The 71,751-nt window shown below is 39.1% G+C and overlaps 6 protein-coding genes and 1 pseudogene across 10 annotated transcripts in view; 2 read left to right on the forward strand and 5 right to left on the reverse strand.

Annotated features, from left to right (window-relative positions):
* Window positions 1-2,078: 2,078 nt before the first annotated feature.
* On the reverse strand, window positions 2,079-3,033 carry LOC111610460 (annotated as a pseudogene).
* An 11,531-nt stretch (window positions 3,034-14,564) lies between these two features.
* LOC111610467 (gastrula zinc finger protein XlCGF8.2DB-like) lies at window positions 14,565-15,716 on the reverse strand (the record flags this gene model as incomplete). The annotated part of the gene is made up of 2 exons (XM_023344697.1): window positions 14,565-15,410; window positions 15,567-15,716. Coding segments are annotated over 2 exons (996 nt in total), but the record flags the coding sequence as incomplete, so codon positions are not given.
* Window positions 15,717-17,399: 1,683 nt separating this feature from the next.
* LOC111610450 lies at window positions 17,400-19,780 on the forward strand. 2 transcript variants are annotated; one of them, XM_023344677.1, is made up of 2 exons: window positions 17,400-18,180; window positions 18,940-19,780. In XM_023344677.1, the coding sequence occupies exons 1-2, from the start codon at window positions 17,914-17,916 to the stop codon at window positions 19,558-19,560; spliced, it is 888 nt and encodes a 295-aa protein (XP_023200445.1). In that variant the 5' UTR covers window positions 17,400-17,913; the 3' UTR covers window positions 19,561-19,780. The 2 variants fall into 2 exon arrangements, with proteins under 2 accessions (XP_023200445.1, XP_023200446.1); XM_023344678.1 differs by having other exon boundaries at window positions 17,400-18,045.
* Window positions 19,781-24,007: 4,227 nt separating this feature from the next.
* LOC111610416 (gastrula zinc finger protein XlCGF57.1-like) lies at window positions 24,008-33,095 on the reverse strand. 2 transcript variants are annotated; one of them, XM_023344604.1, is made up of 2 exons: window positions 31,466-33,095; window positions 24,008-25,527 (listed from the first exon to the last, which is right to left on the reverse strand). In XM_023344604.1, exons 1-2 carry the CDS (start codon window positions 33,064-33,066, stop codon window positions 24,159-24,161), a joined length of 2,970 nt encoding a protein of 989 aa, XP_023200372.1. In that variant the 5' UTR covers window positions 33,067-33,095; the 3' UTR covers window positions 24,008-24,158. The 2 variants fall into 2 exon arrangements, with proteins under 2 accessions (XP_023200372.1, XP_023200373.1); XM_023344605.1 differs by lacking the exon at window positions 24,008-25,527 and having other exon boundaries at window positions 31,290-33,095.
* A 5,721-nt stretch (window positions 33,096-38,816) lies between these two features.
* Window positions 38,817-48,084, reverse strand: LOC111610429 (gastrula zinc finger protein XlCGF57.1-like). 2 transcript variants are annotated; one of them, XM_023344641.1, is made up of 2 exons: window positions 47,310-48,084; window positions 38,817-40,524 (listed from the first exon to the last, which is right to left on the reverse strand). In XM_023344641.1, exons 1-2 carry the CDS (start codon window positions 47,964-47,966, stop codon window positions 38,968-38,970), a joined length of 2,214 nt encoding a protein of 737 aa, XP_023200409.1. In that variant the 5' UTR covers window positions 47,967-48,084; the 3' UTR covers window positions 38,817-38,967. The 2 variants fall into 2 exon arrangements, with proteins under 2 accessions (XP_023200409.1, XP_023200410.1); XM_023344642.1 differs by lacking the exon at window positions 47,310-48,084 and having other exon boundaries at window positions 38,817-40,622.
* Window positions 48,085-62,114: 14,030 nt separating this feature from the next.
* Window positions 62,115-63,230, reverse strand: LOC111610469 (gastrula zinc finger protein XlCGF8.2DB-like; the record flags this gene model as incomplete). Its single annotated transcript, XM_023344699.1, has 2 exons — window positions 62,115-62,794; window positions 63,047-63,230. Coding segments are annotated over 2 exons (864 nt in total), but the record flags the coding sequence as incomplete, so codon positions are not given.
* A 1,493-nt stretch (window positions 63,231-64,723) lies between these two features.
* LOC111610446 overlaps window positions 64,724-71,751 on the forward strand; it is a 19,649-nt gene continuing 12,621 nt past the window's right edge. For both annotated transcript variants that reach the window (XR_002753651.1, XM_023344672.1), the window contains exon 1: window positions 64,724-66,251. The gene's annotated coding sequence lies outside the window, so the exon portion shown is untranslated. The remainder of the gene's footprint in view (window positions 66,252-71,751) is intronic.

Here is a 71,751-nt window from a genome sequence, read left to right on the forward strand (position 1 = left end):
GAACACGGTCCACTCAGACTCAATGTACCGCATCTCTACCGGAACATGTTCAAAGCTTTGCCGGAGATGGGAGTTAAAGCTCCGACTCACAGGGGATTCCACCAGACGCTCCCAGCAGACCCTCACAACACGTTGGGGCCTGCCAGGTCTGACCGGCATCCTCCCCCACCACCGGAGCCAACTCACCACCAGGTAGTGGTCAGTGGACAGCTCCGCACCTCTCTTCACCCGAGTGTCCAAGACATGGGCCGCATCTGCGGCCGCAGATCCGATGAAAGGATGACAAAGTTGATCATCGAACTGTGGCCTAGGGTGGTCTCTCAACCTCACACACTAGCTCCGGCTCCTTCCCCACCAGAGAGGTGACATTCCACGTCCCAAGAACCAGCTTCTGCAACCGAGGATCGGACCGCCAGGGCCCCCTCCCTCGGCAGGCATCCATCACACACTGCACCCGACCCCTTTTGCCCCTCTCACAGGTGATGGGCCCATGGGAGGGGGGACCCATGTCTCCTCTTTGGGCTGAGCCCGGCTGGGATCCATGGATAAAAGCGCAGTCACCAGGCACTCGCCATTGTACCCCCCCTCCAGGCCTGGCTCCAGAGTGGGGTACCGGTGACCCACATCCGGGCGAGGGAACACTAAGTTCAAAGTTTTCTTCCATCAAAGAGTTCTTCAGGTTGTTACTGTTGTAACTTCCAAAAGGGAAAAGGTAACAGGGATGAAAGACTGTGTCCTGTATGGCTAGGGTCTGGCTGCAAGTACATCCTTGAATGTAAACTAAACATGTTCTTATTTCACCAATGCAAAAACCACGTGAGCTCCATCAGCGCCACCGTCAACGCTCTCACACAGTTCCCACACCTGTCCGTTATACACTGATGTGTTCAGCAGTGCTTCCTGATGATGAACAAAAAATCTGGTGCAAATCGGTTCATGTAAAAAGGAGATACAGCTGTTGAAATAACCTAGGGGGCGCAGTGGAGTGAAATGACAATTTAATGCCATTGGGTTCTTAAGAGGTTAACCAAGATCAATCATAACAAGTTTAGTGCAAATACAATGATGCATGTATGATTTGGAGATAAAGGTGCAAAAAGCGATGGATTAGTATTCATCATTCAGCCACATCCACATGCTGCTGCCAGCCAGTGTTGAGAGAAGGATTTACCATCATGTTGTTCTACTTCATTAAACACAGGTTGAAATCTGCATGAACCGCCGAGTAAAGGGAAGAAAGAGAGTGGGAAAACACTGACTTCCTGTTGAAAGGTGTAGGGGTTGTGGTGATGTCACTAATTGGCCATGTGAATGTGATGAGCTCTGGTTTGTGATGATACAAATGAAGTTTGATGCACCTGGGCGCTTATGTGGGGATGTTATTCCACCTTGATATTAGATGACGTCAGATTATGAAGACATAGGATTGTCAGGGATCCAACCAGGATCATTCATGCCAAGTTTGGTGCCAATTGACCTTTTAAGTGAAAGTCATAACGTTTTGTTTGTGTTGGCGAGTACGCCAAATTCACCAATCTACCACGCCACCTGAACATATACAAAAAGTCAATTGTTTTGATAACTTTTAAAGCCCCACTCATTACCTGCATCCTGGCCAAGAATGAAGCCAATAGGTCGAAATCCATAGGAGGAGTTTGTTAAAGTTTGACTTGAATAAAAGTGAAAAATGGCCAAAATTTGCCCCTTGACCCAAAATGGCTGCCTCCCCGTGTAATTTAGGAGGTACCTCTAAGAGACGTTTTCTGCTATTGCCTCTGCGTGGTTCTCCAGCTGCATAGCAGCACAGAGGAAGCCTCTCCAGAGAATCATAAAATCTGCCCAGAGGACTATCGACTACTCTCTGCCTTCTCTCGAGGAACTCCACAGGTCCGTTGCCTCAGGAAAGCCAAGAACATTTTAAAACTCCTCACACCCAGGTTACAACTTGTTCCAACTGGCTGCAGATAGAGGAGCATTAAAACAAAGACAAACAGACTGAAGATCAGTTTATACTCAGTAGCCATAGGGGCATTAAATGCCACCTAGTACAATTTATCACCCAATTTTGTTATAATCCATGTCATTTTATTGAATGGTATATATATAACAACAATACAGTTTGTCATTATTGTTGCTACAGAATATGCCAGAAAAAAAACAAAGCATCTCTCAAGGAAATTGCTTCACATCTCTACGTATCCTAATGTCAAGATGCTTTATAGACATGAAATCTCTCCAGTCTTTAATTCTAGTTTTTAACCAAATCAATTTAATAGTGAAGCTCAACATAGGACACACATGTAAAACACTGCTACGGCTTGTCGCCTCTGTGAGTCCTCATGTGCCGAGTTAAACTAACTTTGTGACAAAAAACCTTTTCCACAGTTTCCACATGAAAAGGGCTTTTCACCAGTGTGAGTCCTCATGTGAATAGATAAATTCTGTTTTCCACTAAACCTTTTTTCACAGGTCACACATGAAAACGGCTTTTCACCAGTGTGAACCCTCCTGTGCTGAGATAAATTCCGTTTTCCACTAAAACTTTTTCCACAGGTCACACATGAAAACAGCTTTTCACCAGTGTGAATCATCCTGTGCTGAGTTAAAACATGTTTTTGAGAAAAAGTTTTTCCACAGGTCACGCATGAAAACGGCTTTTCACCAGTGTGAATCCTCATGTGCCGAGTTAAATCGTGTTTTTGACTAAAACATTTTCCACAGGTCACACATGAAAACGGCTTTTCACCAGTATGAATCATCATGTGCTTAGTTAAAACATGTTTTTGAGTAAAACTTTTTCCACAGGTCACGCATGAAAACGGCTTTTCACCAGTGTGAATCATCATGTGCCGAGGTAAATTTGATTTTTGACGAAAACTTTTTCCACAGGTCACACATGAAAACGGCTTTTCACCCGTATGAGTTCTCATATGAGCATCAAAAACAGATTTGAAAGCCAAACGCTTTTCACAGATGACACTTGAGAAAGGTTTTCTTCTTTCCTGTTTTTTTTTCTCAGCTTCAGCAGCTTCCTGGAAGATGACTTGGTTCCTGTTTGGTTCTGATTCAGTGTGGTCTGTTTGCTCATCAACAGGAACCATCATGCAGGTATCAGTCTCCTGTTTTAATTCAATGTGTTCTTCAGCCTGACTGCAGTAAACTTCTTTCTCTTCCACTTTTATCTGCTGGTGTTTTAGATCCTCCTGCTCTTCTTTTATCTGATGATCTTCAGGCTCTTCCTGTTCTTGTTTCACCTGCACAGGTTCTAACTCCTCCTGGTCCAGAGTGGATCTCCTCTCCAGGTAATAAATGTTACACTGCAGGCAATCTGGACAAGAAAACAGAGGAAAAAAGCAATCGTTATTTTATGGGCTCTTTGCACCTCAGCTTCCGCGTTCGGGGAAAAGCGGCTCAATCTTTTCCGATCTATTGAAAAAGGCTCTTTACACTGGGTGTTTGCAGGGCTTGTCCAAGGTAACAATTAATGATGTACATCAATCCGAAGCCCCGACTAGTAAGCTGGATAAAGGTTTTAAGATGTTCGCCTCGTTATACACAGATACGAAGGTGAGTTTTACTTTCTTTAAACTTTGTGGCTAACATTAGCTTTAGCGTATGCTAGACATTTGTCTTGTAAAAATGTGCTATTTAAGTATCTAAACATTTTTCATCATTCATTAACGGACAATGTTTTTACCTTGTTTTCAAGTATATTACCTGCGTTTATTGTCGTTAGTGTCAGAGACCAAGTAACCGGGATTTTACGGTTCAGGCTTTTTGCTTCTGAAGCCTGAGGAACAACAAGCCCATAGCTTAACAGTAGAGCAGCTCTGGTGTCGGAGTTCTAGTTCAGCTGACTGTTCAGGTTTAAAGTTGTTGCTTTTAGAAAAATATGGCCGTGTTCCTTAAGGTCTCTGTGTTATTTTGCTTTATTAGTTTTGCATGCTTCTTGTGAAGCAGGACTGTGTTTACAGCAGTGTGTTCAGGCGGATCAGTAGCTCGGCTGTCTGGCTCTGGTCTGCTCTCTCGTTCCCATAAACTCTCTTTCAGGCTGAGTACAGAAGTGATTCCATGGAAATAACACAGGAAGCTCCTTTACCTTCTTCTTTAGGCTGAAGAAGTTGATCCGGAGTGAAGTGAAGGCTGTAAACTTTGCTGTAAGATGTTAGCTTTAACTGGTAGCGACAAATATTCACAAGCCACCGTCTTCTTAATTCAGGACAGCTTGGAAATCCATGAAAACTTAAAAGCCTTGGGCGTGCCGTGGTGGCGTAGGGGTTAGCGCGACCCACATTTGGAGGCCTCAAGTCCTCGACGCGGCTGTTCCGGGTTCGACTCCCGGACCCGGCGACATTTACCGCATGTCTTCCCCCCTCTCCCTCCCCCTTTCCTGTCAGCCTACTTCATGAAAAAGGGACACTAGAGCCCACAAAAAGACCCCCTGGAGGGGTTACAAAAAAAAAAAAAAAAAAAGAAAACTTAAAAGCCCTTTATATTAGGAAGACAGCAATGTTCATAGTATTGTTTTATTTGCTTCTGAAATAAGACTTTGTCTTTTCTAGCTGTCATGGTAACTCAAAGAGGAAAGAAAAGAGCCGCATTTGCGCATGCGGTTGTGATGTCAGCGCAGCAGGTGCAAAGAGCCCATGAAGTAAATGGGAGAAATCGTTCATTGTTTACGACAGAAATGAAAAAAATGAAAAAACCCACACCGAAAAATTTAAGAGCGTAGACAGAGAGACAGATCAGGCGACAAATCCAGCTGACAATTGGAGAATTCTCAAATGTACAGATATTAAATATTTTTTATTTATTATAAAATTAATAATAGTTGCCAATGTTGTTAATATTTACTAGTAAATTTTATTATTTCAAGATATTACTTAACTTGGAACTATCATTACTTTTATTTGTGTTAAAATTTGATTTTAATTCACTTTATATTTTTGGGGTTTATTTACAGAGTGTGGGGCATCACTATTCAGAGATGCAATGAGTTTATAGCAGTTGTTTCACCATGTCTGTAGTTCTGACATTCTGCCATCACTGTGGTTCTAAAGAGCAGCTCAGAGAGGCAGACAAAATTCTGTCTATTTTGAGTCTAAGCAGCAGTTATTTTGAGGTGTAGAACAATAGGTGCCTGCCATGCAATGCATAGAGATTGCATCCCTATGCATTGCTATGGGCAGGCCCCAAATAGGCAACGTGAAAACAACATGAAGCTTTACAATGAATAAACAAGTAAAAGATGTTTGTGATTCTGATACATAAATTCTGATTAATCTGGTTGTATGAAACAATGGCTGGATCCAAAAGAAAACTAGAAACAAATAGAAAAGAGGGTTGTGATTGGCTTGTTACTCGCTATGTCACCAGGGACAACGATTTATTACTAAAAAATAAAAACTTTAACTGCTCAGGTTTAGGTGAGTTCTCTGTCTTACCCGCTTCATTACTCAACACATCACTAATGTAAAGTCTGATCTTTGTTATTTGCTTGTCAAACTGGAAAAAATAAACTATAAAAGCAATTTTCTAGTTTTTTGGACATTGAACTTCTTTTACCTTCGTACGAAGCATCACCTCAGAGCAGCAGTGGCTTGTTGACTGAACTTTTATAGGATGTTTAGTTTGACAAACAATCGCCACTACAATTTATTTATTACAAATTATTACATTTTACAGCTACTAACACACTATTATTGTTTCATGCTGTTTGCTTTACTAACCTTGCGCTGCATTGTTCACATTTCTCCTGTTTTCAAAAGTAAGTTTGATTAGTTAAAGGAGGAAAAGCCATAAAAGGTCATTTTATTTCTACATCAATAAGCCATTTTCACAGCGTAATTGTGATTCCTGCGTTCATTTACCGGTTAACAAAACATTTATACGGGAAAAGAACATTTACTAAAATGATCCTCATACAGAAAGGTGCAGACATTTAGACCTTAACCTGCATCCAAACGCTGGTGGTTCCTACCTATTCGGTGTAAGATTATCTGGGGCCTCCGGGAGAAATCCAGCAGTCTGCGATGATCATCCATCTCTTCCTCCGACTTGACGATGATTTCTTTAAACTCTGTGAATGTTTCTTCAGCAGCAGTTAACGGCTCGTTGATAAACTCGTTTAGAGAAACAGTCGAACATTCAACCAAACAGACATGCGCCATTTTCTTTCGTTCCGCTTCCTCATCCTTCTTCTTCTTCATGGATTTACTGGCGGTTGGCAACAAACTTTTAGCAGCATTACCGCCACTTACTGGTATGGAGTGTGGTTCGTGATGATCTATCTATCTATCTATCTATACAAAATAAATAAATAAAAAATAAACCATTCTAATATAAAATGTTCTATTGTTTCATATCTTCTACAGTAATTATATCTATTATATCTTTAGATTTTTCACTGAGTTGTCTTATCATTCTATACCAAATTTGATCTTTACCTGATGCTGTATTTTTTGCCTTCTTAATGCATAATTCATTTCAGCTTTTGTAAACTCAACATTTAACAAATTATTTATTTCTTCAACACCCTGTAATACATCTTTATATTTAAGTTTTGTATTTTCTCTTCCTTTTCTTCCCTCTTCACTAGGATTATTTGAACTGTGAATTTTACTAAATGTTCTTGCCAATATTACAACTTCATCTTAATCTTTTATTACATTTGTATTATCTATTTTAATGTAACATATTCGTGTAGCGGGTGGAGATGATAAAACTGATGATGCCAGTGAAGACGTGAGGCGGTTGGGAGATTCGCTTTGTAGTTCGGGCACGAAAGCTTATGGCGGCGAGCGACGATGTGGAATCGCTTGCGGGGATAAAACCTGGGGAAACAGGTTACGGCGAAGGAACAGATTTCATGGAATGCAGGAGATTCAAGCTGCTGAGATGGAGGCTGAAACTGAACCATCTGTGAAGAAGATTCCCCCCAAAAAGCTATGCCCAACGGGCTAAATTAGAATGGTTTGAATGATTCCGCAGCTGGTGGTCCTGGTTCTGGTTGTTGTTTGGAGCTCTGTGTGTGCGGAATGCAAGGGGGTGCATGGCGTCCATTTTTGTTTTGTTTATTTTGACATTGGGTGAGTGGGTTTGAATGTCTGGGTGTTACGTGACTGCGCATGAAACCTGTTCAACTGGAACTGTCTCTGAGCCACGGAGTGACCACGTTGTGTGATGAGTTCTATATATATTGTGAGGGCTTGCAGCTCCAAGTCAGATCTCACTGCAGCTCGGTGCTATGTGTATTGTTCTCCGTCTGCAGACGAAATAAAGCTTTGCTCTTTGCCATTTGCCAGAGTCTCTGTCTGACCTGTTATCACACAGATTTTTTGTCTACATGGGTTTGAATGTCTGGGTGTACACATGAGAATGGGAACATGTGATCTTGTCTCTGTGTGCCTGGTCTGTCTGTCAGGTTTGGTCTCTGGCTCCCTCCTCTCTGTGATCACCTTTATATCAAGTTGGGTGAGAGGAGGGGGCCCCTATAAAACTTTTTTCTCACCTTTCTTTTCTCTCCCGCTTGTTATTTGCTTGTCAAACTGAAAAAACAAACTATAAAAGCAATTTTCAAGTTTTTTGGACATTGAACTTCTTTTACCTTCGTACGAAGCATCACCTCAGTGCAGCAGTGGCTTGTTGACTGAACTTTTATAGGATGTTTGGTTTGACAAACAATCGCCACTACAATTTATTTATTACAAATTATTCCATTTTACAGCTACTAACACACTATTATTGTTTCATGCTGTTTGCTTTACTAACCTTGCGCTGCATTGTTCACATTTCTCCTGTTTTCAAAAGTAAGTTTGATTAGTTAAAGGAGGAAAAGCCATAAAAAGGTAATTTTATTTCTACATCAATAAGCCATTTTCACAGCGTAATTGTGATTCCTGCGTTCATTTACCGGTTAACAAAACATTTATACGGGAAAAGAACATTTACTAAAATGATCCTCATACAGAAAGGTGCAGACATTTAGACCTTAACCTGCATCCAAACGCTGGTGGTTCCTACCTATTCGGTGTAAGATTATCTGGGGCCTCCGGGAGAAATCCAGCAGTCTGCGATGATCATCCATCTCTTCCTCCGACTTGACGATGATTTCTTTAAACTCTGTGAATGTTTCTTCAGCAGCAGTTAACGGCTCGTTGATAAACTCGTTTAGAGAAACAGTCGAACATTCAACCAAACAGACCATGCGCCATTTTCTTTGTCTTCTTCTTCTTCTTCTTTGGGATTTTATGACTGTCGTTCATTCATGTCATTGCATTACCGCCACCTTGTGGCTCTTCTTCTTCTTCTTTTTTGTTTTATGGCGGTTGGCAAACAACTGTCAGGTGCATTACCGCCACCTTCTGGACTGGAGTATGAACCAGATGCCTAAACCCTATAATCTCCCTATTAGACCTGTTTTTCTAAGAAACCTAAATACGGAATTAAAAACCACATCTCCAGAAGATTTTTGTAGCAGATCTCTAATATTTAATTTAACTTTATTCCTATTTAACTCTTCTACTAATTCCTCTCTTTCTAGATTATATTTATTACATTCCATAAAAATATGTACAACTGTTTCCAACTTTCCACAAAAATTACATAACCCCGTACTATGTTTATTTATTATTTTCAAAGTACTATTTAAGCCTACATGTCCAAATCTTAACCTAGATATAATATCTTCCTCTTGTTTATTCCTATTTTCCTTTCTACACTCCCCCACTTTTTTTTGAATACTATAATAAAACCTTGCCTTCTTTTCACCCTCCCATTGTTCCTGCCACTTCTTCTTGTAATATATTTTACTTATACTCTTTATCTCATTTTTACTATACTTAACTTTCAATTCAATTTCACTTCTCTTACTCGCACTCTTTGCAAATGTATCTGCTAATTCGTTTCCAACTATTCCAATATGCGCCGGAATCCAAATAAATTTGACAGTAGATCTATTTATCCCCATTTTATGTATTGATTTATTTATATCTATCAATATGTCTTGTCTTGCTTCCGACTCTTGTTCCATAATACTTATTAATGCACTACTTGAATCAGAACAAATTAACACTTTCTTGTCATTTAATTCTTCACTCCATTTTAACGCCATTGAAATAGCCAGTAACTCTCCTGTGTATACATTCAAACTATCCGTTAATCTTTTATTTTCCATGATGTTTAAATCTGGAATTATAAATGCTATCCCTACTCTATCATTTACCATTTTTGATGCATCTGTATATATTTGTAAGTATTCTCCATATTCCCTTCTTATGTATCTTTCCACCTCTCCTTCTACTGTTTGTCTTCCTTCTTCCAACAATGTTAAATCAACTTTCATCTCTTTTTGTATCCATGGCGGATTACATGAAAAATCCACCACCGGGCTAATTAAACATTGATCTAATCCTATTTCCTTTATTTCTTTAGTTATTATCCATCCAAAACTATTTACATTTACATTCTTAACATTTTCTTGACATGGTTGTAATATATTATTTATAGGATAACTTTTTTTATGCCCTTTTACGTTTGCCCAGAACCCTACTCCTAATTGTTTCCTTCTTAACTCCAATGGCATTTCCCCCATTTCTACCTGTAGTGCTGACACTGGTGTTGTCTTCATTGCCCCACAGCAAATTCTTAACGCTTGATACTGTATTTTATCTATTTCTTTTAATAAGGTACTGGAGGCAGAATTATATACCACACATCCATAATCTATTACCGATCTAATAAGTCCAATATATAATATCTTCAAAGTTTTCCTACCTGCTCCCCATTCTTTACCTCTTAAACATCTCATGATATTTAATATTTTTTTACTTCTCTCTATTATTTTACTAATATGTATTTTCCATGTAAGCTTTTTATCAAACCATAAACCTAAATATTTGAATTTATCTACCCTTTCTACTTCTTTATCATACATTTTTAATTTTATCTTAGTGCCTATCTTCCTATTAGTAAAGTTAACAAATTTAGATTTTGAACTTGAAATTCGAAATCCCCATTCTAGCGCCCAATCTTCTACCTTACCTAACGCTTCTTGCATTTTATCATTTATAAATTTTATATTTCTTCCCCGTTTCCAAATAAGACCATCATCCGCAAATAAAGTCATTCCAAAATTACCTTCGATTTTACTAAAAATATCATTAATCATTATTATAAATAACATTGGACTTATAATACTACCTTGAGGAGTGCCATTTTCAGTTAAACATTTTGAACTTATTTCATTTCCTATTTTCACTCTTATATTTCTATCAGTTAAAAAGTCTTTGATCCAATTATAAATTTTTCCGCTTAGCCCTATTTGTCTAACCTTGTGGATCTTACGATCATCACGTTCATTTAAATGTGCGGTGCTGGTGGTCGAGTGTAAAGGACTTTTAACGGGGTTTTCTACTTGAATTTTCTACCGGTATTTTAATAATAGTTTGTAATTATTTATTTTTTAGCTCTCAGGATTGAAGGTGGTGCGTTTGGCAAATGTTCTACTTACTTTCTAAGACACTAATAATATATCTATGTGTGGAGGTTAAATTAGTTCCAGCATTAGAAACATGGTGATCTATAATAGAAAACAGCTGCAGCAGAACAGAGAAAAATATAACTAAAACAAAAGACACAACAAATTATTGAAGAAAATATTCAACCATATTTTCTACAATCAAGAAAAATTAATGCATGAAAATCAATTTATAGTGAATATTTCATTTTCTATAGAGTAAAACTTTTTTAAAAATTTCTTCATAAAGTTTTTACATAGGTAGAGTTAGACTGGTTAATATAATTTGAAACAAATAACAGCATAAGTTGCAATATCATCTTGTTTCAAAGAGAAACCTATCAAAGATTTTATTGTATATATGTTTGAGAATGCACAACCATTAATGAAAATGTTCAAATAGAGCTAATAAACAGAGGTGAATAAATTGATTATAACTTTTCTATCAATTATAAATATTATAATTTTATAACCTTGTTTAAGAACTGATTTCCTAAAATGACTTATGACAAAATAAATTGTCACATGGTGACATGACTACTTCAGTAACTAACCCGTATTTGGCTTGGACAGATCTGGCCCAGGTGAGGCATGCCTCATGTGAACCGTGCCATCACTGCCAGATCTTTCCTGAGTCTGGCTGACATCCAATTTGCCATGCCAGAGGTTTGCCAGATGTGTCAGCAGAATGCCAGATCCGGTTCAGGTCGGTCTGCTGTGTGGGAACCGGCAAAGGCTCGCTCCTCTGGTCACCGTTTGCTCGATTACCTGTCCGCCCTCCAACACCACCTCCACCAGCGATCTACACCAAACTCTGAGACTCCACACGCCACCAACAAGCAGCCTCGACTCCAGCAGCCCCCACCGCTTCTTCCTCCCTGGCAGGTTAACTGCATTTCATCAAGTAAGTAATTACATCCTCTCCTTCAGTCTCAATTCAAGAACGCAGACTCACCATTCACCTTTCCCTCCTCCAGGATGCAGTCGATCCTATACAGTGGACTCCGGGACAAGATTCACATTTCATTCAATTCTCTGGACAAAATAAACTGTATTGAACTGATTCACCGGCTTCATGTTTGTTCTGTATGTGGGTCAAGCGGATCAATCCCCTCATGACAGAAATTATGCTTTAACCCTCAGATTTTAACAAATGTAACTTTATATCAACATTACATTTTTTATGGCTTTCTTTTAATTTGTCTAAAAGAAGAAAATCTGGATTTATACACATAATTGCTCGACTCTGGAGAACCTGGCTGTCCTGTGGGACATTGTTGCTGGTACGGGTCTAGGTTTTGGGCATCTGGGGTCTGTGGCCCTCATCTGGGGAGGGACATTAGTGACTCTGTGAATGACTTCTGGCGGCAGCATGTGGTGAGTTTGGGGCTCCTTACAGCTTGAGATGGGTTACTGGCATGGTGGCCGTATTGTTCCTGGGGTAGTCTTGGGATTCTGGGGGCGTATTTTCCCTGGATCCTGGCTGAACCCTGAGACTTGGGTTCTGATCAGTATGTAGTCTGGATTTGGGGCCGGTTCATGCACTGCATGTTTGCACTGTGAATTTTCAACATGGTTTTGGGCTCTTTATGCCACGTCTTGTCCTCAGTTGTGAGGTGGATCGCAGTGGGGTGGTGGTGGTTCTGTGTCTGGATGATCCAGCAGTCTCTGTGTGAGCCTGTCTCTGTGTGGGTCTGTCAGGGTTGGGGTCGCTGAGCTCTCATTATGTTGGACTTCACAACAACCATCGTCTTGTACCAGGTTAGGATTGGCTTTTTTACTTATCACTTGGCGGCTGGGATGTTTATGGACCTGTGAGGGGCTGCTTCCTTTTTCACGGTTGGTGCGTTGGCTTTTCTGTAGCATCCTTCCTACTGGTGGTGTAGTCGGCAAGTTGAGAGGCTTGTGTTTTTGGCTTATTTGTGTATGAAGTGGTGAAAGTGCTTGTGTTGGCTGGTGTTTGCATTTTGATTGGCCCCTTTTTTTGGGTCTGGTATCGTTTGCTGTCTGTCTGTCTTGGTGTTGGTATGGGCTGTGATTTATTGCTTTGCTAGCCTATCTGTGGCCTCAGCCTGGTGCTGGGCTGGGATTCAGGGCTGTGGGTGGTATTCTTGTTCTGGATATTGCGCTGAGCTGGCTGGTCGGTCCATTTCTTGGGTTGGGGTTCTATAATTTAACGCAGTGCCCTGTATGTCTGCTGGATCTTCTTCATTGGGACTAGGTGGATCCTTTGGTTGGCAGGCTGTGTTTGTGAATTGGGATAGGGGTTTGGTTTGAATGATTCCTAAGCTGGTGGTCCTGGTTCTGGTTGGCTGTTGGATCTCTGTGTATGAGAAATGCAAGTGGGTGTATGGCGTCCATTTTTGTTTTGTTTATTTTGACATTGTCTACATGGGTTTGAATGTCTGGGTGTACACATGAGAATGGGAACATGTGATCTTGTCTCTGTGTGCCTGGTCTGTCTGTCAGGTTTGGTCTCTGGCTCCCTCCTCTCTGTGATCACCTTTATATCAAGTTGGGTGAGAGGAGGGGGCCCCTATAAAACTTTTTTCTCACCTTTCTTTTCTCTCCCGCTTTCTTCTCCGTCTCATTACAATTTAATAAAATAAACCCAAAACAGTTTCTAATAAAGTTTCATGTAATTATATCAGGGGGAAACCATAATGGTCCACTTATGCAAGTCTTTAGGGCTTAACCTTGGTACTCGACAATGCTGAGTGTCACACTGTCAGACAGGACAAGTTTAATACAAAACACAACAAAAAGACAAAATGCAAGTGTTTAGTCAATGGTAAATGTATGTATAGCGATTTATCTAGTGCAGAGGATGCCAAAGTGCTTTACATGTTGATGGTGGTAAGCTACATTGTAGCCCAGCTGCCCTAGGGCAGACTGACAGAAGCTGCTACACAATGGGCGCCATCGGACTTCTGACTAACAGCAGGCAAGGCAGGTTTGGTGCCTTGCTCAAGGACTCAACAACTGAGATGGATGTGGGAAGTTTGAACCGGCAACCCATCAGTTACAGGAACCACAGTGGCTACAACCAGTATAGCTGTAGTACCACCATCTACTGGGTTCAAGGATCAGGCACAACATACACTAAAGGAAAACTCAAAACTTTTAATGTTAAATGAAATGTTACACGTTTATTTCTTTCTAAAATACATATAAACATAAAAATAGTTTCAACATTAAAATACAGTAATCTAAATGCTGCAGCAGAACAGATTAAAATATTACAGCTAAAACAAGAGAAAAAAGCAAAATATTAAAAATAATCACATGTACTTTGTGCAATCAATGCATGAAAATTAGTTTGCGGTGAATTTTGCATTTCTTTAAAGTACAAATGATTTTTTTTTATTTGAATAGATTTTAATTAGGTATAGTAAAACTGGTTAACATAATTTGAAAGAAATGAAATCAGATTCAATCTCATTTTACATTAAACACAAAATTAACACAAATACCGTTTTGTAGATTTTTTTTTAAAACACTCAACCATTATATACATTCTATTGTTGATTTAAAAAACTACAAAAATAAACCCCACTCACTCTCTATGGTACAGAATAATACAAATCAATCCCTCAAGTCCAATCATGTGAGAATGTTCTGGAAGGGAGTCCATGTCCGGTCAAACTCTGTTAATGCATGAAATAGTCAGTGGGCCCCCAAGCCTCTTCATCTATCAGCATCAGTACTGGCACTCCTCAGGGCTGTGTGCTGAGCCCTCTGCTCTTCACGTTGTACACAGACAACATACAGTTTGACATAAACAGTAAGTTAATACAATAACATACAGTTTATCATTATTGTTTTTTGATACAGAATATACCAGAAAAATAAAATATCAATGAAGGAAAATGTGTCATGGTTGAACATCTCTAAGTATCCAAATGTGAAGATCAAAATGATCACATTTAACAAATACAACATAGGACATTTATGGAACATACTTCTACAGCTTTTCAACTGTGTGACGCGTCATGTGCTGAGTTAAACACTGTTTATGACTAAAACTTTTTAAACAGGTCACACATGAAAACGGCTTTTCAACTGTGTGAATCATCATGTGCTGAGTTAAATCCTGTTTTCGAATAAAACTTTTTCCACAGGTCACACATGAAAACGGCTTTTCACCTGTGTGAATCCTCATGTGCTGAGTTAAATGCTGTTTTCGAATAAAGCTTTTTCCACAGGTCACACATGAAAACGGCTTTTCATCAGTGTGAATCATCATGTGACGAGTTAATTCCTGTTTTTGACGAAAACCCTTTCCACAGGTCACGCATGAAAACGGCTTTTCACCAGTGTGAATCCTCATGTGCTGAATTAAACTTTGTTTTTGACAAAAACTTTTTCCACAATTTCCACATGAAAACGGCTTTTCACCAGTGTGAATCATCATGTGCTGAGTTAAATCCTGTTTTCGAATAAAACTTTTTCCACAGGTCACGCATAAAAACGGATTTTCACCAGTGTGAATCATCATGTGCTGAGTTAAAGCCGATTTACGCCTAAAACTTTTTCCACAGTTCACACATGAAAACGGCTTTTCACCTGTGTGAATCCTCATGTGCTGAGTTAAATCCTGTTTTCGAATAAAACTTTTTCCACAGTTCACGCATGAAAACGGCTTTTCACCAGTATGAATCATCATGTGCTGAGTTAAATGCGGTTTTTGACTAAAACTTTTTCCACAGTTCACACATGAAAAAGACTTTTCACCAGTGTGAATCATCATGTGCCGAGTTAAAGCCGGTTTATAACCAAAACTTTTTCCACAGGTCACACATGAAAACGGCTTTTCACCAGTGTGAATCATCATGTGCTTAGTTAAATCCTGTTTTCGAATAAAACTTTTTCCACAGGTCACACATGAAAACGGCTTTTCACCAGTGTGAATCATCATGTGCTGAGTTAAATGCGGTTTTTGACTAAAACTTTTTCCACAGTTCACACATGAAAAAGACTTTTCACCAGTGTGAATCATCATGTGCTGAGTTAAAGCCAGTTTATAACCAAAACCTTTTCCACAGGTCACACATGAAAACGGCTTTTCACCAGTGTGAATCCTCATGTGCTGAGTTAAATGCTGTTTTCGATTAAAACTTTTCCCACAGTTCACACATGTAAACGGCTTTTCACCAGTGTGAATCACCATGTGCCGAGTTAAATGCTGTTTTCGATTAAAACTTTTCCCACAGGTCACACATGAAAACGGCTTTTCACTCGTATGAGTTCTCATATGAGCATCAAAAACAGATTTTGAAGCCAAACGCTTTTTACAGATGACACATGAGAAAGGTTTTCTTCTTTGCTGATTTTGGTTCTCAGCTTCAGCGGCTTCCTGGAAGATGACTTGGTTCCTGTTTGGTTCTGATTCAGTGTGGTCTGTTTGCTCATCAACAGGAACCACCATGCAGGTATCAGTCTCCTGTTTTAATTCAATCTGTTCTTCACCCTGACTGCAGTAAACTTCTTTCTGTTCCACTTTTATCTGCTGGTGTTTTAGATCCTCCTGCTCTTCTTTTATCTGATGATCTTCAGGCTCTTCCTGTTCTTGTTTCACCTGCAGAGGTTCCAACTCCTCCTGGTCCAGAGTGGATCTCCTCTCCTGGTTATAAACGTTACACTGCAGGCAATCTGGACAAGAAAACAGATTTAAAAAGCAATCGTTATTTTATTGAAGTAAATGGGAGAAATCGTTCATTGTTTACGACAGAAATGAAAAAAATGAAAAAACCCACACCGAAAAATTTAAGAGCGTAGACAGAGAGACAGATCAGGCGACAAATCCAGCTGACAATTGGAGAATTCTCAAATGAACGGATATTAAATATTTTTTATTTATTATAAAATTAATAATAGTTGCCAATGTTGTTAATATTTACAAGTAAATTTTATTATTTCAAGATATTACTTCATTTGGAACTATCATTACTTTTATTTGTATTAAAATTTGATTTTAGTTCACTTTATATTTTTGGGGTTTATTTACAGAGTTTATTTGTAGGTTAATAATTGTTTAGTTTTTGTTGCTTTGTGTTTGTTATTTACTTTTGTAAGTTAGACATTAAGAACTGTGGGTCCATTTTCTGTAAGTATAGGGACTGGTATAGGACCAGCATGCACTGGGTTGGGCCTGTGGGTTTTGACCAGAGCAGGAGAGGAAACAATGAAAAGTAGTGATGGTGAGATGCAGCTTCATGAAGCCCTGAGGAACTCCATCCAATCATTCGACTCATGAGCCGATGCATCGCTTCTCGGCCTTTTGGCTCAGACAGCGGTCTCCTCCTTTGGGTGGTGATAGCGGTAGTCTTTGTGACTTGGCTGTTACCACTGAATTAGAGGTTCAGTAAATTTTGTCCCCGGTTGAGATATTGACCACTAAGTAGTGGAAAATATCTTTTACCTTTTATTTGTATTTATTGGTGTTTCTTAACTATTTATTGGTTTTAGTAAAGGTTTTAAACCTTTAACTGGTGGTGCCTCCACCATGGCGGCTAGCCATGCCGGCATGCGGAGGCACCACAGTGTTCGATTTTTATTTAGAGAAAAAGAAGACGAAAATAGAGTAACAAGATTGGACTTTTCCAGGAAGCTAATCCAACAGGTGCTGAAGTTTCGGCCAGATGACCTGAATTGTATCCTTACCCTGCCTTTCAATAAGGGATATGATGTAAGTTTTTGCTCTGCCGCACTTCTCAAGGATTTTTGGACACGGTTTGAAAATGCTAAGACCCAGTTTTCAGTATTTGACGTCGAGAAACTGACTGACAACTCCCTGAAAACGGTGATTGTCAGGATGTTCAATGAGACTGTCAGTGCTGAAGACAACTGTATGTGGCTGGGTAGATTTTGCACTGAGGCCAGGCTATGAAGGTGCGGGATGTGGACGGCATCTGGAACTGTGCTTGGCGGGTTCCCATTAAACAATGGGAAGACCCCCAAGGCTTCCAGGGCCTGAAGCATCTCCCCTCAATGATAGTCCTGGGGGAGAACAGAGGCTACATTCACTATCAAGGCCAACCCAAACTGTGCCGGAAGTGCGGCGAGCATGGTCATCTGGCCGAAACTTGTGAGAAAGTTTTCTGTGGTAAATGTCGAGAAGTGGGACACACTTTTGATGAATGTACGAACGGGCGGAAATGTAATTTGTGTGGTGGACAGGATCATTTGTTCAGAGACTGTCCAAAGTCGTTCGCAAATAAATTGAAAAAAGGAAAAGAGACGCCAATGGAAACGGCTAATGAGCAAGTGGACGCAGCTGGGTCGGAAATTTCAAATCTCCCGCCAGGTCCTCTGATTGGAGGAGAGGAGGAGAGGGCGGGAAGCGGGGAGGGGAAGGAAGCCCCCCCCAGACCGAAACATCCAGTGAGGGCGGGGAGATGCTAACCGAAGGCGGAGCTAGCTCGGACTCTGAGGAAGAACAGACTGACAGCAGCGATGATGCCCCCCTCCCCGACGCCCAGCTGGCCAAGAGGCCGGCATCTGAGTCACCTCCCGACCTTACCCCCAAGGTAGGGAAGAGAGGAAGGCTGGAGGAACTCTTCGGTTCTTTCGGAGAGGAATCCAGAGCCTTCCTCGCTGGCTCATCCAATGAGGTCTCGTTCCTAGACTTTGCTCACCAATCAACCCCGGAGGACCCAAACAAGGTAACGGCTTTAGAAAGACGGCCGACACCGAGAGCCCGAAGGGGGAATGGAGCTCCAACCCGACCTGCACCACCATGTGGGAAGGAAGAGCTCTGTTCACAGGACAGTCTCTGAACCCGCCTTGTTTTAATGGCTGCCCGTTTTTTAACATGGGTTTAAATTAGTATTATCTTGTTTTTAATCTTTCAAAATGTCGTACTTGATTTTAGCCATCATACTCATGACTCTCACCTTCTCAACCATCAATGTTAGAAGTGTGAAGTCGCGAGTTAGAGTCCAGAGTGTTTTATCCTTTTTAAGCTCCGTACAGTCAGATGTGTTTTTACTACAAGAATGTTCACTCCCGCTTTTAAAGAATTACACCCGGTGGCAGGACTTGTGGCCACGGCGTCTATATGGAGCGGCTCCAATGAAAATAAAAATGACGGCGTGGCCATTTTAATAAACAACCCGCACATCTTGGTGAAGGGGAGCACCGTGGTGAGAGAGGGAGGAGCACTTTTAGCAAATCTGACTTTTAACGGACAGGATTTTAACCTCTTAAATATTTATGGCTTTAATGACAAACACGATAGGTATGACTTTTTAGACAGAAAGAGAAACAGAAAATTAAAAAATGATAAAAAGAGATTTTAGAACCCCAGTAGCTTTTAACCTTTCTCTTGCATATGCTTTTATTCGGAAATTTTTAGAACATTTTGGACTGGAAGGAGAGGAGAACAAGATTTTAACCATCGTTTTATCATTTCTGTTGTGCAGGACCGGGAACCAGTGACTCCAGTGCGCGGCCTCCTGTATGGAGACGCCTCCACCGTTTGGCGCAACGTGAGCCGTCCCGTCCTTCCAAACAGACTCCAGGACCTGTCATGGATGGTGGCTCGTGGGATCCTGCCGGTCAGAGCCGTTATGCACTCCCGAGGCATGTCTGCAACGTCCATCTGCCCCCGACCCGGTTGTGGCGCGCCGGAGTCGGTGAGGCCCCTGCTGTGGGAGTGCAGCGCTGCTGTGGACCTGTGGGCGAAGGCCGGCTCCTTGCAATTCCCACACTTGCCAGCAAGGGAGGTCCTTCATGTACAGCTAGTGCTGTATGGGGTGAGCCAGCTGAAAATGACTAAAAAAGACTTCGCTGAGAGGTGGCTCACCCCAGCCACCATCAAAGACGCCATTTGGACCTCCAGAAACTTGCTGGTGAGCAGGCGCAGGCAGATGCCCCCCGTGGCTGTGATCCGGATGGCAGCAGCAAAAAGAGGAACACCAAGGGCTGCAGGTGGCGCGCCAAGGACACAGCCACAAAGAAGAATCGCCTGCGCCTCCGTGGACGAAGGAGCCGGCGCTCCACGAACAGAGGTCCAAGCAGCGGCGGCCTGGCTCTCCGGGTGAGGCAGGAGGGAAGGAGCTTCAGGGCGGGATCCCCTCTGAGCACCAGCGCTGTTTGGAAGGACGGGGCGGCTCCGGACTTGGGAGGGAGTCACCCCGGTCCTGCTCAACTTTTAACACACAGAGATTTTGTGTTTTATACTCTTGTTCTTAGCTTCTTTTAGTTTGAACTGATGATTTTGTAAGTTTTTAAAAGTTTCTGAATAACTGCAACAATGTAATGTTTTTTAAATGTTTATAGTAACAATAAAATTTTTTCGAAAGAAAAAAAAAAAAATGAGCCGATGCACCGCGGTGCTTCATTTGCTCTACTGTGACATCAACTGGACAATATATGTAAAATAGGCAACGTGAAAACAACATGAAGCTTTACAATGAATAAACAAGTTTAAAATGTTTGTGATTATGATACATAAATTCTGATTAATCTGGTTGTATGAAACAATGGCTGGATCCAAAAGAAAACTAGAAACAAATAGAAAAGAGGGTTGTGATTGGCTTGTTACTCGCTATGTCACCAGGGACAACGATTTATTACTAAAAAATAAAAACTTTAACTGCTCAGGTTTAGGTGAGTTCTCTGTCTTACCCGCTTCATTACTCAACACATCACTAATGTAAAGTTTGATCTTTGTTATTTGGTTGTCAAACTGGAAAAAATAAACTATAAAAGCAATCTTCAAGTTTTTTGGACATTGAACTTATTTTACCTTCGTACGAAGCATCACCTCAGTGCAGCAGTGGCTTGTTGACTGAACTTTTATAGGATGTTTGGTTTGACAAACAATCGCCACTACAATTTATTTATTACAAATTATTACATTTTACAGCTACTAACACACTATTATTGTTTCATGCTGTTTGCTTTACTAACCTTGCGCTGCATTGTTCACATTTCTCCTGTTTTCAAAAGTAAGTTTGATTAGTTAAAGGAGGAAAAGCCATAAAAAGGTCATTTTATTTCTACATCAATAAGCCATTTTCACAGCGTAATTGTGATTCCTGCGTTCATTTACCGGTTAACAAAACATTTATACGGGAAAAGAACATTTACTAAAATGATCCTCATACAGAAAGGTGCAGACATTTAGACCTTAACCTGCATCCAAACGCTGGTGGTTCCTACCTATTCGGTGTAAGATTATCTGGGGCCTCCGGGAGAAATCCAGCAGTCTGCGATGATCATCCATCTCTTCCTCCGACTTGACGATGATTTCTTTAAACTCTGTGAATGTTTCTTCAGCAGCAGTTAACGGCTCGTTGATAAACTCGTTTAGAGAAACAGTCGAACATTCAACCAAACAGACCATGCGCCATTTTCTTTGTCTTCTTCTTCTTTGGGATTTTATGACTGTCGTTCATTCATGTCATTGCATTACCGCCACCTTGTGGATCTTACGATCATCACATCTAAAGATTTCTCATACAGTGCCAGTTCTCTTTGAAAGACGTAAAATCTTTTCTTCCACTTTATCTAAATAAAACAAATACAATATTAGTATTCCAGTTTTCCACAAATCCAAAGTTAATATTGTCTTCTGATTCGTATCTCCTACATCCCGCAACATGTTTCACAGTTTCTTCACTCCACCAGATCAGAACCTTTCCTATAGTTTCCGTATATCCACAATGATCGCTGCTGCTTTGTTCGGAGTTACCGCTGGTTCCGCCCATCCTGTGGCTTATTGAGAGCCGATCAGCACCGGCTTGTTCATTTAATTGTGCGGTGCTGGTGGTCGAGTGTAAAAGACTTTTAACGGTTTTATCTATTTGAATTTTCTACCGGTATTTAAATAATACTGTAGTTTCTTTCTACTGCACTAGATGGGTTAAATGCTATTACTCTCTTTAATATTGAAATTATTCAATATATCACCTTATATTTTACCTTTGCAAGCATTACTATGCCATATTTAAAGTTTTAAGGAGGGATGTTGGATGTAATTTTAAGTTATTCAGTTTAGCTGACAGGTTTGCACTGTTTAACTTTTTTCTGCTGCTTCTACTCATTTCATTTCAGCAAGTGTTCTGCAGTTGAACTCAAATGTTTCTACAATTTTCAGCAGTAACATTCAGCACTAACACGACATTTTCACAGGAAAGGCAAATGTTCTACTAACTTTCTAAGACACTAATAATATATCTATGTGTGGAGGTTAAATTAGTTCCAGCATTAGAAACATGTGTAACCGGGTTCTGCTTCACTCCACTGTACCAGGCCGGCCCCAGTAACCCCTCGACTCTGCGTTGTGTAGATTTTTAATGAAGACGAGAAGTTTCTGGTTTATCAAGTTTATTTCCTGAATGGGAACATATGGGGAGTTCAGATCAGTGCAACGGCTCCGCTTCATTCAGCACACTACAACAGAGCGTTAAGTTAGCCTTTAGCTTAGCACATGAAGTGTTTGATAATTTTAACTAAACTGAAAGTACAAAAATTGGTGCTAGGCACACATCTAGTAATTAATAAATTTCACACTATTTGTCCAAGTTAATAAAAATTATGTTGCTAACACGTTTCTACTGTGTGCTGAAAAACGCAACTCACCTCTCGTGCAGCTTTCACAGACTGGCACTGAGTGCAGGAGCCAGCAACATTTAACCAGCCACACAGAGAGGGGGCGCTATTTCCCCATTGCACTGATCCATATAAAGCAAGTGGGATTCTACAACTTAAACCTAAACACTGTTACACATGGTAATCTATAATAGAAAACAGCTGCAGCAGAACAGAGAAAAATATAACTAAGACAAAAGACACAACAAATTATTGAAGAAAATATTCAACCATATTTTCTACAATCAAGAAAAATCAATGCATGAAAACCAGGTTGTACCAGGTTAGGATTGGCTTTTTTACTTATCACTTGGCGGCTGGGATGTTTATGGACCTGTGAGGGGCTGCTTCCTTTTTCACAGTTGGTGCGTTGGCTTTTCTGTAGCATCCTTCCTACTGGTGGTGTAGTCGGCAAGTTGAGAGGCTTGTGTTTTTGGCTTATTTGTGTATGAAGTGGTGAAAGTGCTTGTGTTGGCTGGTGTTTGCATTTTGATTGGCCCCTTTTTTTGGGTCTGGTATCGTTTGCTGTCTGTCTGTCTTGGTGTTGGTATGGGCTGTGATTTATTGCTTTGCTAGCCTATCTGTGGCCACAGCCTGGTGCTGGGCTGGGATTCAGGGCTGTGGGTTGTATTCTTGTTCTGGATATTGCGCTGAGCTGGCTGGTCGGTCCATTTCTTGGGTTGGGGTTCTTTCAGTCAACCCGGTGCGCTGTATGTCTGCTGGATCTTCTTCATTGGGACTAGGTGAATCCTTAGGTTGGCAGGCTGGCTTTGTGAATTGGGATATGGGTTTGGTTTGAATGATTCCTAAGCTGGTGGTCCTGGTTCTGGTTGGATCTCTGTGTATGAGAAATGCAAGTGGGTGTATGGCGCCCATTTTTGTTTTGTTTATTTTGACATTATATACATGGGGTTGAATGTCTGGGTGTACACATGAGAATGGGAACATGTGATCTTGTCTCTGTGTGCCTGGTCTGTCTGTCAGGTTTGGTCTCTGGCTCCCTCCTCTCTGTGATCACCTTTATATCAAGTTGGGTGAGAGGAGGGGGCCCCTATAAAACTTTTTTCTCACCTTTCTTTTCTCTCCCGATTTCTTCTCCGTCTCATTACAACTTAATAAAATAAACCCAAAGCAGTTTCTAATAAAGTTTCATGTAATTATATCAGGGGGAAGCCATAATGGTCCACTTATGCAAGTCTTTAGGGCTTAACCTTGGTACTCGACAATGCTGAGTGTCACACTGTCAGACAGGACAAGTTTAATACAAAACCCCAAAAAAAGACAAAATGCAAGTGTATAGTCAATGGTAAATGTATGTATAGCGATTTATCTAGTGCAGAGGATGCCAAAGTGCTTTACATGTTGATGGTGGTAAGCTACATTGTAGCCCAGCTGCCCTAGGGCAGACTGACAGAAGCTGCTACACAATGGGCGCCATCGGACTTCTGACTAACTGCAGGCAAGGCAGGTTTGGTGCCTTGCTCAAGGACTCAACAACTGAGATGGATGTGGGAAGTTTGAACCGGAAACCCATCAGTTACAGGAACCACAGTGGCTACAACCAGTATAGCTGTAGTACCACCATCTACTGGGTTCAAGGATCAGGCACAACATACACTAAAGGAAAACTCAAAACTTTTAATGTTAAATGAAATGTTACACGTTTATTTCTTTCTAAAATACATATAAACATAAAAATAGTTTCAACATTAAAATACAGTAATCTAAATGCTGCAGCAGAAAATAGCAAAATATTGAAAAATGACTTCATCTATCAGCATCAGTACTGGCACTCCTCAGGGCTGTGTGCTGAGCCCTCTGCTCTTCATGTTGTACACACACAACATACAGTTTGACATAAACAGAATGTTAATACAATAACATACAGTTTATCATTATTGTTTTTTGATACAGAATATACCAGAAAAATAAAACATCAAAGAAGGAAAATGTGTCATGGTTGAACATCTACAAGTATCCAAATGTGAAGATCAAAATGATCACATTTAACAAATACAACATAGGACATTCATGGAACATAATTCTACAGCTTTTCAACTGTGTGACGCATCATGTGCTTAATTAAATTATGTTTATTACTAAAACTTTTTAAACAGGTCACACATGAAAACGGCTTTTCACCTGTGTGAATCCTCATGTGCTGAGTTAACTTCCGTTTGTCACCAAAACTTTCTCCACAGTTCACACATGAAAATGGTTTTTCACCAGAGTGAATCATCAGATGCGTAGTTAAATTTGATTTCTGAATAAAACATTTTCCACAGTTCACACATGAAAACGGCTTCTCACCAGTGTGAATCCTCATGTGCTTAGTTAAATTCGCTTTATGACTAAAACGTTTTCCACAGGTCACACATGAAAACGGCTTTTCACCAGTGTGAATCATCATGTGCTGAGTTAAATCATGTTTTCGAATAAAACTTTTCCCACAGGTCACACATGAAAACTGCTTTTCACCAGTGTGAATCATCACATGACGAGTTAAGTCATGTTTTTGAAAAAAACTTTTTCCACAGGTCACACATGAAAACTGCTTTTCACCAGTGTGAATCCTCATGTGCTCAGTTAAATTATATTTTCCACTGAAACTTTTTCCACAGTTCACGCATGAAAATGACTTTTCACCAGTGTGAATCATCATGTGCCTAGTTAAATGCGGTTTTTGAAGAAAACTTTTTCCACAGTTCACACATGAAAACGGCTTTTCACCAGTGTGAATCATCATGTGCTTAGTTAAATTCTGTTTTTGACTAAAACCTTTTCCACAGTTCACACATGAAAACGGCTTTTCACCCGTGTGAATCATCATGTGCTTAGTTAAACTCTGTTTTCGAATAAAACTTTTCCCACAGGTCACACATGAAAACGGCTTTTCACCAGTGTGAATCATCATGTGCTTAGTTAAATTCTGTTTTTGACTAAAACCTTTCCCACAGGTCACACATGAAAACGGCTTTTCACCAGTGTGAATCATCATATGCTGAGTTAAACTCTGTTTTAGACTAAAACTTTTTCCACAGGTCACACATGAAAACGGCTTTTCACCAGTATGAATCATCATGTGCTGAGTTAAACTCTGTTTTCGATTAAAACTTTTCCCACAGTTCACACATGTAAACGGCTTTTCACCAGTATGAATCATCATGTGCTCAGTTAAACTCTGTTTTAGACTAAAACTTTTTCCACAGGTCACACATGAAAACGGCTTTTCACCAGTGTGAATCATCATGTGCTGAGTTAAATTCGGTTTTTGACTAAAACTTTTTCCACAGTTCACACATGAATACGGCTTTTGACCAGTGTGAATCATCATGTGCCGAGTTAAAGCCAGTTTATAACCAAAACTTTTCCCACAGGTCACACATGAAAACGGCTTTTCACTCGTATGAGTTCTCATATGAGCATCAAAAACAGATTTGAAAGTCAAACGCTTCTTACAGATGACACATGAGAAAGGTTTTCTTCTTTCCTGATTTTGGTTCTCAGCTGCAGCAGCTTCCTGGAAGATGTCTTGGTTCCTGTTTGGTTCTGATTCAGTGTGGTCTGTTTGCTCATCAACAGGAACCACCATGCAGGTATCAGTCTCCTGTTTTAATTCAATCTGTTCTTCACCCTGACTGCAGTAAACTTCTTTCTCTTCCACTTTTATCTGCTGGTCTTTTAGATCCTCCTGCTCTTCTTTTATCTGATGATCTTCTGGCTCTTCCTGTTCTTGTTTCACCTGCAGAGGCTCCAACTCCTCCTGGTCCAGAGTGGATCTCCTCTCCTGGTTATAAATGTTACACTTCAGGCAATCTGGATAAGAAAACAGATTTAAAAAGCAATCGTTATTTTATTGAAGTAAATGGGAGAAATCGTTCATTGTTTACGACAGAAATGAAAAAAATGAAAAAACCCACACCGAAAAATTTAAGAGCGTAGACAGAGAGACAGATCAGGCGACAAATCCAGCTGACAATTGGAGAATTCTCAAATGAACGGATATTAAATATTTTTTATTTATTATAAAATTAATAATAGTTGCCAATGTTGTTAATATTTACAAGTAAATTTTATTATTTCAAGATATTACTTAATTTGGAACTATCATTACTTTTATTTGTATTAAAATTTGATTTTAGTTCACTTTATATCTTTGGGGTTTATTTACGGAGTTTATTTACAGGTTAATAATTGTTTAGTTTTTGTTGCTTTGTGTTTGTTATTTACTTTTGTAAGTTAGACATTAAGAACTGTGGGTCCATTTTCTGTAAGTATAGGGACTGGTATAGGACCAGCATGCACTGGGTTGGGCCTGTGGGTTTTGACCAGACCAGGAGAGGAAACAATGAAAAGTAGTGATGGTGAGATGCAGCTTCATGAAGCCCTGAGGAACTCCATCCAATCATTCGACTCATGAGCCGATGCACCGCGGTGCTTCATTTGCTCTACTGTGACATCAACTGGACAATATATGTAAAATAAGCAACGTGAAAACAACGCGAAGCTTTACAATGAAAAAACAAGTTTAAAATGTTTGTGATTCTGATACATAAATTCTGATTAATCTGGTTGTATGAAACAATGGCTGGATCCAAAAGAAAACTAGAAACAAATAGAAAAGAGGGTTGTGATTGGCTTGTTACTCGCTATGTCACCAGGGACAACGATTTATTACTAAAATATAAAAACTTTAACTGCTCAGGTTTAGGTGAGTTCTCTGTCTTACCCGCTTCATTACTCAACACATCATTAATGTAAAGTTTGATCTTTGTTATTTGCTTGTCAAACTGGAAAAAATAAACTACAAAAGCAATTTTCAAGTTGTTTGGACATTGAACTTCTTTTATTTATGTAACTGTTTGGTGTATTAGTTGAAAACGGCGTAAAAATAAAGAAACTGTAAATTCCCACTCATATTGGGCCCATGAATGCACCTTTGCCCATAGTCATTGTGCCCCTTTTCCCCATAGACTATAAATAAACGCCTCATGGACCGCTCTTGCCTATTGTTACTGAAGAGATTTAAGGCGGCCATCTTGGAGCGGTCGACCGTTCCACTCAGCTTTATGTTTAACAGACTCAATGACGTATCAGCACATTTATCAATCATAACTCACTAAATACTAAACAGATATTCACCAATTTTTCTGTAAACCTTATTAAAAGGTTAGCAACATTTACAAGGAAATGATTTTTCAAGTATTTTTGAATGACTGATATAAGGTTGAGCATATTTAACTATTCTTAGTGGGGAAAACAGAATAGAGTCAGAATAGAATGTGTTGATATTTCTGTATTATGATTATTTTACAAAGCACACAACCAGTCATAATTTTTGAAATATGTTATTTAGTAATATCAATACATATTTATATAAATATACAAACACAAAATAATACAATCAGAGAGAAATAAAGATGATTAAATAAGAGATCCAAAAAGGGAAAGAGATCCAAAAAGTGGTGAAATCAACCTTTATTGAAGTTTAACTAATTAGAAAAAGGTTTCACAAATCCCTAACATGGTTCTGAATATTCTGCTGTTAGAGCAGAATAATCCAGTTCAGGTCTGAAGAGTCCAGGTGTTGTAGTTTTTAAACTAGAATCGAATAAGATGCGGAAGCTAGTGAAAAATTAGGTGGAATAACCCTTTAGCCATTTCCCGAATCGGAAACTAAATTCAGCTTCGTGTATATGAGCCATTTTCACAGCGTAATTGTGATTCCTGCGTTCATTTACCGGTTAACAAAACATTTATACGGGAAAAGAACATTTACTAAAATGATCCTCATACAGAAAGGTGCAGACATTTAGACCTTAACCTGCATCCAAACGCTGGTGGTTCCTACCTATTCGGTGTAAGATTATCTGGGGCCTCCGGGAGAAATCCAGCAGTCTGCGATGATCATCCATCTCTTCCTCCGACTTGACGATGATTTCTTTAAACTCTGTGAATGTTTCTTCAGCAGCAGTTAACGGCTCGTTGATAAACTCGTTTAGAGAAACAGTCGAACATTCAACCAAACAGACCATGCGCCATTTTCTTTGTCTTATTCTTCTTTGGGATTTAATGACTGTCGTTCATTCATGTCATTGCATTACCGCCACCTTGTGGATCTTACGATCATCACATCTAAAGATTTCTCATACAGTGCCAGTTCTCTTTGAAAAACGTAAAATCTTTTCTTCCACTTTATCTAAATAAAACAAATACAATATTAGTATTCCAGTTTTCCACAAATCCAAAGTTAATATTGTCTTCTGATTCGTATCTCCTACATCCCGCAACATGTTTCACAGTTTCTTCACTCCACCAGATCAGAACCTTTCCTATAGTTTCCGTATATCCACAATGATCGCTGCTGCCTTGTTCGGAGTTACCGCTGGTTCCGCCCATCCTGTGGCTTATTGAGAGCCGATCAGCACCGGCTTGTTCATTTAATTGTGCGGTGCTGGTGGTCGAGTGTAAATGACTTTTAACGGTTTTATCTATTTGAATTTTCTACCGGTATTTTAATAATACTGTAGTTTCTTTCTACTGCACTAGATGGGTTAAATGCTATTACTCTCTTTAATACTGAAATTATTCAATATATGACCTTAAATTTTACCTTTGCAAGCATTACTATGTCATATTCAAAGTTTTAAGGAGGGATGTTGGATGTAATTTTAAGTTATTCAGTTTAGCTGACAGGTTTGCACTGTTTAACTTTTTCCTGCTGCTTCTACTCATTTCATTTCAGCAAGTGTTCTGCAGTTGAACTCAAATGTTTCTACAATTTTCAGCAGTAACATTCAGCACTAACACGACATTTTCACAGGAAAGGCAAATGTTCTACTTACTTTCTAAGACACTAATAATATATCTATGTGTGGAGGTTAAATTAGTTCCAGCATTAGAAACATGTGTAACCGGGTTCTGCTTCACTCCACTGTACCAGGCCGGCCCCAGTAACCCCTCGACTCTGCGTTGTGTAGATTTTTAATGAAGACGAGAAGTTTCTGGTTTATCAAGTTTATTTCCTGAATGGGAACATATGGGGAGTTCAGATCAGTGCAACGGCTCCGCTTCATTCAGCACACTACAACAGAGCGTTAAGTTAGCCTTTAGCTTAGCACATGAAGTGTTTGATAATTTTAACTAAACTGAAAGTACAAAAATTGGTGCTAGGCACACATCTAGTAATTAATAAATTTCACACTATTTGTCCAAGTTAATAAAAATTATGTTGCTAACACGTTTCTACTGTGTGCTGAAAAACGCAACTCACCTCTCGTGCAGCTTTCACAGACTGGCACTGAGTGCAGGAGCCAGCAACATTTAACCAGCCACACAGAGAGGGGGCGCTATTTCCCCATTGCACTGATCCATATAAAGCAAGTGGGATTCTACAACTTAAACCTAAACACTGTTACACATGGTAATCTATAATAGAAAACAGCTGCAGCAGAACAGAGAAAAATATAACTAAGACAAAAGACACAACAAATTATTGAAGAAAATATTCAACCATATTTTCTACAATCAAGAAAAATCAATGCATGAAAACCAGGTTGTACCAGGTTAGGATTGGCTTTTTTACTTATCACTTGGCGGCTGGGATGTTTATGGACCTGTGAGGGGCTGCTTCCTTTTTCCCGGTTGGTGCGTTGGCTTTTCTGTAGCATCCTTCCTACTGGTGGTGTAGTCGGCAAGTTGAGAGGATTGTGTTTTTGGCTTATTTGTGTATGAAGTGGTGAAAGTGCTTGTGTTGGCTGGTGTTTGCATTTTGATTGGCCCCTTTTTTTGGGTCTGGTATCGTTTGCTGTCTGTCTGTCTTGGTGTTGGTATGGGGTGTGATTTATTGCTTTGCTAGCCTATCTGTGGCCACAGCCTGGTGCTGGGCTGGGATTCAGGGCTGTGGGTTGTATTCTTGTTCTGGATATTGCGCTGAGCTGGCTGGTCGGTCCATTTCTTGGGTTGGGGTTCTTTCAGTCAACCCGGTGCGCTGTATGTCTGCTGGATCTTCTTCATTGGGACTAGGTGAATCCTTAGGTTGGCAGGCTGGCTTTGTGAATTGGGATATGGGTTTGGTTTGAATGATTCCTAAGCTGGTGGTCCTGGTTCTGGTTGGATCTCTGTGTATGAGAAATGCAAGTGGGTGTATGGCGCCCATTTTTGTTTTGTTTATTTTGACATTATATACATGGGGTTGAATGTCTGGGTGTACACATGAGAATGGGAACATGTGATCTTGTCTCTGTGTGCCTGGTCTGTCTGTCAGGTTTGGTCTCTGGCTCCCTCCTCTCTGTGATCACCTTTATATCAAGTTGGGTGAGAGGAGGGGGCCCCTATAAAACTTTTTTCTCACCTTTCTTTTCTCTCCCGCTTTCTTCTCCGTCTCATTACAACTTAATAAAATAAACCCAAAGCAGTTTCTAATAAAGTTTCATGTAATTATATCAGGGGGAAGCCATAATGGTCCACTTATGCAAGTCTTTAGGGCTTAACCTTGGTACTCGACAATGCAGAGTGTCACACTGTCAGACAGGACAAGTTTAATACAAAACCCCAAAAAAAGACAAAATGCAAGTGTTTAGTCAATGGTAAATGTATGTATAGCGATTTATCTAGTGCAGAGGATGCCAAAGTGCTTTACATGTTGATGGTGGTAAGCTACATTGTAGCCCAGCTGCCCTAGGGCAGACTGACAGAAGCTGCTACACAATGGGCGCCATCGGACTTCTGACTAACTGCAGGCAAGGCAGGTTTGGTGCCTTGCTCAAGGACTCAACAACTGAGATGGATGTGGGAAGTTTGAACCGGAAACCCATCAGTTACAGGAACCACAGTGGCTACAACCAGTATAGCTGTAGTACCACCATCTACTGGGTTCAAGGATAAGGCACAACATACACTAAAGGAAAACTCAAAACTTTTAATGTTAAATGAAATGTTACACGTTTATTTCTTTCTAAAATACATATAAACATAAAAATAGTTTCAACATTAAAATACAGTAATCTAAATGCTGCAGCAGAAAATAGCAAAATATTGAAAAATGACTTCATCTATCAGCATCAGTACTGGCACTCCTCAGGGCTGTGTGCTGAGCCCTCTGCTCTTCATGTTGTACACACACAACATACAGTTTGACATAAACAGTATTTTAATACAATAACATACAGTTTATCATTATTGTTTTTTGATACAGAATATACCAGAAAAATAAAACATCAAAGAAGGAAAATGTGTCATGGTTGAACATCTACAAGTATCCAAATGTGAAGATCAAAATGATCACATTTAACAAATACAACATAGGACATTCATGGAACATAATTCTACAGCTTTTCAACTGTGTGACGCATCATGTGCTTAGTTAAATTATGTTTATTACTAAAACTTTTTAAACAGGTCACACATGAAAAAGGCTTTTCACCAGTGTGAATCCTCATGTGCTGAATTAAATTTTGTTTTTGACAAAAACTTTTTCCACAATTTCCACATGAAAACGGCTTTTCACCAGTGTGAATCATCATGTGCTCAGTTAAATCCTGTTTTCGAATAAAACTTTTTCCACAGGTCACACATGAAAACGGCTTTTCACCAGTGTGAATCCTCATGTGCTGAGTTAACTTCCGTTTGTCACCAAAACTTTTTCCACAGTTCACACATGAAAATGGTTTTTCACCAGAGTGAATCATCAGATGCGTAGTTAAATTTGATTTCTGAATAAAACATTTTCCACAGTTCACACATGAAAACGGCTTCTCACCAGTGTGAATCCTCATGTGCTTAGTTAAATTCGCTTTATGACTAAAACGTTTTCCACAGGTCACACATGAAAACGGCTTTTCACCAGTGTGAATCATCATGTGCTGAGTTAAATCATGTTTTCGAATAAAACTTTTCCCACAGGTCACACATGAAAACTGCTTTTCACCAGTGTGAATCATCACATGACGAGTTAAGTCATGTTTTTGAAAAAAACTTTTTCCACAGGTCACACATGAAAACTGCTTTTCACCAGTGTGAATCCTCATGTGCTCAGTTAAATTATATTTTCCACTGAAACTTTTTCCACAGTTCACGCATGAAAATGACTTTTCACCAGTGTGAATCATCATGTGCCTAGTTAAATGCGGTTTTTGAAGAAAACTTTTTCCACAGTTCACACATGAAAACGGCTTTTCACCAGTGTGAATCATCATGTGCTTAGTTAAATTCTGTTTTTGACTAAAACCTTTTCCACAGTTCACACATGAAAACGGCTTTTCACCCGTGTGAATCATCATGTGCTTAGTTAAACTCTGTTTTCGAATAAAACTTTTCCCACAGGTCACACATGAAAACGGCTTTTCACCAGTGTGAATCATCATGTGCTTAGTTAAATTCTGTTTTTGACTAAAACGTTTCCCACAGGTCACACATGAAAACGGCTTTTCACCAGTGTGAATCATCATATGCTGAGTTAAACTCTGTTTTAGACTAAAACTTTTTCCACAGGTCACACATGAAAACGGCTTTTCACCAGTATGAATCATCATGTGCTGAGTTAAACTCTGTTTTCGATTAAAACTTTTCCCACAGTTCACACATGTAAACGGCTTTTCACCAGTATGAATCATCATGTGCTCAGTTAAACTCTGTTTTAGACTAAAACTTTTTCCACAGGTCACACATGAAAACGGCTTTTCACCAGTGTGAATCATCATGTGCTGAGTTAAATTCGGTTTTTGACTAAAACTTTTTCCACAGTTCACACATGAATACGGCTTTTGACCAGTGTGAATCATCATGTGCCGAGTTAAAGTCAGTTTATAACCAAAACTTTTTCCACAGGTCATACATGTAAACGGCTTTTGACCAGTGTGAATCCTCATGTGCTCAGTTAAACTCTGCTTTCGATTAAAACTTATCCCACAGTTCACACATGAAAACGGCTTTTCACTCGTATGAGTTCTCATATGAGCATCAAAAACAGATTTGAAAGTCAAACGCTTCTTACAGATGACACATGAGAAAGGTTTTCTTCTTTCCTGATTTTGGTTCTCAGCTTCAGCAGCTTCCTGGAAGATGTCTTGGTTCCTGTTTGGTTCTGATTCAGTGTGGTCTGTTTGCTCATCAACAGGAACCACCATGCAGGTATCAGTCTCCTGTTTTAATTCAATCTGTTCTTCACCCTGACTGCAGTAAACTTCTTTCTCTTCCACTTTTATCTGCTGGTCTTTTAGATCCTCCTGCTCTTCTTTTATCTGATGATCTTCTGGCTCTTCCTGTTCTTGTTTCACCTGCAGAGGTTCTAACTCCTCCTGGTGCAGAGTGGATCTCCTCTCCTGGTTATAAATGTTACACTGCAGGCAATCTGGACAAGAAAACAGATTTAAAAAGCAATCGTTATTTTATTGAAGTAAATGGGAGAAATCGTTCATTGTTTACGACAGAAATGAAAAAAATGAAAAAACCCACACCGAAAAATTTAAGAGCGTAGACAGAGAGACAGATCAGGCGACAAATCCAGCTGACAATTGGAGAATTCTCAAACAAACGGATATTAAATATTTTTTATTTATTATAAAATTAATAATAGTTGCCAATGTTGTTAATATTTACAAGTAAATTTTATTATTTCAAGATATTACTTAATTTGGAACTATCATTACTTTTATTTGTATTAAAATTTAATTTTAGTTCACTTTATATTTTTGGGGTTTATTTACGGAGTTTATTTACAGGTTAATAATTGTTTAGTTTTTGTTGCTTTGTGTTTGTTATTTACTTTTGTAAGTTAGACATTAAGAACTGTGGGTCCATTTTCTGTAAGTATAGGGACTGGTATAGGACCAGCATGCACTGGGTTGGGCCTGTGGGTTTTGACCAGAGCAGGAGAGGAAACAATGAAAAGTAGTGATGGTGAGATGAAGCTTCATGAAGCCCTGAGGAACTCCATCCAATCATTCGACTCATGAGCCGATGCACCGCGGTGCTTCATTTGCTCTACTGTGACATCAACTGGACAATATATGTAAAATAGGCAACGTGAAAACAACACGAAGCTTTACAAGGAATAAACAAGTTTAAAATGTTTGTGATTCTGATACATAAATTCTGATTAATCTGGTTGTATGAAACAATGGCTGGATCCAAAAGAAAACTAGAAACAAATAGAAAAGAGGGTTGTGATTGGCTTGTTACTCGCTATGTCACCAGGGACAACGATTTATTACTAAAAAATAAAAACTTTAACTGCTCAGGTTTAGGTGAGTTCTCTGTCTTACCCGCTTCATTACTCAACACATCACTAATGAAAAGTTTGATCTTTGTTATTTGGTTGTCAAACTGGAAAAAATAAACTATAAAAGCAATTTTCAAGTTTTTTGGACATTGAACTTATTTTACCTTCGTACGAAGCATCACCTCAGTGCAGCAGTGGCTTGTTGACTGAACTTTTATAGGATGTTTGGTTTGACAAACAATCGCCACTACAATTTATTTATTACAAATTATTACATTTTACAGCTAACACACTATTATTGTTTCATGCTGTTTGCTTTACTAACCTTGCGCTGCATTGTTCACATTTCTCCTGTTTTCAAAAGTAAGTTTGATTAGTTAAAGGAGGAAAAGCCATAAAAGGTCATTTTATTTCTACATCAATAAGCCATTTTCACAGCGTAATTGTGATGTCTGCGTTCATTTACCGGTTAACAAAACATTTATACAGGAAAAGAACATTTACTAAAATGATCCTCATACAGAAAGGTGCAGACATTTAGACCTTAACCTGCATCCAAACGCTGGTGGTTCCTACCTATTCGGTGTAAGATTATCTGGGGCCTCCGGGAGAAATCCAGCAGTCTGCGATGATCATCCATCTCTTCCTCCGACTTGACGATGATTTCTTTAAACTCTGTGAATGTTTCTTCAGCAGCAGTTAACGGCTCGTTGATAAACTCGTTTAGAGAAACAGTCGAACATTCAACCAAACAGACCATGCGCCATTTTCTTTGTCTTCTTCTTCTTCTTCTTTGGGACTTTAAGACTGTCGTTCATTCATGTCATTGCATTACCGCCACCTTGTGGATCTTACGATCATCACATCTAAAGATTTCTCATACAGTGCCAGTTCTCTTTGAAAAACGTAAAATCTTTTCTTCCACTTTATCTAAATAAAACAAATACAATATTAGTATTCCAGTTTTCCACAAATCCAAAGTTAATATTGTCTTCTTATTCGTATCTCCTACATCCCGCAACATGTTTCACAGTTTCTTCACTCCACCAGATCAGAACCTTTCCTATAGTTTCCGTATATCCACAATGATCGCTGCTGCTTTTTTCGGAGTTGCCGCTGGTTCCGCCCATCCTGTGGCTTATTGAGAGCCGATCAGCACCGGCTTGTTCATTTAATTGTGCGGTGCTGGTGGTCGAGTGTAAATGACTTTTAACGGTTTTATCTATTTGAATTTTCTACCGGTATTTTAATAATACTGTAGTTTCTTTCTACTGCACTAGATGGGTTAAATGCTATTACTCTCTTTAATACTGAAATTATTCAATATATGTGTTGGGTAAATTGTATTATTAGTATTATCAAATATTCGTTGTATCATGTAGCCTTGTAGTTACATTTAGATAATGTTTCTGTGTGTTAAATAACTTTGATTCCTTCCTGAGGCTTCCCTGGGAAATAGAGGTGACAGCTACTCTCAGCAGCTGTTGCCCTGCAGGACTTCCTACAAGACAGAGGTGTTAGTTGCTCCCAGCAGAGTTTTACAGTCCTGCAATAAACTCTGCTCTGTGCTACAAAGCCGTTGCTTTGAAGCTATACAACGTGTCCTATTCGACGCCGTGCCTGGAGCAAGAAGGATTTAGATTGTAGATAACATGTGTTTAGTTTAGTGATTGTCTTTTAGCACTGCAACTAAAATGCTTTGACCCCACCCCATAGAGTTGCAGTGCTCAGTGTGAGAGGGTTCCTAAGAGCAATAAAAGAGAGGAACAGACAGGTGTGTTTCAGAGCAGTTTGGAGATTTGTAACTGAAAGCACATCTCTGTCTGCTCTCCTCGCGAGAAACAAAGAATCTAACTCTCTTGTCTTTCCTGTGTTTGTTTAATAGGTATTTAGACCTGACAATATGACCTTATATTTTACCTTTGCAAGCATTACTATGTCATATTTAAAGTTTTAAGGAGGGATGTTGGATGTAATTTTAAGTTATTCAATTTAGCTGACAGATTTGCACTGTTTAACTTTTTTCTGCTGCTTCTACTCATTTCATTTCAGCAAGTGTTCTGCAGTTGAACTCAAATGTTTCTACAATTTTCAGCAGTAACATTCAGCACTAACACGACATTTTCACAGGAAAGGCAAATGTTCTACTAACTTTCTAAGACAATAATAATATTTCTATGTGTGGAGGTTAAATTAGTTCCAGCATTAGAAACATGTGTAACCGGGTTCTGCTTCACTCCACTGTACCAGGCCGGCCCCAGTAACCCCTCGACTCTGCGTTGTGTAGATTTTTAATGAAGACGAGAAGTTTCTGGTTTATCAAGTTTATTTCCTGAATGTGAACATATGGGGAGTTCAGATCAGTGCAACGGCTCCGCTTCATTCAGCACACTACAACAGAGCGTTAAGTTAGCCTTTAGCTTAGCACATGAAGTGTTTGATAATTTTAACTAAACTGAAAGTACAAAAATTGGTGCTAGGCACACATCTAGTAATTAATAAATTTCACACTATTTGTCCAAGTTAATAAAAATTATGTTGCTAACACGTTTCTACTGTGTGCTGAAAAACGCAACTCACCTCTCGTGCAGCTTTCACAGACTGGCACTGAGTGCAGGAGCCAGCAACATTTAACCAGCCACACAGAGAGGGGGCGCTATTTCCCCATTGCACTGATCCATATAAAGCAAGTGGGATTCTACAACTTAAACCTAAACACTGTTACACATGGTAATCTATAATAGAAAACAGCTGCAGCAGAACAGAGAAAAATATAACTAAGACAAAAGACACAACAAATTATTGAAGAAAATATTCAACCATATTTTCTACAATCAAGAAAAATCAATGCATGAAAACCAGGTTGTACCAGGTTAGGATTGGCTTTTTTACTTATCACTTGGCGGCTGGGATGTTTATGGACCTGTGAGGGGCTGCTTCCTTTTTCCCGGTTGGTGCGTTGGCTTTTCTGTAGCATCCTTCCTACTGGTGGTGTAGTCGGCAAGTTGAGAGGATTGTGTTTTTGGCTTATTTGTGTATGAAGTGGTGAAAGTGCTTGTGTTGGCTGGTGTTTGCATTTTGATTGGCCCCTTTTTTTGGGTCTGGTATCGTTTGCTGTCTGTCTGTCTTGGTGTTGGTATGGGGTGTGATTTATTGCTTTGCTAGCCTATCTGTGGCCACAGCCTGGTGCTGGGCTGGGATTCAGGGCTGTGGGTTGTATTCTTGTTCTGGATATTGCGCTGAGCTGGCTGGTCGGTCCATTTCTTGGGTTGGGGTTCTTTCAGTCAACCCGGTGCGCTGTATGTCTGCTGGATCTTCTTCATTGGGACTAGGTGAATCCTTAGGTTGGCAGGCTGGGTTTGTGACTTGGGATAGGGGTTTGGTTTGAATGATTCCTAAGCTGGTGGTCCTGGTTCTGGTTGGATCTCTGTGTATGAGAAATGCAAGTGGGTGTATGGCGCCCATTTTTGTTTTGTTTATTTTGACATTATATACATGGGGTTGAATGTCTGGGTGTACACATGAGAATGGGAACATGTGATCTTGTCTCTGTGTGCCTGGTCTGTCTGTCAGGTTTGGTCTCTGGCTCCCTCCTCTCTGTGATCACCTTTATATCAAGTTGGGTGAGAGGAGGGGGCCCCTATAAAACTTTTTTCTCACCTTTCTTTTCTCTCCCGCTTTCTTCTCCGTCTCATTACAACTTAATAAAATAAACCCAAAGCAGTTTCTAATAAAGTTTCATGTAATTATATCAGGGGGAAGCCATAATGGTCCACTTATGCAAGTCTTTAGGGCTTAACCTTGGTACTCGACAATGCAGAGTGTCACACTGTCAGACAGGACAAGTTTAATACAAAACCCCAAAAAAAGACAAAATGCAAGTGTTTAGTCAATGGTAAATGTATGTATAGCGATTTATCTAGTGCAGAGGATGCCAAAGTGCTTTACATGTTGATGGTGGTAAGCTACATTGTAGCCCAGCTGCCCTAGGGCAGACTGACAGACGCTGCTACACAATGGGCGCCATCGGACTTCTGACTAACTGCAGGCAAGGCAGGTTTGGTGCCTTGCTCAAGGACTCAACAACTGAGATGGATGTGGGAAGTTTGAACCGGAAACCCATCAGTTACAGGAACCACAGTGGCTACAACCAGTATAGCTGTAGTACCACCATCTACTGGGTTCAAGGATAAGGCACAACATACACTAAAGGAAAACTCAAAACTTTTAATGTTAAATGAAATGTTACACGTTTATTTCTTTCTAAAATACATATAAACATAAAAATAGTTTCAACATTAAAATACAGTAATCTAAATGCTGCAGCAGAAAATAGCAAAATATTGAAAAATGACTTCATCTATCAGCATCAGTACTGGCACTCCTCAGGGCTGTGTGCTGAGCCCTCTGCTCTTCATGTTGTACACACACAACATACAGTTTGACATAAACAGTATTTTAATACAATAACATACAGTTTATCATTATTGTTTTTTGATACAGAATATACCAGAAAAATAAAACATCAAAGAAGGAAAATGTGTCATGGTTGAACATCTACAAGTATCCAAATGTGAAGATCAAAATGATCACATTTAACAAATACAACATAGGACATTCATGGAACATAATTCTACAGCTTTTCAACTGTGTGACGCATCATGTGCTTAGTTAAATTATGTTTATTACTAAAACTTTTTAAACAGGTCACACATGAAAAAGGCTTTTCACCAGTGTGAATCCTCATGTGCTGAATTAAATTTTGTTTTTGACAAAAACTTTTTCCACAATTTCCACATGAAAACGGCTTTTCACCAGTGTGAATCATCATGTGCTCAGTTAAATCCTGTTTTCGAATAAAACTTTTTCCACAGGTCACACATGAAAACGGCTTTTCACCAGTGTGAATCCTCATGTGCTGAGTTAACTTCCGTTTGTCACCAAAACTTTTTCCACAGTTCACACATGAAAATGGTTTTTCACCAGAGTGAATCATCAGATGCGTAGTTAAATTTGATTTCTGAATAAAACATTTTCCACAGTTCACACATGAAAACGGCTTCTCACCAGTGTGAATCCTCATGTGCTTAGTTAAATTCGCTTTATGACTAAAACGTTTTCCACAGGTCACACATGAAAACGGCTTTTCACCAGTGTGAATCATCATGTGCTGAGTTAAATCATGTTTTCGAATAAAACTTTTCCCACAGGTCACACATGAAAACTGCTTTTCACCAGTGTGAATCATCACATGACGAGTTAAGTCATGTTTTTGAAAAAAACTTTTTCCACAGGTCACACATGAAAACTGCTTTTCACCAGTGTGAATCCTCATGTGCTCAGTTAAATTATATTTTCCACTGAAACTTTTTCCACAGTTCACGCATGAAAATGACTTTTCACCAGTGTGAATCATCATGTGCCTAGTTAAATGCGGTTTTTGAAGAAAACTTTTTCCACAGTTCACACATGAAAACGGCTTTTCACCAGTGTGAATCATCATGTGCTTAGTTAAATTCTGTTTTTGACTAAAACCTTTTCCACAGTTCACACATGAAAACGGCTTTTCACCCGTGTGAATCATCATGTGCTTAGTTAAACTCTGTTTTCGAATAAAACTTTTCCCACAGGTCACACATGAAAACGGCTTTTCACCAGTGTGAATCATCATGTGCTTAGTTAAATTCTGTTTTTGACTAAAACCTTTCCCACAGGTCACACATGAAAACGGCTTTTCACCAGTGTGAATCATCATATGCTGAGTTAAACTCTGTTTTAGACTAAAACTTTTTCCACAGGTCACACATGAAAACGGCTTTTCACCAGTATGAATCATCATGTGCTGAGTTAAACTCTGTTTTCGATTAAAACTTTTCCCACAGTTCACACATGTAAACGGCTTTTCACCAGTATGAATCATCATGTGCTCAGTTAAACTCTGTTTTAGACTAAAACTTTTTCCACAGGTCACACATGAAAACGGCTTTTCACCAGTGTGAATCATCATGTGCTGAGTTAAATTCGGTTTTTGACTAAAACTTTTTCCACAGGTCACACATGAAAACGGCTTTTCACCAGTATGAATCATCATGTGCCGAGTTAAAGTCAGTTTATAACCAAAACTTTTTCCACAGGTCATACATGTAAACGGCTTTTGACCAGTGTGAATCCTCATGTGCTCAGTTAAACTCTGCTTTCGATTAAAACTTATCCCACAGTTCACACATGAAAACGGCTTTTCACTCGTATGAGTTCTCATATGAGCATCAAAAACAGATTTGAAAGTCAAACGCTTCTTACAGATGACACATGAGAAAGGTTTTCTTCTTTCCTGATTTTGGTTCTCAGCTTCAGCAGCTTCCTGGAAGATGTCTTGGTTCCTGTTTGGTTCTGATTCAGTGTGGTCTGTTTGCTCATCAACAGGAACCACCATGCAGGTATCAGTCTCCTGTTTTAATTCAATCTGTTCTTCACCCTGACTGCAGTAAACTTCTTTCTCTTCCACTTTTATCTGCTGGTCTTTTAGATCCTCCTGCTCTTCTTTTATCTGATGATCTTCTGGCTCTTCCTGTTCTTGTTTCACCTGCAGAGGTTCTAACTCCTCCTGGTGCAGAGTGGATCTCCTCTCCTGGTTATAAATGTTACACTGCAGGCAATCTGGACAAGAAAACAGATTTAAAAAGCAATCGTTATTTTATTGAAGTAAATGGGAGAAATCGTTCATTGTTTACGACAGAAATGAAAAAAATGAAAAAACCCACACCGAAAAATTTAAGAGCGTAGACAGAGAGACAGATCAGGCGACAAATCCAGCTGACAATTGGAGAATTCTCAAGTGAATGGATATTAAATATTTTTTATTTATTATAAAATTAATAATAGTTGCCAATGTTGTTAATATTTACAAGTAAATTTTATTATTTCAAGATATTACTTAATTTGGAACTATCATTACTTTTATTTGTATTAAAATTTAATTTTAGTTCACTTTATATCTTTGGGGTTTATTTACGGAGTTTATTTACAGGTTAATAATTGTTTAGTTTTTGTTGCTTTGTGTTTGTTATTTACTTTTGTAAGTTAGACATTAAGAACTGTGGGTCCATTTTCTGTAAGTATAGGGACTGGTATAGGACCAGCATGCACTGGGTTGGGCCTGTGGGTTTTGACCAGAGCAGGAGAGGAAACAATGAAAAGTAGTGATGGTGAGATGAAGCTTCATGAAGCCCTGAGGAACTCCATCCAATCATTCGACTCATGAGCCGATGCACCGCGGTGCTTCATTTGCTCTACTGTGACATCAACTGGACAATATATGTAAAATAGGCAACGTGAAAACAACACGAAGCTTTACAATGAATAAACAAGTTTAAAATGTTTGTGATTCTGATACATAAATTCTGATTAATCTGGTTGTATGAAACAATGGCTGGATCCAAAAGAAAACTAGAAACAAATAGAAAAGAGGGTTGTGATTGGCTTGTTACTCGCTATGTCACCAGGGACAACGATTTATTACTAAAAAATAAAAACTTTAACTGCTCAGGTTTAGGTGAGTTCTCTGTCTTACCCGCTTCATTACTCAACACATCACTAATGAAAAGTTTGATCTTTGTTATTTGGTTGTCAAACTGGAAAAAATAAACTATAAAAGCAATTTTCAAGTTTTTTGGACATTGAACTTATTTTACCTTCGTACGAAGCATCACCTCAGTGCAGCAGTGGCTTGTTGACTGAACTTTTATAGGATGTTTGGTTTGACAAACAATCGCCACTACAATTTATTTATTACAAATTATTACATTTTACAGCTAACACACTATTATTGTTTCATGCTGTTTGCTTTACTAACCTTGCGCTGCATTGTTCACATTTCTCCTGTTTTCAAAAGTAAGTTTGATTAGTTAAAGGAGGAAAAGCCATAAAAGGTCATTTTATTTCTACATCAATAAGCCATTTTCACAGCGTAATTGTGATTCCTGCGTTCATTTACCGGTTAACAAAACATTTATACGGGAAAAGAACATTTACTAAAATGATCCTCATACAGAAAGGTGCAGACATTTAGACCTTAACCTGCATCCAAACGCTGGTGGTTCCTACCTATTCGGTGTAAGATTATCTGGGGCCTCCGGGAGAAATCCAGCAGTCTGCGATGATCATCCATCTCTTCCTCCGACTTGACGATGATTTCTTTAAACTCTGTGAATGTTTCTTCAGCAGCAGTTAACGGCTCGTTGATAAACTCGTTTAGAGAAACAGTCGAACATTCAACCAAACAGACCATGCGCCATTTTCTTTGTCTTCTTCTTCTTCTTCTTTGGGACTTTAAGACTGTCGTTCATTCATGTCATTGCATTACCGCCACCTTGTGGATCTTACGATCATCACATCTAAAGATTTCTCATACAGTGCCAGTTCTCTTTGAAAAACGTAAAATCTTTTCTTCCACTTTATCTAAATAAAACAAATACAATATTAGTATTCCAGTTTTCCACAAATCCAAAGTTAATATTGTCTTCTTATTCGTATCTCCTACATCCCGCAACATGTTTCACAGTTTCTTCACTCCACCAGATCAGAACCTTTCCTATAGTTTCCGTATATCCACAATGATCGCTGCTGCTTTTTTCGGAGTTGCCGCTGGTTCCGCCCATCCTGTGGCTTATTGAGAGCCGATCAGCACCGGCTTGTTCATTTAATTGTGCGGTGCTGGTGGTCGAGTGTAAATGACTTTTAACGGTTTTATCTATTTGAATTTTCTACCGGTATTTTAATAATACTGTAGTTTCTTTCTACTGCACTAGATGGGTTAAATGCTATTACTCTCTTTAATACTGAAATTATTCAATATATGTGTTGGGTAAATTGTATTATTAGTATTATCAAATATTCGTTGTATCATGTAGCCTTGTAGTTACATTTAGATAATGTTTCTGTGTGTTAAATAACTTTGATTCCTTCCTGAGGCTTCCCTGGGAAATAGAGGTGACAGCTACTCTCAGCAGCTGTTGCCCTGCAGGACTTCCTACAAGACAGAGGTGTTAGTTGCTCCCAGCAGAGTTTTACAGTCCTGCAATAAACTCTGCTCTGTGCTACAAAGCCGTTGCTTTGAAGCTATACAACGTGTCCTATTCGACGCCGTGCCTGGAGCAAGAAGGATTTAGATTGTAGATAACATGTGTTTAGTTTAGTGATTGTCTTTTAGCACTGCAACTAAAATGCTTTGACCCTACCCCATAGAGTTGCAGTGCTCAGTGTGAGAGGGTTCCTAAGAGCAATAAAAGAGAGGAACAGACAGGTGTGTTTCAGAGCAGTTTGGAGATTTGTAACTGAAAGCACATCTCTGTCTGCTCTCCTCGCGAGAAACAAAGAATCTAACTCTCTTGTCTTTCCTGTGTTTGTTTAATAGGTATTTAGACCTGACAATATGACCTTATATTTTACCTTTGCAAGCATTACTATGTCATATTTAAAGTTTTAAGGAGGGATGTTGGATGTAATTTTAAGTTATTCAATTTAGCTGACAGATTTGCACTGTTTAACTTTTTTCTGCTGCTTCTACTCATTTCATTTCAGCAAGTGTTCTGCAGTTGAACTCAAATGTTTCTACAATTTTCAGCAGTAACATTCAGCACTAACACGACATTTTCACAGGAAAGGCAAATGTTCTACTAACTTTCTAAGACAATAATAATATTTCTATGTGTGGAGGTTAAATTAGTTCCAGCATTAGAAACATGTGTAACCGGGTTCTGCTTCACTCCACTGTACCAGGCCGGCCCCAGTAACCCCTCGACTCTGCGTTGTGTAGATTTTTAATGAAGAAGAGAAGTTTCTGGTTTATCAAGTTTATTTCCTGAATGTGAACATATGGGGAGTTCAGATCAGTGCAACGGCTCCGCTTCATTCAGCACACTACAACAGAGCGTTAAGTTAGCCTTTAGCTTAGCACATGAAGTGTTTGATAATTTTAACTAAACTGAAAGTACAAAAATTGGTGCTAGGCACACATCTAGTAATTAATAAATTTCACACTATTTGTCCAAGTTAATAAAAATTATGTTGCTAACACGTTTCTACTGTGTGCTGAAAAACGCAACTCACCTCTCGTGCAGCTTTCACAGACTGGCACTGAGTGCAGGAGCCAGCAACATTTAACCAGCCACACAGAGAGGGGGCGCTATTTCCCCATTGCACTGATCCATATAAAGCAAGTGGGATTCTACAACTTAAACCTAAACACTGTTACACATGGTAATCTATAATAGAAAACAACTGCAGCAGAACAGAGAAAAATATAACTAAGACAAAAGACACAACAAATTATTGAAGAAAATATTCAACCATATTTTCTACAATCAAGAAAAATCAATGCATGAAAACCAGGTTGTACCAGGTTAGGATTGGCTTTTTTACTTATCACTTGGCGGCGGGGATGTTTATGGACCTGTGAGGGGCTGCTTCCTTTTTCACAGTTGGTGCGTTGGCTTTTCTGTAGCATCCTTCCTACTGGTGGTGTAGTCGGCAAGTTGAGAGGCTTGTGTTTTTGGCTTATTTGTGTATGAAGTGGTGAAAGTGCTTGTGTTGGCTGGTGTTTGCATTTTGATTGGCCCCTTTTTTTGGGTCTGGTATCGTTTGCTGTCTGTTTGTCTTGGTGTTGGTATGGGCTGTGATTTATTGCTTTGCTAGCCTATCTGTGGCCACAGCCTGGTGCTGGGCTGGGATTCAGGGCTGTGGGTGGTATTCTTGTTCTGGATATTGCGCTGAGCTGGCTGGTCGGTCCATTTCTTGGGTTGGGGTTCTTTCAGTCAACCCGGTGGCCTGTATGTCTGCTGGATCTTCTTCATTGGGACTAGGTGGATCCTTTGGTTGGCAGGCTGGGTTTGTGACTTGGGATAGGGGTTTGGTTTGAATGATTCCTAAGCTGGTGGTCCTGGTTCTGGTTGGATCTCTGTGTATGAGAAATGCAAGTGGGTGTATGGCGTCCATTTTTGTTTTGTTTATTTTGACATTGTCTACATGGGTTTGAATGTCTGGGTGTACACATGAGAATGGGAACATGTGATCTTGTCTCTGTGTGCCTGGTCTGTCTGTCAGCTTTGGTCTCTGGCTCCCTCCTCTCTGTGATCACCTTTATATCAAGTTGGGTGAGAGGAGGGGGCCCCTATAAAACATTTCTCTCACCTTTCTTTTCTCTCCCGTTTTCTTCTCTGTCTCATTACAATTAAATAAAATAAACCCTAAGCAGTTTCTAATAAAGTTTCATGTAATTATATCAGGGGGAAGCCATAATGGTCCACTTATGCAAGTCTTTAGGGCTTAACCTTGGTACTCGACAATGCTGAGTGTCACACTGTCAGACAGGACAAGTTTAATACAAAACACAACAAAAAGACAAAATGCAAGTGTTTAGTCAATGGTAAATGTATGTATAGCGATTTATCTAGTGCAGAGGATGCCAAAGTGCTTTACATGCTGATGGTGGTAAGCTACATTGTAGCCCAGCTGCCCTAGGGCAGACTGACAGAAGCTGCTACACAATGGGCGCCATCGGACTTCTGACTAACAGCAGGCAAGGCAGGTTTGGTGCCTTGCTCAAGGACTCAACAACTGAGATGGATGTGGGAAGTTTGAACCGGCAACCCATCAGTTACAGGAACCACAGTGGATACAACCAGTATAGCTGTAGTACCACCATCTACTGGGTTCAAGGATCAGGCACAACATACACTAAAGGAAAACTCAAAACTTTTAATGTTAAATGAAATGTTACACGTTTATTTCTTTCTAAAATACATATAAACATAAAATTAGTTTCATCATTAAAATACAGTAATCTAAATGCTGCAGCAGAACAGATTAAAATATTACAGCTAAAACAAGAGAAAAAAGCAAAATATTAAAAATAATTACATGTACTTTGTGCAATCAATGCATGAAAATTAGTTTGCGGTGAATTTTGCATTTCTTTAAAGAACAAATGATTTTTTTTATTTGAATATCTTAATTAGGTAGAGTAAAACTGATTAACATAATTTGAAAGAAATGAAATCAGATTCAATCTCATTTTACATTAAACACAAAATTAACACAAATACTGTTTTGTAGATTTTTTTTTAAAACACTCAACCATTATATACATTCTATTGTTGATTTAAAAAACTACAAAAATAAACCCCACTCACTCTGTCTATGGTACAGAATAATACAAATCAATCCCTCAAGTCCAATCATGTGAGAATGTTCTGGAAGGGAGTCCATGTCCGGTCAAACTCTGTTAATGCATGAAATAGTCAGTGGGCCCCCAAGCCTCTTCATCTATCAGCATCAGTACTGGCACTCCTCAGGGCTGTGTGCTGAGCCCTCTGCTCTTCATGTTGTACACACACAACATACAGTTTGACATAAACAGTAAGTTAATACAATAACATACAGTTTATCATTATTGTTTGTTGATACAGAATATACCAGAAAAATAAAACATCAATGAAGGAAAATGTGTCATGGTTGAACATCTCTAAGTATCCAAATGTGAAGATCAAAATGATCACATTTAACAAATACAACATAGGACATTTATGGAACATACTTCTACAGCTTTTCAACTGTGTGACGCATCATGTGCTTAGTTAAATTATGTTTATTACTAAAACTTTTGAAACAGGTCACACATGAAAACGGCTTTTCACCAGTGTGAATTATCATGTGCTGAGTTAAATCCGGTTTTCGAATAAAAGTTTTTCCACAGTTCACACATGAAAACGGCTTTTCACCAGTGTGAATCCTCATGTGCTGAGTTAAACCCGGTTTTTGACTAAAACTTTTTCCACAGTTCACACATGAAAACGGCTTTTCACCAGTGTGAATCATCATGTGCTGAGTTAAATCCGGTTTTCGAATAAAAGTTTTTCCACAGGTCACACATGAAAACGGCTTTTCACCAGTGTGAATCCTCATGTGCTGAGTTAAAACCGGTTTTTGACTAAAACTTTTTCCACAGTTCACACATGAAAACGGCTTTTCACCAGTGTGAATCATCATGTGCTTAGTTAAATGTGTTTTTTGACTAAAGCTTTTTCCACAGTTCACACATGAAAACGGCTTTTCACCAGTGTGAATCATCATGTGCTTAGTTAAATGTGTTTTTTGACTAAAGCTTTTTCCACAGTTCACACATGAAAAAGACTTTTCACCAGTGTGAATCATCATGTGCTGAGTTAAAGCCAGTTTATAACCAAAACTTTTTCCACAGTTCACACATGAAAACGGCTTTTCACCAGTGTGAATCATCATGTGCTGAGTTAAAGCCAGTTTATAACCAAAACATTTTCCACAATTCACACATGAAAACGGCTTTTCACCTGTATGAGTTCTCATGTGTCCAGTTAAATGCTGTTTTCGACTAAAACTTTTTCCACAGGTCACACATGAAAACGGCTTTTCACCAGTATGAATCATCATGTGCTGAGTTAAAGCCCGTTTTCGAATAAAACTTTTTAAACAGGTCACACATGAAAACGGCTTTTCACCAGTGTGAATCATCATATGCCGAGATAAATGCTGTTTTTGACGAAAACTTTTTCCACAGTTCACACATGAAAACGGCTTTTCACCCGTATGAGTTCTCATATGAATATCAAAAACAGATTTTGAAGTCAAACGCTTCTTACAGATGACACATGAGAAAGGTTTTCTTCTTTCCTGATTTTGGTTCTCAGCTTCAGCAGTTTCCTGGAAGATGACTTGGTTCCTGTTTGGTTCTGATTCAGTGTGGTCTGTTTGCTCATCAACAGGAACCACCATGCAGGTATCAGTCTCCTGTTTTAATTCAATCTGTTCTTCACCCTGACTGCAGTAAACTTCTTTCTCTTCCACTTTTATCTGCTGGTGTTTTAGATCCTCCTTCTCTTCTTTTATCTGATGATCTTCTGGCTCTTCCTGTTCTTGTTTCACCTGCACAGGTTCTAACTCCTCCTGGTGCAGAGTGGATCTCCTCTCCTGGTTATAAACGTTACACTGCAAGCAATCTGGAGAAGAAAACAGAGAAAGAGTAATTGGTACCTTTTCTGAAGTAAATACGAGTAATTGTTTATCGTTTAAGACAGAAATGAACAAAAAAAAAAAAACACCTTGAAAACTCAAGAGCGTAGACAGAGATACAGATCAGTCGATATATCCAGCTGACATTTGGGGAATTCTCAAATTAACGGATATGAAAAAAATATTTTATTACAAAATTAATTGTAGTAGGGATTATTGTTAATATTTACCTGCAAATTTTATTATTTCAAGATACTATTTATTTTTATTACTTTGAATTATATTGAAATTTTACTTTAGTTCACTTTATATCTTTATGGTTTATTTATAAACATGAGTTTATTTGTAGGTTAATAGCTGTTTAGTTTTTGTTCCTTTGTTATTAACTTTTCTAAGTTAGACATTAAGAACTGTGGGTCCATTTTCTGTAAGTATAGGGACTGGTATAGGACCAGCATGCACTGGGTTGGGCCTGTGGGTTTTGACCAGAGCAGGAGAGGAAACAATGAAAAGTAGTGATGGTGAGATGCAGCTTCATGAAGCCCTGAGGAACTCCATCCAATCATTCGACTCATGAGCCGATGCACCGCGGTGCTTCATTTGCTCTACTGTGACATCAACTGGACAATATATGTAAAATAAGCAACGTGAAAACAACATGAAGCTTTACAATGAATAGACAAGTTTAAAATGTTTGTGATTCTGATACATAAATTCTGATTAATCTGGTTGTATGAAACAATGGCTGGATCCAAAAGAAACTAGAAACAAAAAGAAAAGAGAGAGTTGTGATTGGCTTGTTACTCGCTATGTCACCAGGGACAACGATTTATTACTAAAAAATAAAAACTTTAACTGCTCAGGTTTAGGTGAGTTCTCTGTCTTACCCGCTTCATTACTCGACACATCACTAATGAAAAGTTTGATCTTTGTTATTTGCTTGTCAAACTGGAAAAAAATAAACTACAAAAGCAATTTTCAAGTTGTTTGGACATTGAACTTCTTTTATCTATGTAACTGTTTGGTGTATTAGTTGAAAACGGCGTAAAAATAAAGAAACTGTAAATTCCCACTCATATTGGGCCCATGAATGCACCTTTGCCCATAGTCATTGTGCCCCTTTTCCCCATAGACTATAAATAAACGCCCCATGGACCGCTCTTGCCTATTGTTACTGAAGAGATTTAGGGCGGCCATCTTGGAGCGGTCGACCGTTCCACTCAGCTTTATGTTTAACAGACTCAATGGCGTATCAGTGCATTTATCAATCATAACTCGCTAAATACTAAACAGATATTTACCAATTTTTCTGTAAACCTTATTAAAAGGTTAGCAACATTTACAAGGAAATGATTTTTAAAGTAGTTTTGAATGACTGATATAAGGTTGAGCATATTTAACTATTCTTAGTGGGGAAAACAGAATAGAGTCAGAATAGAATGTGTTGATATTTCTGTATTATGATTATTTTACAAAGCACACAACCAGTCATAATTTTTGTAATATGTTATTTAGTAATATCAATACATATTTATATAAATATACAAACACAAAATTATACAATCAGAGAGAAATAAAGATGCTTAAATAATTATTAATGCTGAATAATATGCATTAAGCTACACATATTTATATGGACATGCGTATATACATAATATCTATATAGGTTTTATTCATGTTTTCCAGCCGAGGAGGAGCTTAAGAGAGATTCAGCAGCTGAGATTCATCAGTGCAGTGAATCCGTCTCTCCTTAACCCTCTATGGCATGGCGTTGCCCTCAGGCAACAAACCACATAGCTGTACCTCACATTGCTCCTTTATTTTATTTTTTGGGGGGCATGATTTTTGACATATTTTTGTCCAAAAAATAGTTCTTTTATGAATATAGTTTTTGTTTGATTTGTATTTCATTTCTCATAATCAGTGTAGACAATCTTGGTGTTCTAGACCAATGTTACCCTGAGGCAACAAACCCAAATCTGGTTCCAGGAGGTGTCAGAGTCCGATTTTATGATTGACATGTAATTAGGGACCACCAAGCTCCCAAAGAATGCAGGAAAATATTTCTTCCCCACAAAAATAAAAAGTCATGCCATAGAGGGTTAAAGACATTCCCCACTTCTTCCTCACATGGTCTTTATGAAACCTTCAAAACAAAAACAGGAGCTATTTTACTTTAGACAGAGTGAAAGAATTTCATATAAATAAGAGTCTTTGCCACCTTGTGTGGAATAATCTAAATCAATGTTAGGGAAAGAGATCCAAAAAGTGGTGAAATCAACCTTTATTGAAGTTTAACTAATTAGAAAAAGGTTTCACAAATCCCTAACAAGGTTCTGAATATTCTGCTGTTAGAGCAGAATAATCCAGTTCAGGTCTGAAGAGTCCAGGTGTTGTAGTTTTTAAACTAGAATCGAATAAGATGCGGAAGCTAGTGAAAAATTAGGTGGAATAACCCTTTAGCCATTTCCCGAATCGGAAACCAAATTCAGCTTCGTGTATATGAGCCATTTTCACAGCGTAATTCTGATGTCTGCGTTCATTTACCGGTTAACAAAACATTTATACGGGAAAAGAACATTTACTAAAATGATCCTCATACAGAAAGGTGCAGACATTTAGACCTTAACCTGCATCCAAACGCTGGTGGTTCCTACCTATTCGGTGTAAGATTATCTGGGGCCTCCGGGAGAAATCCAGCAGTCTGCGATGATCATCCATCTCTTCCTCCGACTTGACGATGATTTCTTTAAACTCTGTGAATGTTTCTTCAGCAGCAGTTAACGGCTCGTTGATAAACTCGTTTAGAGAAACAGTCGAACATTCAACCAAACAGACCATGCGCCATTTTCTTTGTCTTCTTCTTCTTCTTCTTAAGTTTATTGGCAACAAACTTTAAGTAGCATTACCGCCACATACTGGTATGGAGTGTGGTTCGAGATGGACTATCTATATATATATATATATATATATATATATATATATATATATATATATATATATATATATATATATATATACACACATTCATCCATTTTTATACTTAACTTTATACTATACCTCTCTAGATCATGCACATATTCACAAACACACCTACTATAATCAAATTCTGTGAAACAATTTAGTTTTCTTTAAATATTTAATAATTATTTGTATGTGTTTACTCCCCAAATTCTTCCTCAAAATATCTAATAAATTAATCTTTTCCTTAATACATTCAAACTCTCTTCTCATGCATCTTCTTTCTCTTTCATACTTATGACATTCTAATATAATATGCTCTATTGTTTCATATTTTCCACAGTAATCACATTTGCCATTATCATGCTTTTTTATTTTAAAAAGTGTATAATTAAGTCCTGTATGCCCAAATCTTAATCTTGTTATCACCCTTTCCTCCTTTCTATTTCTTCTTCCATTTCTTCTCTCTCCTACTATTTTCTGAATTTTATAAAACCATCTTCCTGTTTTTTCTTCATCCCACCTTTTTTGCCATTTTTCCATCAGTTTTCCTTTAACCATACTCTTTCCCTCAGATTTACTTGTTTTAACTGTAAAACTAATAGGATTTTGAATTGCCCTCTTTGCCATTTTATCCTGTCTCTCGTTTCCTTCAACCCCAATATGTGCTGGAACCCACACAAATATAACTATTAAACCCATATTTTGTATCCTAAATAATGTATGAAATATTTCTAATAAAATGTCCATCCTACTATCTGATTGAGTGTTCTTTAAACTTAATAATGCAGAGCTTGAATCTGAACATATCACTGTTTTTAATGGTTTTATTTCTTCTACCCATTGTAAAGCTAATAATATTGCCAACATTTCTCCTGTGTATACTGATAATACATCTGTAATTCGTTTTCCTATTTTTAAATTGAATTCTGGTACTACAAAAGCTACTCCTATTTTTCCATTTATTTTTTATGCATCTGTATAAATTTGCATATATTGATAATAATTGTTTAAATGTATCTGTACTGACTAACTATCCGCTATGTAAGATTTATCTTGTTTCTTTTCCATTATTGACATGTCTACTGTTGCTTCTGGTAGAATCCATGGTGGTGTTATTGATATTGGTGTTTGACTTATTTCTAAACTATTCATTTTAAATTCTTTTATTTCATTTTCAATTGTCCATCCAAAACTCCTCATTTCTTTCTTTTCTTTTTCCCAACATGGCCTTAAAATTTCCCTAGTTGGATGATCAAATTTATTGCTTTGTACATTTAACCAGTAATTTATTTCTAGTTTTGTTCTTCTTAAATCTAATGGCATTTCTCCCATTTCCACTTCTATTGCTGCTGTTGGTGTGGTTTTAAATGCTCCATAATCTTAATGCCTGATGTTGAATAATGTCTAATTTGACCAGATGTGTTTTAGCTGCTGAACCATAAACTATACAACCAAAGTCTATGTTAGATCTTATCATTCCAGTGTAAATCTGTTTTAGTGATTTTCTATCTGCTCCCCAGTCACTGCCAGCCAAGCATCTTAAAATATTTAAGATTTTTTTACATTTATCTACCACTTTTTGAATATGAATATTCCATTTTAGTTTTTCATCAAACCATATTCCTAAAAATTTTATACACTTTACTTGCTCTAATTCTTGATTATATAATTTTAATTTTATTTCCTTGTTTAATTTTTTCTGAGTAAATATCATTACTTTTGTTTGTTCAACTGAAAACTTAAATCCCCAGTGCAACGCCCATTTTTCTATTTCAATAATAACCTTTTGTAATTTTCTTACAATGAAATCTACATTTTTCCCTCTTTTCCAAACAGCTCCATCATCTGCAAAAAGTGAACATCCAATTTATTTTCCAATATCTTTAAATACATCACTTATCATAATTAAGAACAATAACAGACTTATAATACTTCCTTGCGGAGTTCCATTTTCTACTTTATATTTTCCTGAGATCACTTCACCAATTCTAACTTGTATTTTTCTATTTGTTAAAAAGTCTTTAATCCATTTAAATAATTTTCCTTTAATGTCCAACATATATAATTTAATTAATAATCCCTCAACCCACATCATATCGTATGCTTTTTCTATGTCAAAAAATACTGCCACTACACTTTCTTTATTTACTTGTGCTTTTCTAATTTCATGCTCTAGACATAACGTTGGATCATTAGTGCTCCTCCCTTTTTTAAAACCACTCTGATACTTTGATATATATCCTTTACTATTTAAATAATATACGATCCTATTGTTAATCACTCTTTCCATTATTTTACATATATTGGATGTTAAAGCTATTGGTCTGTAGTTTTCTGGGTTTGAATTATCTTTTCCTGGTTTTGCTATTGGTATTATAATTGATTCCTTCCAGTTCAATGGTAGTTTTCCCTCCTCCCAAATTTTATTATATAATTGCAATATTATATCTTTTGATTTTTCACTAAGTTGTCTTATCATTCTATAATAAATCCGATCTTTACCTGGTGCTGTATTTTTTGTCTTCCTGAGTGCAGAATTCAATTCAGCTTTTGTAAACTCAACATTTAACAGATTATTTGTTTCTTCAACACTCTCTACTAACTCTTCATATTTAAGTTTTGTATTTTCTCTCCCTTTTCTTCCCTCTTCACTAATATTATTTGAACTATGAATTTTACTAAATGTTCTTGCCAATATTTCAACTTTATCTTCATCTCTTACTATATTCATATTATCCATTTTGAATATAGGATATTCAAACTCTCTCCTTATGCCATTCATTCTTTTAATTATTTTCCAAATTTTTTCTATTTTGTTTTCTTTCCCTATTGTGCTACAGAAATTCCTCCAATATTCTCTTTTAGCATTCTTAATAGTTCTTCTTACCATTGCTTGCTTTCTTTTATAATCAATTAAATTCTTATAAATTGGGTTACCTTTTAGTACTTTAAATGCTTTATTTCTTAACTTTATTGCTTTTTTACATTCATTTGTCCACCATGGCACCATTTTCTTATCATTTCTACACCCTGTTTTCTTTATAGAATTATCTGCTGCTTCCATATTTTACTAATTTCTAAATTTATATCATTTATATCCATTGTCATATCTACGTTCTCTAAATTTATTTGACTCAAGTATCTAAATTTAATCCAGTCTGCCTTATTAAAATTCAGTTTTTTATTGACCTTTATATTCTTATTTAAATTTAATCCTACTCTTATTATAATGGGATAATGATCACTACCTATTGTTGAATTTTTATCAATGAACCACTCACAAATACCAGCTAAAACATCTGAAACAATTGTTAAATCAATAACTGATTCCATCCCTGTTCTTACATTGATTCTTGTTCCCCTCCCATCATTAATACATACAAGATTTTTCATTCCCATTAATTCTTCTATAACTTGTCCATTTCTATCATTACTTTTACCCCACAATGTACTATTTGCATTAAAATCCCCACACCAAATTATTTTCCCTTCCAAATATTCGGTTAACTCCTCCAATATTTCAATTGATAATGTTTTGCATGGATTATAAAAATTTATTATTTTAAATTTGCCTTCTTGTTCCCATATTTCAATTACTATATATTCAAGTTTTTTCCCTTTCCCTAATACCTGATATTGAATCCCTTGTTTTATAAATATTCCAAATCCTCCTCCACCTCTCTCCTCCTGTCGGTCTCTTCTAACACTATTATATCCTTTAATCACAAAATCTAATGTTGTTTTTAACCATGTTTCCTGAACACAAATAATTTCTGGTTTATCCTCAAGACTATCAACATAACCTTTAGGTTCCTGTCCGTTAGCAATTAAACTTCTTGCATTCCATTGTAATATTAGCATTAATTATTTTCACCTGGTGGTCCTGATCTACCATCTACCTCCAGCTTTTTGTTTATGTTCTCCCATGATCCCTCTTTAAACCCCAAAAACTTTTCAGCTCCTCTCACTATTATTTTAATTTTCTCAGTTTTATGCTTGGCTTGGTCAGTGCAGTTGATAACATATGCTACAAATAATATTAGTTTTTCTACTGATACTGTGATATTATCTTCTGATTGTACTTTGTTTTGCTGTGGGATTTGGCTCGCTATTTGTTCACTCTTTCTTGTTGTCTGCTCCTTCACATTTTTAACAGCTTCCGCATAACTAATGTTTTTAGTTGTTTTAATCTGTATAATTTCTTTTGCCTTCTTCCTTACCTCACATCCTCCATACGTAACTCTATGTTGCCCTCCACAGTTACAACATTTTTCTTGTGCTTCTTCTTTACACTCTTCTAATTTGTGATCTTCACCACATTTTGGACATCTTTGCTTCCCTTTACAAACTGCTGCTATGTGTCCATATCTTTGACACTTGAAACAACGAAGTGGTGGAGGGATATAAGATCTGACCTGAAAACTAAGATAACCTATTTTGATGTTTTGTGGCAATTCTTTCCCTTCAAATTCAATGAGGATTGACAAACTTCCTATTCTTTCTCCATTTATTGTTCTTGACAATCTCTTCAAGTTATTTACTTTTGCTCCTACAATACTTCGCTTAATTTTATCAAGATCTTCATCTAGAGGGATCCCATAAATCACTCCTCTAGTTTTTTTATTTTCTCCCACAATTTTTTTCTCCAACACAGTTTTTTTACATATATTATCCACATTTACAGCCTTATTTTTTGTTCTTCATTTTTACAAACTACCAATAGGTTTCCATCTCTCAAAGTCTTTACCCTTTCAACATCTCCAATTTTCTTTTTTATTTCTCTTGACACCACAATGGGGCTGATGTTATCCTGTTCTTCTTCGTTCTTAAGTTTTAATATTATTTTAAATTCCTCCCTCACAACTTTCCTCCTAACTATCCTTTCTTCTTCGCAACTACTTCCTTCCAGTTCTCGTTTATTTCCTTGAATATCACCCATTTCCTTTCCTTCATCTGTTTTATGTCTTCCCCGTCCTCTCCCTCTTCCTCTCCCCACTGGCGTCCACCCTTCAAAATCCATGTCTTCCTCATTTCCTGTCTCCATTTCCAACCAAACCATTCACATACCAGTTTATGCCAAAATCCGCCTTTTCCAACTCTGATATGTGTTTTGTTTTGCCGCACTTCGTCTCACAAAACCAGCCTGGGCTCCAACTCAACTACTCTCCCAAGTCTCATTTTCTTTGTCTTCTTCTTCTTTGGGATTTTATGACTGTCGTTCATTCATGTCATTGCATTACCGCCACCTTGTGGATCTTACGATCATCACGTTCATTTAAATGTGCGGTGCTGGTGGTCGAGTGTAAAGGACGTTTAACGGGGTTTTCTACTTTAATTTTCTACCGGTATTTTAATAATAGTTTGTAATTATTTATTTTTCAGCTCTCAGGATTGAAGGTGGTGCGTTTGGCCCAGATGGTGGCGCCCCCTGTTGCTGTGGCTGTCCCGTGATCAACATAAATCGATGGAGGGAAATCCAACGAGTGTTTGTGACGCCACGGTGTTTGGTGATTCTTTGCTCTGGAGCCTCCGATCCAGAACCTGTCAGCACCTACCGCCAAGCCTCGGCAACTCAGCTTAGTTTTTCTAACTCCTTCTTATCTACATAGAGGTATTATTTAATTTTACTGATTTTATTTTAATAAATTATTATAACTTTGAAACAGCGTCTATTGCAAAAACGTGCCTGTGCCCTAAATCAAATCCTGGGTGGAATCCCAGGTAGCGTTGTTGGCAACAAACTAAATAATTGTGTATTTTTACCATCGATTGCCTCACTAATATTTATTTAGCTAATGTTAGTTTATACACTCTTTCTACTGCACTAGATGGGTTAAATGCTATTACTCTCTTTAATACTGAAATTATTCAATATATGACCTTATACTTTACCTTTGCAAGCATTTCTGTGCAACATTTAAAGTTTTAAGCAGGGATGTTGGTACTGATTTTAAATTATTCAGTTTAGCTGACAGGTTTGCACTGTTTAACTTTTTCCTGCTGCTTCTACTCATTTCATTTCAGCAAGTGTTTTGCAGTTAAACTCAAATGTTTCTACAATTTTCAGCATTAACATTCAGCACTAACACGACATTTTCATAGGAAAGGCAAATGTTCTACTTACTTTCTAAGACACTAATAATATATCTATGTGTGGAGGTTAAATTAGTTCCAGCATTAGAAACATGGTGATCTATAATAGAAAACAGCTGCAGCAGAACAGAGAAAAATATAACTAAGACAACAGACACAACAAATTATTGAAGAAAATATTCAACCATATTTTCTACAATCAAGAAAAATTAATGCATGAAAACCAGGTTGTACCAGGTTAGGATTGGCTTTTTTACTTATCACTTGGCGGCTGGGATGTTTATGGACCTGTGAGGGGCTGCTTCCTTTTTCACGGTTGGTGCGTTGGCTTTTCTGTAGCATCCTTCCTACTGGTGGTGTAGTCGGCAAGTTGAGAGGCTTGTGTTTTTGGCTTATTTGTGTATGAAGTGGTGAAAGTGCTTGTGTTGGCTGGTGTTTGCATTTTGATTGGCCCCTTTTTTTGGGTCTGGTATCGTTTGCTGTCTGTCAGTCTTGGTGTTGGTATGGGCTGTGATTTATTGCTTTGCTAGCCTATCTGTGGCCACAGCCTGGTGCTGGGCTGGGATTCAGGGCTGTGGGTGGTATTCTTGTTCTGGATATTGCGCTGAGCTGGCTGGTCGGTCCATTTCTTGGGTAGGGGTTCTTTCAGTCAACCCGGTGCGCTGTATGTCTGCTGGATCTTCTTCATTGGGACTAGGTGGATCCTTAGGTTGGCAGGCTGGCTTTGTGACATGGGATAGGGGTTTGGTTTGAATGATTCCTAAGCTGGTGGTCCTGGTTCTGGTTGGATCTCTATGTATGAGAAATGCAAGTGGGTGTATGGTGTCCATTTTTGTTTTGTTTATTTTGACATTGTCTACATGGGTTTGAATGTCTGGGTGTACACATGAGAATGGGAACATGTGATCTTGTCTCTGTGTGCCTGGTCTGTCTGTCAGGTTTGGTCTCTGGCTCCCTCCTCTCTGTGATCACCTTTATATCAAGTTGGGTGAGAGGAGGGGGCCCCTATAAAACTTTTTTCTCACCTTTCTTTTCTCTCCCGATTTCTTCTCCGTCTCATTACAATTTAATAAAATAAACCCAAAGCAGTTTTTAATAAAGTTTCATGTAAATATCAGGGGGAAGCCATAATGGTCCACTTATGCAAGTCTTTAGGGCTTAACCTTGGTACTCGACAATGCTGAGTGTCACACTGTCAGACAGGACAAGTTTAATACAAAACACAACAAAAAGACAAAATGCAAGTGTATAGTCAATGGTAAATGTATGTATAGCGATTTATCTAGTGCAGAGGATGCCAAAGTGCTTTACATGTTGATGGTGGTAAGCTACATTGTAGCCCAGCTGCCCTAGGGCAGACTGACTGAAGCTGCTACACAATCAGCACCATCGGACTTCTGACTAACAGCAGGCAAGGCAGGTTTGGTGCCTTGCTCAAGGACTCAACAACTGAGATGGATGTGTGTAGCGCCTTTCTCAACTGAGCAGATCTGACTGCGAGGTGTAGTGTTAACTAGTTTGTATAATCAGAAGTAGGTACGGCACGGAGTCATGAGTGGGGTGAATAATTAATACAACTGATACAAAAAAGTAAAGTTTGTTAATATTGCTATTTATTGCAGTGGCAATAATAATAATAATAATAATAATAATAATAATAATAATAATAATAATACCAAAACAACAAAACAATAAATTTCCAAAAACAGAAGGGGAAAAAAACAAACCAACAAAAACAATTATAATAATAATCAGTGATACTTCAAACGTAAGAGTCCACAATAGATCCAAGAACAAAAAGAGAATAATTATGTTCCCTTTTCAATACTCAGAGTTTAGTTCGTTTCTGTAGGGAAAGTGTAGTTCCGTTTTCCTACCACCAGATGGTCGGTGGGTAGCTCGCCATCTTCCGTCATCAAGTGAGTCAATGCAAGGGGAAGGGGGAAAAAACCTGACCTAAAAGACCAGATAACACACATTAAGTTCATATTGTTAAGGAAAAAATGATTAATTTTAGTGCTTAATACAGTTTTCTGTTGAGCATTTGGGAATTCAGCCGAATAGCAGGCATTCAGACAAGCGGGGGCCCCTTTCCTCCCCCGCTGACACACAGAGCAATTAAAGTAACATTCCGATGGGGCAGAAGAGACTTCAGAGGTATCTGCGAAATCTCATCTCAGGACTTTTGGCGCCAGGGATCTGCCCGTATCAGACAGGGATGAGAACTAAGTGGTCCGCCCTTTTACTGAGACGAAAACCAGACGGCCTTCAATCTTTGCCGTAGATCAGGGAGGTTCTTAAGTTTCTCTGAGTCCCTACGGAATTTCTAATTGGTCAATAGGAGGAACGCCTTGACTGCATATATTAAATTGAGGAAACACCCACTCAGTATAAAATTCCGGGTCAGCGCTAAAATAGAGAGAGCGGCCGCTATTTTTTGCCTTCTTTCTTTGTCTTTGTTTTGTGTTTTGTCTGTCTTCCCCGTGTCTGTCTTTATTTTTATGAGAAAAATGCATATCTCTGTTCCTCTGCAGCTTTGTTGTTCATTGCTTTGTATGGAATTAAACTCTGTGATCTGTGACGTCAACACGCTTTGTTGTTGTTTCGTTTTAGCAGAACGCCGCCGCTCGTCGAGGATCCCGGGAAAATTAAAGAGGAAAGAGCCAAACGTTTTGTCCAAAGTTAGCATTAAATTATCCTCTTTTTTACAATATATAAACATTATATTTATATAAACTAAATGGAAGAGACAAGAAAACAATTAAATATGTACTTGCTATATTTTAACAACTTCATAGAAAAAATAAAAAAGAAAGGAGAAGATAAAAAGAAAAATTTAAATCCTTTTTTTTTTAAAAAAGCGCACTTCATAATTCAAGTTCAAAATTGCCTAGATAATATAATTAGCAGTTGTTACAAACAACCAATATTGAATCAAGTCAATCAACTTACAAATGTGATTGATCAAAGTAGCTACAAACTAAATCATATTAGGTACCAAATTTCATCGCTGCACCAACATGGAATGCAACACCAATAAAGAAATGATGGAAAAAATAATCAAATCTAAAGTTGAAAGGTAAACCCTTAAATATTAAAGGTGTGGTCTTTAATTCGGCTGCAACAGTGTGATTCTTCATTAAGTAAGTAATTAATAAGTAGACTAAACTGATGTGGGCCACTGATTGTCGATGGATCAGAGCTAATGCTAATGCTAACTGGCGGAGCAGAGCGAAAATAACGCCCTATTATCTACTCACCGTCGAGTAACGGATTATCTGATGAGGTGGATGCAATGATAACTTGCTCAGATCAGGAAGGTTCACCAGCTGTCAATGGATCACAACCTGGCGAGTGATTCAACAGGAGGGAAATATTAGCGGCGCTATCATTGCAAATGCTATACAACGTCAAGTCAGATGGTATTTAACAACTCACCGCAATCTTCAAGTTTTAGAGATTAAATGAGTGATGAGTCGATTCAGAAACTCCAGGTTGTTTTACAAACAACCAACAGTGAGTAGCAGCAAGGTGGGGAAGAAAAAACAAAACCCGGAAGCACACATGACAATCAACTTAAAGGGAAGGTGATTGGGTCATGGCGGACACCTGGGTTACATGTGGGAAGTTTGAACCGGCAACCCATCAGTTACAGGAACCACAGTGGCTACAACCAGTATAGCTGTAGTACCACCATCTACTGGGTTCAAGGATCAGGCACAACATATACTAAAGGAAAACTCAAAAGTTTTAATGTTAAATGAAATGTTACACGTTTATTTCTTTCTAAAATACATATAAACATAAAAATAGTTTCAACATTAAAATACAGTAATCTAAATGCTGCAGCAGAACAGATTAAAATATTACAGCTAAAACAAGAGAAAAAAGCAAAATATTAAAAATAATTACATGTACTTTGTGCAATCAATGCATGAAAATTAGTTTGCGGTGAATTTTGCATTTCTTTAAAGTACAAATGATTTTTTTTATTTCAATAGATTTTAATTAGGTAGAGTAAAACTGGTTAACATAATTTGAAAGAAATAAAATCAGATTCAATCTCATTTTACATTAAACACAAAATTAACACAAATACTGTTTTGTAGATTTTTTTTTTAAACACTCAACCATTATATACATTCTATTGTTGATTTAAAAAACTACAAAAATAAACCCCACTCACTCTCTATGGTACAGAATAATACAAATCAATCCCTCAAGTCCAATCATGTGAGAATGTTCTGGAAGGGAGTCCATGTCCGGTCAAACTCTGTTAATGCATGAAATAGTCAGTGGGCCCCCAAGCCTCTTCATCTATCAGCATCAGTACTGGCACTCCTCAGGGCTGTGTGCTGAGCCCTCTGCTCTTCACGTTGTACACACACAACATACAGTTTGACATAAACAGTAAGTTAATACAATAACGTACAGTTTATCATTATTGTTTTTTGATACAGAATATACCAGAAAAATAAAACATCAATGAAGGAAAATGTGTCATGGTTGAACATCTCTAAGTATCAAAATGTGAAGATCAAAATGATCACATTTAACAAATACAACATAGGACATTTATGGAACATAATTCTACAGCTTTTCAACTGTGTGACGCGTCATGTGCCGAATTAAATTTTGTTTTTGACTAAAACTTTTGAAACAGGTCCCACATGAAAACGGCTTTTCACCGGTGTGAATCCTCATGTGCTGAGTTAAATCTTGTTTTCGAATAAAACTTTTTCCACAGGTCACACATGAAAACTGCTTTTCACCAGTATGAATCATCATGTGCTGAGTTAAAGTCGGTTTATAACCAAAACTTTTTCCACAGGTCACACATGAAAACGGCTTTTCACCTGTGTGAATCATCATGTGCTGAGTTAAAGTCGGTTTATGACTAAAACTTTTTCCACAGTTCACACATGAAAACGGCTTTTCACCAGTGTGAATCATCATGTGCTGAGATAAATGCTGTTTATGACGAAAACTTTTTCCACAGGTCACACATGAAAATGGCTTTTCACCAGTGTGAATCATCATGTGCCGAGTTAAAAGCCGTTTTTGACAAAAACCTTTTCCACAGGTCACACATGAAAACGGCTTTTCACCAGTGTGAATCGTCATGTGCTGAGTTAAAGTCGGTTTATGACTAAAACTTTTTCCACAGTTCACACATGAAAACGGCTTTTCACCAGTGTGAATCATCATGTGCTGAGTTAAAGTCGGTTTATGACTAAAACTTTTTCCACAGTTCACACATGAAAACGGCTTTTCACCAGTGTGAATCCTCATGTGCTGAGTTAAAGTCGGTTTTTGACTAAAACTTTTTCCACAGTTCACACATGAAAATGGCTTTTCACCTGTGTGAATCATCATGTGCTGAGATAAATGCGGTTTATGACTAAAACCTTTTCCACAGTTCACACATGAAAACGGCTTTTCACCAGTGTGAATCATCATGTGCTGAGATAAATGCGGTTTACGACGAAAACTTTTTCCACAGTTCACACATGAAAAAGACTTTTCACCAGTGTGAATCATCATGTGCCGAGTTAAATCCTGTTTTTGACTAAAACTTTTTCCACAGTTCACACATGAAAACAGCTTTTCACCTGTGTGAATCGTCATGTGCTGAGTTAAAAGCCGTTGTTGACAAAAACTTTTTCCACAGTTCACACATGAAAAAGACTTTTCACCCGTGTGAATCCTCATGTGCCGAGTTAAATCCTGTTTATGACTAAAACTTTTTCCACAGTTCACACATGAAAACGGCTTTTCACCAGTGTGAATCATCATGTGCCGAGTTAAATCCTGTTTATGACTAAAACATTTTCCACAGGTCACACATGAAAACGGCTTTTGACCCGTATGAGTTCTCATGTGAATATCAAAAACAGATTTGAAAGACAAACGCTTTTTACAGATGACACATGAGAAAGGTTTTCTTCTTTCCTGATTTTGGTTCTCAGCTTCAGCAGCTTCCTGGAAGATGTCTTGGTTCCTGTTTGGTTCTGATTCAGTGTGGTCTTTTTGCTCATCAACAGGAACCACCATGCAGGTATCAGTCTCCTGTTTTAATTCAATCTGTTCTTCACCCTGACTGCAGTAAACTTCTTTCTCTTCCACTTTTATCTGCTGGTGTTTTAGATCCTCCTGCTCTTCTTTTATCTGATGATCTTCAGGCTCTTCCTGTTCTTGTTTCACCTGCACAGGTTCTAACTCCTCCTGGTCCAGAGTGGATCTCCTCTCCTGGTTATAAACGTTACACTTCAGGGAATCTGGACAAGAAAACAGAGAAAGAGTAATTGCTACCTTTTCTGAAATACATACGAGTAATTGTTCATCTTTCAAGACAGAAATGAATAAAAAAAAACAATTGACAATTCAAGAGCGTAGACAGAGATACAGATCAGTCGATATATCCAGCTGACATTTGGGGAATTCTCAAATTAACGGATATGAAAAAAAATATTTTATTACAAAATTAATTGTAGTAGGGATTATTGTTAATATTTACCTGCAAATTGTATTATTTCAAGATACTATTTATTTTTATTACTTTGAATTATATTGAAATTTTACTTTAGTTCACTTTATATCTTTATGGTTTATTTATAAACATGAGTTTATTTGTAGGTTAATAATTGTTTAGTTTTTGTTCCTTTGTTATTAACTTTTCTAAGTTAGACATTAAGAACTGTGGGTCCATTTTCTGTAAGTATAGGGACTGGTATAGGACCAGCATGCACTGGGTTGGGCCTGTGGGTTTTGACCAGAGCAGGAGAGGAAACAATGAAAAGTAGTGATGGTGAGATGCAGCTTCATGAAGCCCTGAGGAACTCCATCCAATCATTCGACTCATGAGCCGATGCACCGCGGTGCTTCATTTGCTCTACTGTGACATCAACTGGACAATATATGTAAAATAGGCAACGTGAAAACAACATGAAGCTTTACAATGAATAAACAAGTTTAAAATGTTTGTGATTCTGATACATAAATTCTGATTAATCTGGTTGTATGAAACAATGACTGGATCAAAAAGAAAACTAGAAACAAAAATAAGAGGGTTGTGATTGGCTTGTTACTCGCTATGTCACCAGGGACAACGATTTATTATTTAAAAATAAAAACTTTAACTGCTCAGGTTTAGGTGAGTTCTCTGTCTTACCCGCTTCATTACTCAACACATCACTAATGAAAAATTTGATCTTTATTTGCTTGTCAAACTGGAAAAAAATAAACTATAAAAGCAATTTTCAAGTTGTTTGGACATTGAACTTCTTTTATTTATGTAACTGTTTGGTGTATTAGTTGAAAACGGCGTAAAAATAAAGAAACTGTAAATTCCCACTCATATTGGGCCCATGAATGCACCTTTGCCCATAGTCATTGTGCCCTTTTTCCCCATAAACTATAATTAAACGCCTCATGGACCGCTCTTGCCTATTGTTACTGAAGAGATTTAAGGCGGCCATCTTGGAGCGGTCGACCGTTCCACTCAGCTTTATGTTTAACAGACTCAATGATGTATCAGCGCATCAGCGAGATCGCTTCTCGGCCTTTTGGCTCAGACAGCGGTCCCCTCCTTTGGGTGGTGATAGCGGTAGTCTTTGTGACTTGGCTGTTACCACTGAATTAGAGGTTCAGTAAATTTTGTCCCCGGTTGAGATATTGACCACTAAGTAGTGGAAAATATCTTTTACCTTTTATTTGTATTTATTGGTGTTTCTTAACTATTTATTGGTTTTAGTAAAGGTTTTAAACCTTTTACTGGTGGTGCCTCCACCATGGCGGCTAGCCATGCCGGCATGCGGAGGCACCACAGTGTTCGTTTTTTATTTAAGGAAAGAGAAGAAGAAAATAGAATAACTAGATTGGACTTTTCCAGGAAGCTAATTCAACAGGTGCTGAAGTTTCGGCCAGATGACCTGAATTGTATCCTTACCCTGCCTTTCAATAAGGGATATGATGTAAGTTTTTGCTCTGCCGCACTTCTCAAGGAGTTTTGGACACGGTTTGAAAATGCTAAGACCCAGTTTTCAGTATTTGACGTCGAGAAACTGACTGACAACTCCCTGAAAACGGTGATTGTCAGGATGTTCAATGAGACTGTCAGTGCTGAAGACATCTGTATGTGGCTGGGTAGATACTGCACTGTGAGAGGCCAGGCTATGAAGGTGCGGGATGTGGACGGCATCTGGAACTGTGCTTGGCGGGTTCCCATTAAACAATGGGAAGACCCCCAAGGCTTCCAGGGCCTGAAGCATCTCCCCTCAATGATAGTCCTGGGGGAGAACAGAGGCTACATTCACTATCAAGGCCAACCCAAACTGTGCCGGAAGTGCGGCGAGCATGGTCATCTGGCCAAAACTTGTGAAAAGGTTTTCTGTGGTAAATGTCGAGAAGTGGGACACACTTTTGATGAATGTACGAACGGGCGGAAATGTAATTTGTGTGGTGGGCAGGATCATTTGTTCAGAGACTGTCCAAAGTCGTTTGCAAATAAACTGAAAAAAGGAAAAGAGACGCCAACGGAAACGGCTAATGAGCAAGTGGACGCAGCTGGGTCGGAAATTTCAAATCTCCCGCCAGGTCCTCTGATTGGAGGAGAGGAGGAGAGGGCGGGAAGCGGGGAGGGGAAGGAAGCCCCCCCCCAGACCGAAACATCCAGTGAGGGCGGGGAGATGCTAACCGAAGGCGGAGCTAGCTCGGACTCTGAGGAAGAAGACGGACAGCAGCGATGATGCCCCCCTCCCCGACGCCCAGCTGGCTAAGAGGCCGGCATCTGAGTCACCTCCCGACCTTACCCCCAAGGTAGGGAAGAGAGGAAGGCTGGAGGAACTCTTCGGTTCTTTCGGAGAGGAATCCAGAGCCTTCCTCGCTGGCTCATCTAATGAGGTCTCGTTCCTAAATTTTGCTCACCAATCAACCCCGGAGGACCCAAACAAGGTAACGGCTTTAGAAAGACGGCCGACACCGAGAGTCCGAAGGGGGAATGGAGCTCCAACCCGACCTGCACCACCATGTGGGAAGGAAGAGCTCCGTTCACAGGACAGTCTCTGAACCCGCCTTGTTTTAATGACCGCCCGTTTTTTAACATGGGTTTAAATTAGTATTTTCTTGTTTTTAATTCTTTAAAATGTCATACTTGATTTTAGCCATCATACTCATGACTCTCACCTTCTCAACCATCAATGTTAGAAGTGTGAAGTCGCAAGTTAGAGTCCAGAGTGTTTTATCCTTTTTAAGCTCCGGACAGTCAGATGTGTTTTTACTACAAGAATGTTCACTCTGTCAAGAAAACTGGCATAGGGTGTGAGATCTTTCCGGGTGCATGCAGAAAAGGTGCATAGAGGCCTGGGAGAAAATAAGTAATCTTGTAGTTTGATTAAAAGCTAATTAAATTGAATATGAAGGAATAGTAAAATGAATACAAGTAATCACATAATAACCTTCTGAAATGTATTATCTGAAATGTGATCTGTAATGATTTCTGTAATGAATTAACTGTGGAAAGATTATGGTTGATGAATTATAATAAGTAAGAGATGTGATTGATTGTTAACTAAGGATCAAACTTGTGATAATGTGAAGTTGTAATCATTTGAAATTAATTCAAACAGGTTTAACAACAGATTTAATGTGTTTAATGAGCTATAATAAATAATAGTGGGTTATAGAAAAAGAGAGGAATACAGCACAGTCCTGAAACAGGAAATGTCGCAAGCAGTTCTGAACAGATGGTCAGAGCGCACAGGATGGTTGGAGTGTTGAGTGTTGAGTTTGGCTGAAGCAACGGAGAAAGGGGAAGTACGGGACTTTCCACTATGGTCAGCAGAAATAGGTTGGGCAATGTGGGACTTTTTCATGAGAAAACAACAGATGTGAAGCAAGTCACGTAGACCAAACCTCCCCATACACATACATGGTGGAGAAATGTATAAAAAGGGGCTGCAAAGAGGAACCAGTTGTTCCCAGTCCGGCGGCGCAGAAGGAGAGACAACTTGCTGAAGCAGATTGAGCCACGGACCGCACTTCAGAACCACGGGGGAGCTCGGACTTCACACCGCCAAGAAAGGACTGGTTTCCATCGCCCCATCCCTGGTTCTTCATTCGATCGTCGGTCTCGTCTCAGCCCAGCAATTACAAACTCTGCAACAAGACTTGGAGGAAGGACAAAGCTCCCTTAGGGATGAGGAACTGGGTTTTGCAAAAGGATTCGGACCCGTTCTGCTTTGTTTCCTTTCTAAAGAGGGTTTTTTCCACACAAGGCAAAGACCTCAACCAAGGATGCTAGAAATTCCTGTTGCCAAAGATCCACCATCGTCTGGGTATGAGTTGAGTCTGCTCATTGAAATTCCATTTCAGAACTTGCGACTTTAGTCAGGGAAAAGAGGACAGGGTAGTATGATTGTACATGTAAATTTTATTACACTGTTTTTGAATTATTTACGATTGATTATTGTTTTGTATGTCGCATATCCCTGCTTAAGCTTGCTTAATAAATTTATACTATAAATTTCTAAAGAGGTTGGTGGACATTGGAATTAATAGAGTCATTTAATCTTCGTTCAGTTCTTTTAATTAAGGGAAAACTAATGTACATGATTCCAGTAAATAGGAGGCTTCATAATTTCCTTTGGTGAGAGTAAATAATGACCCTGGGACTTACATCTAAGTCACTAAACATAATCTAGCCGGTTCCAAGTGCAAGTTATGATTTAGAAAGTGGGCTACCGTTAACAGAAGTGGTTATTGGAATTATGCAGCTGTGAGGGCTACTCAGCTGATTGTTTCTTAACTGTAAAGGGTCATAACTTCTGGATTGGAGGTAGTTAGAGCTAGACGAATCACTTTCGCCACCAGTTTAAATAGATTATCTCTTATAGAGTACTTTTCGGGTAATACCCAGGTCTCAGAGATTTTCCGGACCTGTTAGACAGAGAACTGGTCAGTAGGCAGCCCTGGGTAGTAGTGAGGAGTGGGCGGGGCTGACTATTGCAGGATAACCTTCATGGCGCCCAACGTGGGGCCCAGACTAACAGAGTAGGAGGGCCCTATGCCAAGTCAGTAAAAACAGATGTGAGGATCTGAATAGCTCACTTGGTTTGTTAACTCTTAGGGAATAGAGTTAATGGTGACTGATAAGGCCGTCAGTCACAACCCTTGCAGTAACTGTATGGCATACAGGTGAGGGAAAGCTTCTACTGAGGATAAATGACCGGATCCAGACAGTGAAGCTAGTAGCCAACATAGTCTAGACCCATCCCTGCTCGAAGCGCAAAGAGAGGCTTTGGGGGATAGACAACTCGAACCGACAGAGAGACGGAGTGATGGATGATCACTTCGAGGAGGAAAATCTGGGGAAGAAACCGGAGGAAGCCGGCCGCCCAGATCGTTTGGAAAAGGAGGAGACCTCAACAGAACTGCATCAACTTTCTACACAGCTACTGTGACTCAGACCTGAAGCAAGGGGGGACGTTGGTTCCAAGAATGAGGAACTGAAACATCAACCCCTGACAAAGGAAAGTTGGCTCAGTCTTGCTGGAGTGGTTCGTGATGTAATGCTGACAAGAAAAGAAAAGACCAGCCTGCAAGCATGCACAAGAAACACAGAAAAGTATCATCAGCTGACGATGGATGAGGAAGCACACCGCGTCCTCCACTGCAGCCATCGAGAAGACATCCGGCAACAGAGGAACAAACACCAGCAGCTGACATCATCACACAGACGCAGACATGGTTAAAGACATCCTGCTGGACCCGGAGCTTGAAATTGAGCCAGCACAACCCACCAGTAAGAAACGACCGCAAGCGACATCTGAGAAGCCAGGACAACTGGAAGGGACAATCTACACCGATGGATCCAGAAAGGGGTCCGACCAGTCGGCATACTGGGGATTTATTCTGAAGCAGGATGGCAAAGAGAGATGCCGTCAGAAAGGAAAAGCTCTCGGTAGTGCTCAAGCCGGAGAAGTAACGGCAGTACTGGAAGGATTGCTGGAGCTGGTGAAAAGGAAAATCAAGAGTGCCAGGTTAGTAACTGACAGTTACTACTGTGCTCAGGCCCTTAGAGAGGACTTGGCCATTTGGGAAGAAAATGGTTTCGAGACTGCAAAGGGCAAGCCCGTGGCACACAAAGATTTGTGGAAGAAGAAAGCAGAACTGAGGCTCCGCCCGAAACTTGAGGTGCAGCGACAAGGCGCACACCTGAGAAGAAGCCCTATGGAGGGGCAAAGATGACGACCTTTCGTGCCACTAAGAAAGGTTGTCTCTGCCGGTGTCGAGGTGGGACAGAACACCTAAGGACAGGTGGTCCTAGAGTAGCATGGGGAGCAGGTAGTACGGTGCGTGCATAAGGCCCTCGAATATGCAGGCGTGCTACACCCCCGTGAAGAACTGAGCAAGCAGGACTGCTGGATGTCCCTTCAGCCCATCCGATGCAGCTGTGTGACTTTGAGGTATGTGGTCGATACGCAGGGCACCCAGGGCAGCGGATGGAAGGTTTGTTCATCAAGAGCACAGTCCCATGGGGTTCAGTCTGCATGGATGTAGCAGAGCCAATGGGGATAACAGGAAAGAGAGGTGAGAAGTACCTCTTGGTGCTGATGGACACAGTGACAACTGCTAGAAGAGCAGGTCTTCCCCTGCAGAGGAACTCCGTTCACGTCACAGAAAGCAGGGAGGCGAAGACACTTCTCCTTTTTGCTCAGAGAAGAAAAAGGGAAGTTGCAGCTCAAAGTGTCACTGAAAGCAGGGCAGAGAGTTTGGATTAAAGCTCAAGATCGGCCTGCAGCTACGGGGATCAAGCTGAGATTCAACGCCCAAGATTTTGTAAAGTAAGTACTGAACTTCAACACAGTACTACTGATGAAGAAAGGGGTCCATGAGGAAGCAGTGCTCAAGCCAGTTCTTAGCTACAGCGAACCAGAACATTACGAGAAGATGGCCAGAGAATCAAGCACCATGCCATCCTACAGTAGACTGGCCACTATTACGGGAAGGTTGCCGTTCAAAGAACAACTTCAAGGCTTTGGACTGGGAGGGCCGTGAAGAAATTGGATTATGCTAAAGAAGAACTCCTGTCACAACCTGATGGATTAAAATGGAAAAGGATCATGATTACGGATAAAGCGTCATGATGCTTATGCTTTTTGCTTTGCTCTGCTGAACAGCCAGATTTTTTTTTTTTGTTTGAGGCCTTCTGTCTCAGCCCATCTTCCCTAAAGAACCATCCCACATCCTGAAGAACTGACAGTTCATCCAGCGAAGGTTCCTGTAGAAGAATCAGAGCGATCCAAGTTTTCTTCGACATTCATCACCTCATGGGGGAAATCAAAACTCCAAGGAGGGGGTGTCAAGAGAAGTGGAGTTTTGATGACTACACTGAGCCCTCTGTGACAACTGAGGATGAAGAATCTGCATCTTCACATCCCAGACGAACATCTTCTCTTTCCAGGGGATGAGGACGGCGAACTGCAGGAGGGTGATGGACTCCCAGCATGTGAAAGGTCTGACCTCGTGGAGGGGGTGTCAAGAAAAGGAGGGGGTGTCATCAGGATGTTAGCCCATTCTCCGATTGTCGCTTCCACCTCGAGCTGCACCCGGTCTCCCAATCTGCTGGCCCATCCTGCCGGGATCTGGTACTCGGTTTGGCCGACTTCTGGTACATACGTACGCCGTCCGTCCTTAGCCTGCACGGGACCCCAGGTCACATCTCTTGCCAGTCTCTCAGAAGATCCTTCGATGTCAAAGGTTTCTATTTCTTTCTTTTTACCCCGGTGCTGTCCTGTTCGGAGTGTCTTATGCTCGGCCGGTAGTTGCTTGGGGTCGGAGAAGACGCTGCCGTGATCGCTCTCCTCTTCTTCTTCTCCAGGATGTTCGATCTCCGGTTGCTCCTCTTCGTCCTCCGAGTCGCCGAGGTCTTCATACTGCTGTTGTCGAAGAGGTTCTCTCCTGGGGGAGTTCAGCGGTCGAATCTTAGCTGGTTTCATCGGTCCTTCTTCTTTCGGGACCGTCGGCTGCTCATTCTTGACTTTTCCCGCATTGGGTTTTTTCAGTTCACTGCGGCTTTCTTCAAACGAGAACTCCTTAACGTACCTTGCTGTGGAGAACCCTGGTTCAACAGGTGCCTCCTTTATCTTTATCCTGGGTGGCTGCACGGCTTTGGCTTTACCGATCTGGGTGGTGTTTGAAACCTCGCTCTGTGGAATTTTTAAGGGATATTTCTTGATTTCTTGCGATGGATGGCTAATGCGGCATTGCTCCTCCATCTCAGCTGCCAATTTCACCCCTTGCTCAGTGCGGAGTCGAT

The sequence above is a fragment of the Xiphophorus maculatus genome, chromosome 13 (genome assembly GCF_002775205.1).
Source record: "Xiphophorus maculatus strain JP 163 A chromosome 13, X_maculatus-5.0-male, whole genome shotgun sequence".
Classification (NCBI taxonomy): domain Eukaryota; kingdom Metazoa; phylum Chordata; class Actinopteri; order Cyprinodontiformes; family Poeciliidae; genus Xiphophorus; species Xiphophorus maculatus.

What these genes read in the sequence shown, in the direction of transcription:
- LOC111610416 (XM_023344604.1), bottom strand. Translation starts at nt 33,066, where the DNA reads ATGAGAACTCATACGAGTGAAAAGCCGTTTTCATGTGTGAACTGTGGG. An exon ending in AATTTAACTAAGCACATGAT is followed by an intron (nt 25,528 to 31,465) that starts GCGTCACACAGT and finishes TGCTCATATGAG; the next exon opens with AACTCATACGAGTGAAAAGC.
- LOC111610450 (XM_023344677.1), top strand. Translation starts at nt 17,914, where the DNA reads ATGCTAACCGAAGGCGGAGCTAGCTCGGACTCTGAGGAAGAACAGACT. An exon ending in CCCCGGAGGACCCAAACAAG is followed by an intron (nt 18,181 to 18,939) that starts GTAACGGCTTTA and finishes TCTGTTGTGCAG; the next exon opens with GACCGGGAACCAGTGACTCC.
- LOC111610429 (XM_023344641.1), bottom strand. Translation starts at nt 47,966, where the DNA reads ATGAGAACTCATACGGGTGAAAAGCCGTTTTCATGTGTGAACTGTGGA. An exon ending in AAAGTTTTAGTCAAAAACCG is followed by an intron (nt 40,525 to 47,309) that starts GTTTTAACTCAG and finishes AATCGAAAGCAG; the next exon opens with AGTTTAACTGAGCACATGAG.